Source organism: Lathyrus oleraceus, chromosome 1 (assembly GCF_024323335.1).
Source record: "Lathyrus oleraceus cultivar Zhongwan6 chromosome 1, CAAS_Psat_ZW6_1.0, whole genome shotgun sequence".
Classification (NCBI taxonomy): Eukaryota; Viridiplantae; Streptophyta; class Magnoliopsida; order Fabales; family Fabaceae; genus Lathyrus; species Lathyrus oleraceus.
The window spans coordinates 435,307,186-435,379,274 of record NC_066579.1 but is presented as its reverse complement, the minus strand read 5'-3'; the positions used below and the strand labels follow the sequence as shown (position 1 = coordinate 435,379,274).

At 35.3% G+C, this 72,089-nt stretch overlaps 1 protein-coding gene and 1 pseudogene across 2 annotated transcripts; one reads left to right on the top strand and one right to left on the bottom strand.

The window, feature by feature from the left end:
* Positions 1-21,742: 21,742 nt before the first annotated feature.
* On the top strand, positions 21,743-23,054 carry LOC127080568 (probable WRKY transcription factor 65). Of its 2 annotated transcripts, none has more exons than XM_051020887.1 (3): positions 21,743-22,020; positions 22,121-22,249; positions 22,375-23,054. In XM_051020887.1, exons 1-3 carry the CDS (start codon positions 21,986-21,988, stop codon positions 22,853-22,855), a joined length of 645 nt encoding a protein of 214 aa, XP_050876844.1. In that variant the 5' UTR covers positions 21,743-21,985; the 3' UTR covers positions 22,856-23,054. The 2 variants fall into 2 exon arrangements, with proteins under 2 accessions (XP_050876844.1, XP_050876847.1); XM_051020890.1 differs by having other exon boundaries at positions 21,756-22,020; positions 22,124-22,249.
* Positions 23,055-35,091: 12,037 nt separating this feature from the next.
* LOC127114931 (thioredoxin-like protein CDSP32, chloroplastic) lies at positions 35,092-35,600 on the bottom strand (annotated as a pseudogene).
* Between the last annotated feature and the right edge of the window lie 36,489 nt (positions 35,601-72,089).

The following is a 72,089-nucleotide window of genomic DNA, read 5'->3' as shown; positions in this document are numbered from 1 at the left end:
CGACGAGTTTTCGTCACGACGATAGTATTCTCAAGTTGGATCAATGACTCTAGGGACCTTTTAACCCATTATATCAGGTGGTTATGTAGTATTTACCTGAAAAGTCTCAGACTTATTAGGTTAATACGAAAGCCCCAATCAGATGAGATCCCTTGGGCGTATTACTACCTTACAGTGGTATTCCCAACCTCGATCTATGACTCTGAGAACCTTATTAGAACCTTGGACGCGAGAGTTGTGTAGTATGGGCCCGCTAGGAGTTTTCCTCTTTAGGACCATACGAAGGCCTCACCCAGATGAAACTTTGTTTGCGGATGTTATTTGCAAATGAGTTTTCATCATGACAATAACTTTCCTAGATATTGATTGATGATTTTGGGAACTTGTTACCTTTAGCATTCTACCAAAAGGGTTTTGTTTAGTAACCAAGAGTACCCACTCGCATGACCTATATATCAACCTACATGTGACACGCATAATATCATTCATAGCATAACATTCATATTATTTTATTTCCAAGGAATCTGAGTATCATGAGTTGCAAGAATTCAAGAAACATGGAATCAAGCAAAAGAAACATTTACTCCTTCAAGTTCAAGGATCCCGATCTGAAGAATTTACGTAACTTGGTCTCTCAGATGCACCCTCTATACAGAATCAAATTTGGAAAGAATTATGGCAATTTACTCAGCATCCTCAATCAACAAGTGGACCATACAGCCTTGATCACTTTAGCCCAATTTTATGACTTACCTTTAAGATGCTTCACATTCCAAGACTTCCAGCTAGCACCAACGTTGGAAGAATTTGAGCATCTTGTTAGGATTCCTATGAAGGACAAGTCACTATTTGAAGGGATAGATGAATCTTTGCCCCTCGAGGTCATTGCCAGTGCGCTTCACATGGATGAAAAGGAAGCAAAAGACAATTTAGAAACCAAAGGAAATACCAAAGGGTTTTCACTAAGTTTTCTTTTGGAAAGAGCTCATACCCTGTTGAAGGCAGAAAGTTGGGATGCTTGTTACTCTGCTATTGCATTGGCTATCTATGGCATCGTCCTGTTCCCTAATATGGATGGTTTCGTAGACATGACTGCCATTTGTGTTTTCCTTACTAGGAACCCAGTACCCACTTTGTTAGCCGATGTCTATTATCAAATAAGTCATAGGTATACTAAGAAGAAGGGATTGATTGCTTGTTGTGCTCCTTTATTGTATCAGTGGTTTCTAGAACATCTTCCGAAGATAGGTGCTTGGGTTGAACAGACAGATATTAGTTGGCCTCAGAGATTGGGATCACTCCGATCTGAAGATCTCTCTTGGTACTCCAAAGAATATATCAACGCAGACATCATATTCAGTTGTGGAGATTTACCAAATCTACCGCTCATTGGAACTCAAGGATGTGTGAATGCTAATCCAGTTCTATCACTCAGACAACTCGGTTACCCAATGGAAGTCCCTCCAGAGGCAAATTCTTTGGAAGCTTTCTTGTTACTTGACTTTGGGGCTGAGAATCCTAGCTTATTCCAGCAAATCAAAGAAGCTTGGAAAAATGTCAATCGAAAAGGAAAAGCTGAGTTAGGGAGAGCAAATGGGATTACAAAAGAACCATATTTTCAGTGGGTAAAGGAAAGGGTGCAGATAATTAAAATGCCATTCGTCATTCGGACACCTATACCTCTTCCTGAACCTAAGCTCACCCATGTCCCTATTGAAGAAATGGAGGAACTCAAGACCACCATGGCAAAGCTAGAAAAAGAGAATGAAGAGCTGCAGACAAAACTCCAACAAACCATCAATGAGAAAAATAATATGAAGTGGGAGCTTAAGAGAAAAGAAGCGCAACTTCAAGCCCACGTGGAAAAGTTCAACAAGGAGGAGCATAAGAGAAAGAAGAACAAAGTGGGATTAGAACCGGCTGATCATTGTTTGGATACTCTTAAGGGTCAACTACGACAAGCTCAAAAAGAATGTCAAGACAATGAGCGTTGGTGGCATCTAGCCACAAAGGAGAACAAGACAATAAGGGATACACTTGGGGCTCAGATAAAGGAACTCACCAATTTTGTTCGTCATGCAAAAGCTGAAGTAGATCAGGAGCGCCGACTCAAGAAAATAGCCACTGAAGCTTCTAGGGTGTCACCCATGGTATGGGAGGAGAAGTGTCGAGAAGTAAGAGATGCCAGGGAGTCTGTAAGCTATTGGAAGAACCAGCTAGAGTCATTACGCCAGGACAACTCCATATGGTTGAAAGAACGAGACTATGTGATTGAAGATTATGAATCCTTTAAGAAAACCATAAGCTTCTTACAAGGAGATAGGGATAAGTTTCGTGCAAAACTCGATGGGCTAGTAGGATTCTGTAATTGGGAAACTAAAGAGTTGCCATGGAGGTTGAGAGACGCAGTCGAAGAGTTGAAAGAAGATAGCACTCCACCAGCCATAATCAATTTCGTTCTGCTCTGCAAAGGGTTGTTGAAGAGATTCAATGAGGAACTAGAAGAGCTTCAGGCCAGAAAGTCAGCTGTTTAATTTGCTCATGTCTTATATTTTTGTTCCTTTAAACAAATGTACTTTTGAACTATGACTTTTTGGACCTCTATGTTATGTATGGGAATGAATGATGTTTAAAAATTACTCCGTTATTGATATTATAAGTTTTTTTTTTGTTTCTTCGAATTACTAACAACTAATGAAACTAGAATGATTCCCTGGAAGTAAAATATGCATAACATTTGCATCTTCATTATGCATCACACTTCATGAAAATCAAAAAAACTTACCCAACCTTTTTACCCTTTATCCAGCCACACTGACTAATCGACACCGGTACGAGACGCGAAGCAAATACAAGATGACATTAGAACAAGTTGAGGCCAACCAGGTTACCATGAGGACAAACATCAATACGATCCAGGAGAAGGTGGATCAGCTGTTGGAGACAATGCTTGCAATCGCTCAGAGAGAGAGGAGCGAGGAGGAAGAAGCTAGGGCAAAAAGGAATGATGGCACGCCAGGTCCGAATCCCCAAGACGAAAGTTACGTCCCCACCAAGAAGAGATTGGTTCAGATACCAGTAGGAGGCAAAGGAGATTGTTTCTAAGACAGTTTAAGTGGGGCATCTCTGAGATGGTATATGAGTTTAGAACAGGGCCGAATTCAAAGTTGGGAGGATTTGGCTGACGCATTTCTCCGTCAGTACAAATACAACTTAGATATGGCACCCGACCGAATGCAGTTGCAAGGGATGGCTATGAAGGAGAGTTGGCTGCTCAATTAGAGCCACCATTGTCTGAGGAGGAAATGACCGGTATATTTGTAGACACCTTGAAGGACCCATTCTTTGATCGATTAGTGAGAAGTGCCGCATCTGACTTTGCACATCTCGTCACGATTGGAGACCGCATAGAGAAGGGGTTAAAGGATGGAAAAATTCCTGGAGCAGTGACAACATCTAGCGCACCAAAGACATATTCTGGAGGCTTCCCAAAGAAAAGAGAAGGTGAAACAAACGCCATATCCAAGAACTATAAAGGGAAGCAACAAGCTTCATATGGTCAAGTCGTCGCCGTGGTACCTATACCTTATCAACAGCCAATGCAACAACAACAAATGTATCAACCACAACATCAACAACATCATCATCAGCAAAACACCGCACCACCAAGACAGTTTAAGCCAAGACCTCCAAGAAGACAACTTGACCCTCTACCAGTACCTTATAGTCAGATATTCCCATATTTGCAGAAGGAGGGCCTTCTAACATTGAGGGAATTAAAACCAGCTGTTTTTCCGTATCCACCTGGATACGACGCTAATGCCCATTGTAAATTTCACATGGGAGCACCTGGTCATACTTTGGAAAACTATTTCGCATTTTAGAATCGAGTACAAGACTTGATTGAAGCCAAGGCCGTTTCTTTCACTCCAAGACGCCCAAACGTGAATACCAACCCTATGCCGACGCATAAGGATGCTTCCGTCAGTGCCATTGAGGAGAGTGATGAGGGCAGACTGATCCGTAAGGTTGAAGAGATTCAAACCCCTATCACCATGATAGGAGCACAATTGCTGAAGAGTGGTCTGATCCTGGAAAAGCTGGTTAAGGAAGAGAATAATGAAGAGTTGAGGAGTTTTATACAACAAATGCTGGATCGAGGGTAGCTACAGATAACTTACCGTGTCAAGAGCAAGCGTCGGGAAGAGATAGCCGTGGTAGATATCCCCTATGATGAGGTCAAAGTAGAAATACCTATAAGCCCGTTGGTGATAGAGTTCCCAGCACCATTCGAATATAAAGATGAGAAGGCAGCCCCATGGATATACCACCCCAGAGCTTTTAAGCAGGGGCAGGAAGATAAACCTTTAATGATTAACAAACCAAATGTCACTTCAATTGTGGGGCCAACAGGAATGACGTGCAGCGGCCGAGTGTTCGCACCAAGAACTGTTGATACGTCTGAGAGAGCTAAAGGGAAGGAGGTTGTTGTCCAGACCCCCATTCCTAATCAGGGGATGCAAGACATGCACCTGTCTCCTAAAGCTGGTGTCACTCGTGAGGAGGCTGAGAAGTTTTTGAAAATAATCAAGAAAAGCGATTACAAGGTGGTGGACCAGCTAAACCAAACACCTTCCAAAATTTACATGTTATCTCTCCTACTTAACTCCGAAGCACACAGGAATTCGCTGTTGAAGGTATTGAGCGCCGCTCATATCACCAAGGACATAACAATAGAACAGTTTGACGACGTGATAGCTTGTGTGACTACTGGAAATTTCTTGGGTTTTAATGATGATGAACTACCGATTGAAGGAAAGAACCATAACAAGCCTCTCCACATCTCCTTGAAGTGCATGGATACTATACTGTCAAGGGTGTTGGTAGACACAGGTTCCTCTTTGAACGTCATGCCAAAGACGACCTTGATAAATCTGCCAGTGGAAGGGATAAGCATGAAGCCCAACACCCTAATCGTAAAAGCATTTGATGGCTCAAGGCGAGCAGTGATAGGAGAGGTTGACTTACCAACCAAGATAGGTCCAACAATTTTTAATATTACATTCCAGGTCATGGATATACATCCTGGTTACAGTTGCTTACTCGGGAGACCCTGGATTCACTCCGCAGGTGCTGTCACCTCCACTCTGCATCATAAACTAAAATTCATCACAAATGATAAGATGATTGTGGTTGGAGGAGAAGAAGATATCTTGGTCAGTCACTTAACATCTTTTTGGTATATCGAGGTGGATGGCGAAATCACTGAGACACCATTCCAATCCCTGGAAGTGGTAAACATGATGGCCACTCAACAGACCTTGGAAGTCCCTAAATTCGGACCATCCATGGCCTCATGGCAAGGAGCTAAAGCCGTTATGGAACGTGAAGATGCACAAGACTGGGGCAAAGTGGTGGAATTGAAAGAGAAACGAGACAAGTTTGGCTTTGGGTATGACCCATCATCACATAAAGTTGGTAACCAATCTGACAAAGAGAAGATTCCTTCTGTGGAGAAAACATTCACCAGCGCTGGCCACATCTTTGGCAAGCCGGTGGCAATGATCAGTGAAGAAAACCGCAAGGAGGGGGAGTCCAGCTGGATGCGTCAAATCGCACCTAATGAAGAACTAACAAACTGGAAGGTTGTGGAAGTACCCCAAATATTTCAAAAGTAATTTTATCATTTTTAGACAAAACCATGTGCTCTGCCCAAGGCACAATGGCATGTTGTAGGGCCTCCTTTATCTTTTTCAAGAGTTTTTATCATTAATGAAATGACGTTTTGCATTCAAATTTTTGTTCCTTTTCTTTCGTTTTGATCTATTTACGAAAATGGCAATTAATTTTTTATGCACGCACTTTCTAAATAAACTGCATAAATCATAACATGCAGAAACACCACCGAGACTATTGATAACGACACTGCTATGGTCCAATATAACTTTGATTGTCCAATCTACCAAGCTGAAGACGAAGTGGGGGAAGATTGCGAACTCCCTGAAGAGTTGGCCAGATTACTCAGACAAGAAGAAAAGGTCATTCAACCACACCAGGAAGACGTTGAAGTTATTAATCTGGGAACAGAAGAAGATAAGAGAGAAGTAAAGGTAGGCGCAGCACTTCAAGATACAGTGAAGACAAGACTGATAGAGCTCCTCCACGAATATGACGACGTGTTTGCTTGGTCATACCAAGACATGCCCGGATTAGACACTGACATCATGACCCACAAGCTTCCCCTTAAAGAAGAATGCCCTGCTATCAAACAAAAGCTAAGAAGAACTCGACCAGATATGGCTCTCAAGATCAGAGAAGAGGTGAGAAAGCAGTTTGACGCTGGTTTCCTGGAAGTCGCTAAATACCCACAATGGGTTGCCAACATTGTACCAGTGCCGAAGAAAGATGGAAAAGTTCGCATGTGCGTGGACTACCGAGACTTAAACAGAGCCAGTCCCAAAGACGATTTCCCATTACCTCACATCGATGTACTGGTGGATAACACAACTCAATTCTCCGTCTTTTCCTTCATGGATGGTTTCTCAGGATACAATCAAATTAAAATGGATCCCGAAGACATGGAGAAGACCACGTTCATCACTCCTCGGGGCACCTTTTGTTACAAAGTAATGTCGTTTGGTTTAAAAAACGTTTTGTGCGAATTGGGTTTTCTGTTTTAGGGTTTCCGATTTGGGTTTGTGGTTGGGATTTTGTTGTTTTTGTGGCCGGATCCGCAACCGCGAGCGTGAATAAAGGGGAGTTGGTATTTGAGATTTAGGTTTTGAGTGGTGGTTCGCCGGAGAAGAAGGTGGCGCCGCCGCCGTTGGCCGGCAACCGCCATCTTCTCCGGTAGGTTGAAGTCAGAGGTGTTTAGAAGTTTGCAAAGCTTGTGTTTGCTCTGAGAGGAAGAGAGAGAGAGAGAGAGAGAGAGAGAGAGAGAGAGAGAGAGAGAGAGAGAGAGAGAGAGAGTTGTTTTTTGACAAATGAAGCGCTAAAGTGCTTTTCTGCTGGCTTTAGGCGAAAAGGGCTCCCTCATTGGGAGAAACTTGTTTTTCAGCGGTGGGCCTCCAATCCAGGCCCAATTGAGCTTTTATTTATTTTAGCACCCCATTTTCGGATGGGTGACCCCTGTTCATTTTATTTTATTTTTATTTTATTTTATTATCATTTTTTGTATATTTCGATTGGTTGGTTCTTTTTAGGCCCATACTGATTTTTTTTAGAATGTTAATTAGAAAATATTTTAGAATTTAATTTGATTTCTTTTTTTAGGAATAATTGTAGATTAATTATAATTCTAAGGTGATTTGGAATTATTTTAGATTTTTTTAATTTAATTTAGAATAATTTTAGATTTTAATCTTTGAAAATATTTTATAATTTAATTAGATCTTTTTTTAGAAATAATTGTAGATTAATTAGAATTATAAGTTGATTTAGAATTATTTTAGAATCTTTAATTTAATTTAGAATGATTTTAGATTTTAATCTTTGAAAATATTTTAGAATTTAATTAGATCTTTTTTAAAAATAATTGTAGATTAATTAGAACTATAAGTTGATTTAGAATTATTTTAGAATTTTTAATTTGATTTAGAATGATTTTAGATTTTAATCTTTGAAAATATTTTAGAATTTAATTAGATCTTTTTTAGAAATAATTGTAGATTAATTAGAATTATAAGTTGATTTAGAATTATTTTAGAATTTTTAATTTAATTTAGAATGATTTTAAAATTTAATCTTTGTTAATATTTTAGAATTTAATTATTTTTCCTTTTTTAGAAATTATTGTAGATTAATTAGAATTATAAGTCGATTTAGAATTACTTTAGAATATTTAATTTAATTTAGAATTATTTTAGATTTTAATCTTTGAAAATATTTTAGAATTTAATTAGATCTTTTTTTTTAAAATAATTGTAGATTAATTAGAATTATAAGTTGATTTAGAATTATTTTAGAATTTTAATTTAGAATGATTTTAGAATTTAATCTTTATTAATATTTTTAAATTAATATTTTGGATAATAGTTTAGAATTGAGATTTTTGATGGTTTAATATTGTTTTGAGTTTTAATTTAATGATACTTTTATAAATTCTTTAAACTTTAGTTATTTGTTTTAGATTTAATATTTTATTGCAATTCTCTTGATTATTCCATGTTGATTTCAATTAACACCTAACATTTAACGATTAACTCTAATTTTTAATTACCGCAATTAACATCTAACTCTTTTAAATCCCGCTTCTAACATTTATTTTTTATATTTACTTTATATCATTGTACATCCTTCATCTCATCTTAAAATGAACCTAAAAATGATAAAGACTTAAAAAATACAAAAAAGATTATAATTCTCATGCCATCAATTCAAACCAATTTAAAAAAAAAAAAACCTCTCGATTCAAAGTCGAGCCCATTTTTCAAAACACCTATGTAAGTCGATCGCTTGTAAAAGCATCGCCATCAACCTCACATGGCTTACTCTTGGGCTTTCTTACAATGAGACCTACTCGGTTTTAATTAATCGATTAAAGGGACCATTCACTAAATAAATTCAATTCATTCACAAGAATGCAATTTTTAAAACCTCGATCCGACATCGAAAGTTAAATTAAAATACTTAATCACATCTAAACGACACTCCATTTGAAAATGAAAAGGGGGATGGTTTTGAGTTTTCAGCTCCTCTCCTCGATTATTTGAATACGAGTTTTCTTACTCGGTTAGTCAAATGGTCGTCATTTCTAATCCATTTAAGCAAAAACAAATCAAATCCTTTTATAACAAGAAACTAAAAGGGAGATAACTTTGAGTCTTCAATTTTTCTCCACGACTATTTGAATACAAGTTCTCTTACTTGGTTATTCAAATAATTGTCGTTCCTCTACAAACTTCTAAACCCGATTAAATCAAATTATTTTCATAATAAGCTAAATGAAAAAGGAGATGACTTTGAGTCTTCAACTTCTCTCCTCAATTGTTTGAATACGAGTTCTCTTACTCGGTCAGTCAAACAATTGTCATTTTTTACAAACATACAACTTAATCAAATCATTTTAATAACAAACTGTACGAAAAGGGAGATGGTCTTGAGTTTTCAATTCCTCTTCTCAAATGCTTGGATATGAGTTGTTTTACTCAGTCATTCAAGCACTTGTCGTTCATTCTAAAAATACATCGACTATACATAAACTTATTTTTATAATCACTTAGATGAAAGAGAAAGTGGTCTAGAGTTTTCTATTCCTTTTCCCGATTATTAGGATACGAGTTGTCTTACTAGATTATCCGAGTATTCGTCATCCATTTAAAACACCTTAATTATTATCAAATCCTTTCTATAATTGAAGATGAAAAAGAAAGTGGTCTAGAGTCTTCTATTCCCTTTCCCGACTGTTAGGATACGAGTTGTCTTACTCGACTATCCGAGTAATCGTCATCCGACCAAAAACATCTCGACCAAAAACATCTCGACCAATCAAAACATCCGACATATTAATCAAATTTGTCACCCCCGTGTGACTGAAACTCTTTTTTAAGAAAGAACACTGTTAATCCTTTCTAATGCGCACAACAAACTAAATGCTTAAGCCTCCGCCGAGAGTAGACAAGCCAACGTTTAGCCTATAGGAAGCAATCTAAACAGTCGTTCATTAAAAGACACCAACCAACCGTAGTTCCCCGAACTACGAATGCTCTGATTTCCTTATTATACCATAAGGATACGTAGGCAGGAGATTGCTGTATCTTCGTGAGCACACTAATAAAAAACCTCCCCTTTTCCTTTCTGAGGTTCTCGTCCATTTCTATTTTAAATATTTATAACCCAAAGATAACAAACAAACATAAATTAACACACGAAACGCACATTAGAACTAAAAGGTTCCCGTTGAGTACAACAGACGTAAGGGGTGCTAATACCTTCCCCTTACATAATCCACTCCCGAACCCGAATATGGCTGCGACGACCATTATTATGTTTCCTAAAGGTTTTATCGATATTTTCCTATCCCTTCATTGGGATGAATAAAGTTCGGTGGCGACTCTGTTCGAACATAAATATTTTCTGCGACCATCGCGAGGAATCATATTTTTCGAGATGCGACACATACTACAGGGGTCAACTAAATCAAATGATGGATGATTAAGGGCGCATGATGGTATAATGGAGACTCTTGTACCGGAGTTCCTGAGTCAACCAAAAGTCCATTAAATCGATGGCCAAGGAAGATGCCATGTGGCCATCAATGATGGGAATAAAATAGAGAGAGAGGTGTGAGATCTTTCTCATTTTCCAGAATTTATCTCTCTCTCCCTCTCTCTGTGTGTGTGTGTGTGTGTGTGTGCAAACACACACATACCTCACTTTTCTGTTTTTTTCTAGATCAAATAAACCAAAAACAAAAAAACATGATGAAAAACATCATGAATACCATGAATGTTCTTCATCCAAAAATACAGAAATCACCTTGATGAACCCACATCCAACAGAAACCAAAACCAACCCTACCTAAACATGATTATAAACTCAAAAACAATAAAACAATTAACGAAACATGCTAGATTAAAACCTAACCAAAGGAACCCTAAAACCCCAAATTTAACAGTTCGTCCTAATTAAGCACGATTTAAAAAAATTAACATAGGGTGCACCAACATAGCCATTGTATAAGCACAAATTAAGTAAGAAAATGTACTAAATCAACTTAAAAATAACAAATCAGAGCAAAGGTGCTCCGGTGTCAAAAGGGAAAACTCAAGGTAATACTCTGCTCTTTCTTTTCTACTTCTTTTCCTTCTCATCCACTCTTGATTCTCTTTCTGACTCCTTCTCATTCTCTACTTCTACTCCTTCCTATGTTTCTTTTAAGGTAATGATAATTTACCGATTAAAGGCTAAGCTCAAACCTTATTAGAGGTTCAAGGTGAATCTCTAATGGCTTATGGAAGAGATTTTGTGAACGTTTAGGTTAGGGATGTTACGGACTTGAAGTTCAGTGGTGGAATGTTTTCTTTGAATTTCTAAATGTTCTTGTGTTTTTCATTGTGCATATGTAGTTGATCATTCCAGTGATTGTTGTTAGCTTAAATAGGCTAGATTTAGGGTAAATAGTTGAGTGTGTGATCTTAGTAATTAAGCATGTGAGGTTTGAAGATATTTTGAAAGGAATTGGTTGTAAAATCGTGTGGGATATGAGTGAGGTTGTGTGAGTCTGTTGCAAGTTGTAATTTGAGAGGGAAATTAAGAGATTTTTCACTGATTTTATAGGGAGTGGAAGAAGTGTAAACTGTATGGTAATTTGTTGTATAATTAATGTGATGTATGACATGATCATGGTTGTAAAATTCATGTGATGAAGTGAATGGGAATTTGAATTTATTCCTTACAAACTATCTTTTAGTCATTTGTAATGATATGATATTTATGTATGGTATGGTTGAATGAATGAGATGGTGATACTTGTGAAATCTTGCTATTTTTGTTCATTTTGTGTTAATTTGAATGGTATGCTTTATAACACGGTGAGGATGGAATGATGATTCAAATTTTGTCTCTTGTGCATTTCTATTTTTGCTCTTTTTGACTCATTTTTTTTTACTTTTGGATAATGATTTTCAAATGGTGGAAAACATGCACATGGTGAATGCAATGAAATGGATTTTTAATGATGCAAAAATGTGATTATTTTATTTTAGATTTTAAATTAAACAAAAGGTCGACTTTAACTAACCTCTTATTAATGAGAAACATGATGAATGAGATGATAATGGATGAAATGAAGTAAAATTGGAAAGAAAAGTCTTAAAAACCAAGTGAATGAAATGAATGAACCATAACCAAATTAAACAATTAGACCAATGGTTGACTTTTTACTGACTTTGGTCACTAAGTTATGAAGTTGTGATTAAAATACCATGAAATGATGTACGATTATGAAGAATGAATTAGTTAATGAAGTCATGATATAGGAACCTTTCATCTTAGTATTAGATGAAACTTAAGTTCCTATAGTCTGATGATATGAGAAAGGGGGGGACAAAATTGGGGTATGAAACTAGCAAGATCATAACTCATGTGATCACATCCCTCACAAGCTTATACCTAAGCACATCGTCCATCTATAAAGCCTTTCTCCTCACATGAACTGGACTCCTAAAACTACCGTAAAACACCACCATACAAGACTTCTTGTTGTCGTGGGTAATCTCTAACCACCATATAGTGTAATATACATACTAAGGCCTCTGAGTCCCCATGCCCTTGTAGGAGGAACACACACACATATAATTTTAAACTAGTACAAGTTTCAATGGTTGAATTCCATATATGAGGATGTCATTCACATTCATTTGGTGTCCCAACTTCCTGAATTTGTGCATTCATTCTTTCTTGTTCGATCTTAGGAGAAACTCATAAAATTTCAGATAACTTATGGGGTATGAAACTAGCAAGATCATAACTCATGTGACCACATCCCTCACAAGCTTATACGTAAGCACATCGTCCATCTATAAAGCCTCTCTCCCCACGTGAACTGGACTCCTAAAACCACCGTAAAACACCACCATACAAGACTTCTCGCTATCGTGAGCAATCCTTAACCACCATATAGTGTAATATACATACTAAGGCCTCTGAGTTCCCATGCCCTTGTATGAGGAACACACACATATAATTTTAAACTAGTACAAGTTTCGATGGTTGAATGTCATATATGAGGATGTCATTCACATTCATTTGGTGTCCCAACTTCCTGAATTTGTGCATTCATTCTTTCTTGTTCGATCTTAGGAGAAACTCATAAAAGTTCAGATAACCTATGGGGATGTAGCACATATGTCTCTAAATGCGGTAAAATCACAATTCATTTATCAATATAATGGGAAATATGATAAAATCACAATTCATTTATTAATATAATGGGAAATGCAGTAAAAATGTAATATCCCATATTCCCTTAAGTGCTCAATTAGTTGTCAATTGAGAATTGAGTTCCTATGTACTCTATCTATTATCAGTTGTAACAATTTGAGCTCATATGTGCTCTAAGTGTTATTAGTTGGGACCAATAGAGTAACCAGTGAACTCTGAAGAGATTAATTATTAATAAAAGAGACAAACCAATATTAATAAGTACAAGAGAGGATATTTTTGATAACATTAATAATTGGTCAATTGGTACTGGAAGATAAAATATCAATTGGGATATTTTTATTACTACTTGATATTATATATATTATATATGTATTTTATGTGGTGGGGATTGAAAAGAAGACGAAGAGGATAAGAAGAAGTAGAAAGAGAAGGTAGGAGAGATAGCGATATCAGAAAGAAAAGAAAGAAAAGGGAAGACTAGAGAAGAGGCGAAAGGGAGAAAGGAAGAAGAAAAAAGAATTAGGAGGAAGCCACCACCACCATCATCATCATGTCAGCTTCATCATCATCATCACCAACTTCATCTCTATTTCATCATTTTCACTATCTCCATGTGTCCAAGGTGAGTTCTTAGATAGATCTAGCCTTGGGGAAGGGAAGATTTTCATGAAGGGAATTAGGTTTCTATGATATTGTGGTTGTTGATAATAATAAGTTAATGTTGCTTCATGTTGTCCTTGATGTTATGTTATGTTGTATGATTATTGTCTTGATTGCATGATTGTATATGTTTTATCATGGATTCATGATGGTGTATGATGTCAGTGAGGTCCTAGTACCATTTTGGGTGGTGGGCACTCTGGAGGATAGACGTGATCTTCTTTGTAGACTGTTAGCTAACCAGTGGTGCTTAGGAATCCCAGGTGTTCCACTGTTGGAATCAGAGTATCACAATGGAAGGTGATGGAGGAAATGGCTCAATCAAGATTATGGGAATCGGAGAGATAGTTACTCATAAGAATGGGAGTAAGACAATCTTGTGCTAATGGTGTTATCTTATTGGAGTAGTACGAGAGAAGTGAAACAGTGGGAGTAGAGGCTTGTAGCATACAGTATCAGATCAAGTGAATTTGATGAGATTATCGATAGATGGATTACAAGTTTGTCCCATTTGTTGAGGAATAATAAGAGAAAGGTGGTCAATATTGTGCGCGATCAAGGAATCAATAAGTTTTCTTATGAAGAATTAATGAGTATTAATTAACCAAGTCAAGATAAGATGTCGTAATTATGTTTTGTGTAACTTAGTGCGAGGAAAGGAAGTCGTGATTTCCGGGAGGAAAGTGACCAACTGATGTAGAGCGATATATCAGATGAATTAAGTAGGGGCAAGTTTAAATGTTAATCCAGCATTGGAAGGAGGATATGGTTAAGACCATGAAGTATTGGGGGTTCACACAAGAAGTAAGTTTGCCAAGGAGGATAAGTTGGAAGAATGAATATGTCGAGGATTTGAAATCGAAGAAAAGTCAGGTGTTGGTCTAAGACGTTGATGCAAGAAGTGTTTATTTGTTGAGTAGAGGAAATTCGAGGACGAATTTCAATTTAAGGGGGGGAGAATGTAATATCCCATATTCCCTTAAGTGCTCAATTAGTTGTCAGTTGAGATTAATTGAGTTCCTATGTCCTCTATCTATTATCAGTTGTAACAATTTGAGCTCATATGTGCTCTAAGTGTTATTAGTTGGGACCAATGGAGTAACTAGTGAACTCTGAAGAGATTAATTATTAATAAAAGAGACAGACCAATATTAATAAGTACAAGAGATAACATTTTTTATAACATTAATAATTGGTCAACTGGTACTGGAAGATAAAATATCAATTGGGATATTTTTATTACTACTTGATATTATATATATATATATATATATATATATATATATATATATATATATATATATATATATATATATATATATGTGTGTGTGTGTTTTGTGTGGTGGGGATTGAAAAGAAAAAGAATAGGATAAGAAGAAGTAGAAGGAGTAGGTAGGAGAGATAGAGATATCAAAAAGAAGAGAAAGAAAGGGGAAGAGTAGAGAAAAGGAGAAGGGAGAAAGGAAGAAGAAAAGAGAAAGAGGAGGAAGCCACCATCACCACCATCATCATGTCATCATCATCATCATCACCAACTTCATCATTTTCACTATCTCCATGTGTCCAAGGTGAGTTCTTAGATAGATTTAGCCTTGCGGAAGGGAAGAATTTCATGAAGGGAATTAGGTTTCTATGATATTGTGGTTGTTGATAATAATAAGTTAATGTTGCTTCATGTTGTCCTTGATGTTATGTTATATGATTATTGTCTTGATTGCATGATTGTATGTGTTTTATCATGGATTCATGATGGTGTATGTTTTGGTATGGATTAGGGTGGTTGAAATTGGAAAAGGGGGTGTTTAGAAGATGAATTTATGAAGAAAATTAAAGAACCAATCGATTGGTTCTTGGGTACAATCAATTGATTCATTTGAAAATTGAAGATTAATTTAGTGAATTTTTTTGAGAAATCTCCCAATCAATCGATTCATTTGATCAATCAATTGACATGAATTAATTCTTTGATAAATTATAATATGCTACCAATTAGGGTTGAACCAGGGACCTCCTTGGTATGAAACAAGCCTTACCAGTAAGCTAAGCTCTTGTTGTTAAATATTTGTGCAAGGAACAAATGTTAACCTATATTCTTGATTAAGTTAGATTGTTAAATTATTGAGAATTGTAACTCCGTTTTGGACGCGGACGATTGCGTTAGAAAGATAACATAAAGGACTATTATTATTATTCCATGTTATAGTATATTATGTGATTTATAAATTCTATGAATTATATTATGATGAATGTTAAACATTGTTGTTATGTTGAATGTGAAATAACATGATTAAAAACCTTACAAAGATGAGTGAGGAAACCTAGGATAATGACTTGATTAATAACTTAGAAATATAATCTAGGTTATGGAAATGAGTATACGGTGATGCTTGGAAGCAACAATACTTAGGTGTGTATCGTGGACAAGTATTCACTTGGTAAGCGAATCAATATGCTTTGTATGGAATATGTGTGATTTATGTATGAGAATGAATCATGTTATGATGCCATGAGAATTGATATGATATCATGAAATTTGTTTGATATTTTAGTGAGGAACTTTTGTTCCAAAAGTCCTATTTTGGTGAGGAGCGTTGCTCCAAAAGTCCTATTTGTTGTTGTGGATTAATCACGTATTCAGAATAGTTTTGGTGGTGCACATACCACTTCAAAGGCTTAGGTAAAGCGGTAAGTGGGGATGTGGCACCAATGATTCGTGCCTTAATCGGGTTTGAGCCCCAACCACGGCGGATGTGGGGGAAATGGGGACATCTAAGTGGGTTAGAGTCCCATACGGTGAAAGATACCCTAAGTGGGTTAGAGTCCCATACGGGTGACGGTCGCTTGAAATGAGTTTGGAACTCATAGAGAACCCGATATCCACCGCGAAAGTTGAATCATACAAGCATGCATGAACCAGACCTGGCTTAGACGTAAGTCCGCTTGGGGATTGATGTTTCGTGCATCCGAATAGTGATTCGTTGAGTGGATGCACTCAATGACATGTTTCCATACATTGCGAATATCCCTTAGATACTTGAGTCTTAACTATCTTATGTGCATGATCCATAAGAACGAGAAATGAAGACTTGAGTTAGGGTTTGATTAGAAAACCCTGTAGAGCCGAGTGGATCCATAGGATAGGAGAACTCGCTGAGATTATTATCTCATCCCATTATTGTTGTTATTTTTCAGGTATTCCTTGCAGGTTGAATTCAAGAGAAGCTATTTACTGATGTTTCAAGGGACGATGATTATCGTGATCTTCCTCTATGGAGTTGCGTACAATAAAGATATTGTACATAGTCCTTAGATTTTTGTTATTTAGGCACTATTGTATACCATATGTCATTGATGTTTTAGTTCGGACATGTGTATATAATGATGTCATTAGACACTTATGTTGTGACAATAGCAAAATTTAACACTTGTATGATATTATTCTAGATATATATTATACGGGTTGTTAAAAAAAAGATAAGGAGATGAATGCGAAAAATTCCAAAATTTATGCAAACATGCAAATGCGGTAAAAGAAACTGAGATTTCTTTACTCAATTTACTTTAAGAATAAAATAGAATGAGAGATGCAGTTGTAGGAGTGTCTCCTAAAATCTCATTCTTGTAGAGTTGGGCTTTTGGAAATAAACAAAAGAACGTATGTTGAAAAAAGAGCAACCTCCATTCATCATATACTTTTCAAGAATTTTACCTAGCACCCTTGTTCTTATATCTGACATAATTTTACCAAACTATCCCTTAGAACAATCTGGCATACTTTTACCAAATTATCCCTAAAGCAATAAAAAAAAAGGTATTTTTTAATTATTTTTTTTGATATTTGGATCAGTATACCAGATTTTTACAAAATCCTTGTTTCTTGAATTTTTGTTTGAGTTTTACCGGATTTATGTGTAATACATTGGATTCTTTTGGGAAATTCGTGAATATTTATAGGACTTACTAAAATTCTAGTACCAAAGTTATGTATTTTTATCGGAGCTTTAGAAAAAATTAGTTTTAAACGAATTGTTTTGAATAATTTTTGGCGAAATTTTAAGTTCGTTAAAGAGATGTAACATATATTCAAGAAATCTGATAACACGCATTGGATACCAGATGTATTAAAATTTTGATATGCACAATTTTTTTTTCTGATTTTTAAAAATTCAATAGACATTAAGGTTTTAAACTTTTTTTTACCTTTTTTTAACTAAGTCTTTGACATTATTAACATAACAATAATATAATATAAACATAAATTAGCATATCTAAAAATAAGTTATCATGAACCTAAGTTTTATAACAAGACTTAGCATTCAAAATATTGGTACATTATATATATATATATATATATATATATATATATATATATATATATATATATATATATATATATATATATATATATATATATATATATATATATATATATATATATATATATATATATATATATATATATATATATATATATATATATATATATATATAATCGCAAGCATACAACAATATCAATATAAAATAAATTATGTTGATTTCCTAAGTTCTTCTTCCCACTGCCTTATATGTCCTGCAATTGTTGTTTTCCATGCTTTTGCACCTACATTATAGTTTTGTCTCTGGTGGTCAGTGATATGAGACAATTGATAATAGGTTTCAACTTCACTTGAACCCAACGATTGTTGTTAACAAAACAAACTACGATAAGCTTATGTCTACTTGCAGGCATAGATGGAGATACCACAAGTGGGAAGAAAATGATGTTAAGGTTACTGGACAACAAGACCAATATCACATTGTATGTATAAGTAATATGGTAACCCATATCAGGAATCAACATCCATTTCTCATGATCTTGAACACCTAAGCTAGATATTCACAATGAACTCCTAACATTAAATATTGTGTCATATAACACCTTAGAATACAACTAACTATTTAGATAAATTCACCTTCTAACTACATTTGAACCAATGACCATGACTATTCACTCTATCCAAGTAAAATTGCAATAGCATATAAATCACAATTTCCATAAAGCTCCACATATATAATATCTTCAATCTAATCATGTAAGGAAATAGGAAATTGAGATAGGTAAAGATGTCTACAATACTTGCTAGACACTTTACTTGATGGAGTTTTACTAGACAATCTTTTGTCGTTTGACTTCCCTGCAAATCCTCTTCATACTCCAAATGTGAAGGATCACGTCGCACATCACTCTCTTGCCCCTTTTTACTCTTCTTAACTCCCCTTTTCTCTTGCACTTCACTGGGGATGGACACGTGGAAGTTGTGAATGGATATGTTAGTTCCCAAATTTTTTTCTCCATTTCTCTTAGACCAACAATATCTAAGGTACTGAAATACCTCTTCAACTCTTCACATTCTTCTTCTAAATCCAATTGTTCCCCGTTATCTTCTTCGATGACCTCATGCTTTTTAATGTATAATTTCTTCCAAAACACATGAATGGATTCTAATGGAACATTGTAACCTTGTATTTGAAGACCTGCAAGTTCACACGCACAAGGTAACCCGTGTTTTCCTAATGAAGCAACCACATTCAACTTTCTCATAACCAACTATTTTTACCATTTCCAACTCCTTTACAATATATGTTATATACACTTTTTGAATACGAAGTTGTGCATTCTCGAGTAAAATGGCGATGTTATAAGGATTCTAAATGTTGGCAAAAAAAAAAAATTGAAACAGTTTTCTGATTGCACCTACTTACAGGTTCAGTATGGTGTTTACAACATTCCAACATTTGCACAAATATCCTTGACTAGTAGTAAATACATTTTTTAGTCTCCAATGAGTAGACTCAACCCTGTAAATATATAACAAAGAAATTTGAAATAAATAAATTGATAACTAATTGCATAATAAATTTAAACTCAGAATGACATACATGTTTCTTGTCGTGTTCCCTAAATGAGTTACTTGATTAGTCCATGCAGCAAAAAACTTTTCTTTATAAGGTGTCAACCATGTTTGGTGCACATACTCAACAAATGAAAGGATATGAATACATACTACATCAAAATGATGTAACGGTTGCTCAAACTTAGACTTACTATTTGAATATATGACTTTCTTCCATATATCCATAACATGCTCTTGCCCATTAGACTCAACATATTTTTTTGCACTTCATACTAACATTTTTTAGATATGAAACACATACAACAGATGAAATGAGGATGGGAACACAACTTTCAGGGTATTCAGCAGGGCACGTTCCCGATCTATCACCATGACCTTGGGAAGCAACTTCTTGGATGTGAACAACTCCTCCATCTTTTCCAATGCTCGTGCGGAGTTCTCTTCTCTTTCATGTTCCAAATAGGCTAACTCATTTGAAAATGTAAACTTCTTTGATGTAACACCAACTGTCTAAAGTAGTGGGAGTCAGTACCTGTTTGTTTTGTATGTATAGTCAAAAATCAACATCAAATGAAACAATGTTCAACAAGTTCAAAAAATCAAGATGTGTCCAGAATATATCAGCAATAACGTCTGATTTCTCCTTGTTTTTGGTCCAACGCATGTATTTTTCATCATGAATTAGTTTCAATAGAAGTTGCATTTTTCGTGAATGGACCTCTGATGGTAGACTGATATGTAGATCTTGCCTTATAAACTTGTGTTGTACTCGTCGTGTTATTATGATTTCTATCTTTCCAAGTGACAACTATGAACCTCGGCGCCATGTTGTATTTTTTCATTTCATTCATAAAATGTATTTTATGAGATTTTAAACGACCTAATATGTTATGACCCACTAAATCATTAGTTAGTTCATGATTATGAATACCACATCTAATTGTTACCTTCCAACTAATACCGTTTGACACAATTCTCAACATAAATGGACATTTAACTTTTCTACTAAAAGTGCCTTGAGAGGAATTCTGGTTCTTGTAGTTTTCTCCTCTCTCATAACCCATACTCAATTTATATTTCCTTCCTTTAAGCTAATTTGTTGTATCAGAACAAACAGTAACAACAATAATATCATGTTATCTTCCAATAGACTGTGTCCATGATGACACTTCAGTCCGAGAGGAAAATATATGTCAATTAAAACATATAACTAATGATTTATGTCAGAGATACCATAAGTCGATTAAAAATTTCACAATATAAAAAAAACATGCAAATAAAATATACAACGTCAGTGGTAAAAACTGGATAAAATTTATAGAAGAATCGTCTATTCATGCGCGAATAAGGAAAACACGGTGAATTGAACTATCCGAATTTTCGGGGGGGTAAAAAATCGCTATACTGGATTTTTAAAAATATTCAAGAAAACACTGAAAGTGTACAAATATCTGAGTTATTTGCATTGTATCGAATGTTTTAAAAAGAGTTGGTAAAAAATCATATTAGAATTTTAAAAATCCAATAAAAACTTATATCCATTTTTCAAAAATCGGAAGAAAAAAAAATTAAATTTTTCATTTCTATCTATAAAAATTATATCGGATTTTTTTAATATACTATTGAATTTTTTATTATTTACGATTTTTTTAGAGATATTTTTTTTCAATTAACTAATAATTTGAGATTGAGTAAATAATAAAAAGAATATTTTTATCAATATGAAAAACTGAGGGTACCAGATATATCAAGATATATCAGAAGGTGTCATGTTAAATTCTCTTAGTCTATCCTTTTGTTTTAAGTAAATCCTCATTTGCTTTGTATAATTTTTTGGTTCTCTCTTTTTTGGGCTAATCACGAGAAAACATGTCTTCTCTTTTTTTACAAATGTTAACAATTACAACTAGTATCTCAAGTAAATTCATTTACTTATAAAATGATCAAATTGTAAAGGTAGGGCACGTGTGTAAGAAAGGCAAGATTTATACTCTAACCCAAAAGAATCTCTTCATGATGATGCACGATATCTTATTTTATATACTTTGCACCACTCTTCTAGATGTGCCGTTTCATTATTATAAAGTACCCAAGAAAAATCAAACACAAGTAACATTAAACAAAGAGACAATCAAACAAAGGCAAAACTAAAATAATCTTTGATTGGAAAAATACTCAAGAAATGACAAAAAGAGAGTAGACTTTAATAAGTGCCCTTATCCTTACAGATATTTTCACATTAAATATTCACATATTAAACCTTAACGTTGCTTTCAAATGACATAAACTTTAAACTAAATTAATTGTCATAAGTTCCCCTAATAAACAAAGTCTGAAATCATAATTGATCCATTCTCTCCAATCTATAATTTCTTCATTTCAAATCCTTTTGAGCCAACATTATCAATATATACATCACTTTGTGGTTGTGCTCTCATGGCACCGACACCTTTTAGTGTGATCAAGTTGTCAAAATATTAACTACTAATTCAAAATTGATAGTGAGTTTTTTTCAAGGTTATGTGAGTGTGAGAGTCTCTTTTAACATGGAAAGATCATCACTCTCTTCTTCTACTAAAAGGTAAATCTCATTTCCATTATGCTAATTAATTTTTTGTGACATGATGCAAAATCATAGTACTAACTTTTGAAGTATTGAAAATAATTTTGCATGTTACTAGAAGAGGTATAAAGAAAAGAGTAGTAGAAATTCCAATGAAGGATGTGGAAGGGACTAATACTCCACCGTCCGATTCATGGGCTTGGAGAAAGTATGGTCAGAAACCCATCAAAGGCTCACCTTATCCAAGGTATTCTATCCTAACTAGTTAAATATTAGTGAGTTTGAGAGTATATATATATATATATATATATATATATATATAAATATATATGTATAGTAAAAAGATTGTACTAATGGTGAAATTTGTAACAGAGGATACTATAGGTGTAGCAGTTCAAAGAATTGTCCGGCAAGAAAACAAGTGGAAAGGAACCATGTGGACCCCACGGTGCTTCTTGTAACATACACTTCCGATCACAACCACGCCGTGCCTCCACCTAGAAGCTACCGTAATACAAGTAACGCCGCTGCATCGAACAAAGACTCTGAATCAGAGCAGGAGGCTGAACCTGAAACCGAGGGGAGATTTGTGGATCTTGGAGAGGTGTCGTTGATTGCTACCGCGGATGAGTTAGGAGGATGGTTGGGAGAAGTGGAGGCTATCGCGTCGCCGGGGATTTTGGAGTGTCCGGTTTTCTCGGAGCAGGAAGTGTCGATGTTGGGGGAAGAGGAGATGTCGCTGTTTGCGGATCTGGGAGAGTTGCCGGAGTGTTCGGCGGTGTTTTGGAGAGGGAGGAGTAGCGCCGGCAATGTGAGTGTGGGACCACTAGTTGAGGCAAATTGCTCGTTGTGACACGTGTCATAACTGCTACATTTACAGTAATATTAGTGTTTTCATTTTTTTTTTTTTGTTTATTAGTTTTCCGGGTTTGTTGGGTTTAGTTTGGAAGAAACAAAATACAAGTGGATATATGCAGTTGGGAGATTCTGTCTCCACGTGCTTGTAATTATTATCAACCACAATCCAAATAACTTCATAATTTGGCTTTTCATTCAATAATTGGTGGCAACCTGCATTTTTTTTAAACCGGTCCAAAAAGTTTTAAACCTACATTTTATAATAGGGTTATTTTTGAATTACAAGGACACAAACATTTGCAAGGGTTATCACGAGGGAGAATTATAAATATTTGGTCAAATATTTATTTAAAGGTCAAAGACTCACTCAAGCAAGTAAGAGAGATATCACATATTCATCAAAAATATTAAGATGATTGATGTAAGAGTCTTCTTATTTATAAAGTGATCAACCTCCACTTTTTACTTGTTTCTCAACATAACTCACACTTGTTTCCCAACAATCTCCTCATCAATTGTGAGTCAATCCACTATGCTCTCCTTCAAACAAAAGCTCTTTTATGCACATGCTTGTACCGCCGTTGAGAGACATCATTACTCGTCATGGGCACTTCAACGGGACACGCCGCCTGACCACCATGTCAGGAAGACTTTTGACACAAGGAATCGGTCCCTTACTCGAACTGGGCTCGGATACCACTGATGGGTCATCATGAGGGGGGAACATACACATTGAGTCAAACACTCACCTAAAGGTCACAGACTCACCCAAATAAGTGAGAGAGACACCGCATATTCACCATAAATCTTAAGGTGATAGGTGTATTGGTCATCTTACTTATAAAGTGTTTAACCTCCACTTTTCTAAGCAATGTGAGACTTAGAACTCACACTTGTTTCTCAACACAACTTTCATTTGTTTCCCGACACCATTAACAAGAATTTATACAATATTTTTGTGCATGACCTGCATGCAACTCTCTTTTTTCGATCCTCATTTATGTACAATATTAATGTGAAGACCAAAAATTATTTGTTTCAAACAACATACATGATAATCGTGGAGGCAATTTCGTAGAAGAACACATTAAAGAAAATACAAAAATCCATGACAGGAAATATGAAGAAAATTCAAGGGTGAAGAGGTTAAGTCATTCAACTTTAAGAAATGATTGAGATTGTGGAAATGAAATCACTGATTATTTCTCTACGGCCATGACGTTGGTCATTAAGATGCAAACTCATGAAGAACATATGGATGATGTATTGATTGTGGAAAAGATTCTCAAGTCTTTGGTTAAGAAATTTAACTATATTTTTTGTATTATTGGAGAATCTAAGAACATTGAAAAACTGTTAACTGGTGAGTTATAAAGTTCTTTGGTAGTTCACGAACAAAAACTTCACATAAACCATGGAGAGAAACAAGCATTGAAGGTTTTAGTTAAAGAAAGAAATAGTATATGACACCTTGAAATGTTTCAAATGTGATAAGATTAGGGAATTATATAAATGAATGATTTTAGTAGGAGAAGTAAGTAAAATATATGTAAGTTAATGAAGAAATGTTGATTTTGATGGCACATGAATAGATTCAAAATAACAAAAAAGTAGAATGCATGGTTCTTAAATTCATATGCGGAAGCAAAGTTTGGTTTAGTGCACGGGTTGAAAACGGGCATGTCCTCCCGTTTAGATTTTTCCCGCAAAACCCTACAAAAAAATCAGGTGGGGCGGGAGGCATAGTAGAGAGTGCACACGTAAAATTTTGGTTTGCCTCACAAAAAAATAGGGCGAGGAGGGGTGGGCCTAAGGGGTCTTACATCCTTAAAGCCTAAAAGTCACAAAAATTCATGTATGTCATAAAAATTCCTGTGTCTGGAAAAAAACAGAGCTTAGTATAATGAACATAGTAGAGAGTGAGGAGCTAAAAGTTATGGTTGACATGCATAAAAAAGGGCAAAATGAGCATGTTCGGCGGTACGGACTCATTTTGTCACCCCTGCTATTGTGAACTTGATGAAAAATTCAAACAATGTGTGAAGATAGGAAACTAATTAGGAGTTTGGAAAGGTGCAAAACACCATATCTCCATCCAAAAATTTAAGACATTAGGTATATAACTCAACTCTCTTATAAATCCAACATTCTACCCATTTATAAGCAATATGAGATTTAATCACTCACACTTGAACTCAAAAATCTCCCCCTACAAGTGTGTGTTTACACCTCCTATAACAGGATCCAACATAGGATCTACCTTCTACTCCCCCACCAATCCAAATCATATATGTGATACCACTTGTTGACTAAGTTACTTCAAACATAATAGATTGTGAATTGTGTATATAAAAAGCTTTTCAAAAACGTTTACGAAGTAAAGGTTTTCAAAAGAGTTTTGCGCAAACAAAGTATGAGGAACAAGATTTAAAAGAAAGAACTAGAAAATAATGGAAATAAGAGAGAGAGAGAGAGAGAGAGAGAGAGAGAGAGAGAGAGAGAGAGAGAGAGAGAGAGAGAGAGAGAGAGAGTAGGGATCAACTTACTCCAAGAGTAATTTTTTTTATCATTCCCATTCTTCTTCTTATTCTTCCAACTCACTTTCAAGAGAGAGGGATAGGGGATCAACGTACTCCAAGAGTAAATTTTTTTAGCTTACTCCAAATCATAGCCTTTGAATTGAATCTAATCTAATAGTTAATTAAGTAAAAAGATAATTTAACCATTAGATTAGATTCAATTCCAAGCCTATGATTTGGAGTAAGTTAAAAACACTTACTTTTGGAGTAAGTTGATCTCCACTTATATATATATATATATATATATATATATATATATATATATATATATATAGAGAGAGAGAGAGAGAGAGAGAGAGAGAGAGAGAGAGAGAGAGAGGCAAAATACCCTTTTGGCCTCTTAACTATACCCTTTGGTTCAAATTGGTCCTTAATTTTTTTCATGTCACCTTGGTCCTTTAACTTTTTATTAGATGCATATGAGTTCCTTCCGTCTGATTTCCTCAAATGTCTATTTATTTAAGCTACGTGGCAGTTGAGTTGGCAATGGTACAATTTGAAAAATCAAAACACATGTGTAATCAACATGTCCACACATCTTTTGATGGATATGCTTTTTTATCATTCCCATTATTCTTCTTCTTCTTCCTACTCACTTCTCTCTTTGTTCTTAATACTTACCTCTCTCATTCATGGCTTCAATCACCCACTACACCAATTGTATATGCAAACCCCCAATCCCTCTTTGAATCACAACCCTCCCTAAGTTCCTTCCCATTCATTCTCTTCATTCTTCTCTACCGATTTTTCATCATCCATCGCTAGTCTCTCACATCAAGACTCGTATTGTTATCACAAAAGCCACATCAGCTCTAGATGTAAAGAAAAAAGATGAACGAGTTGAAAAAGTCCATAGCATGGAAGAATTTGACCAAGCACATCAATCAGCAAAAGACAAACCCATAGTTATCGAATATGTAACACCCTTCTAAAATACCCCCAAATATTTAATTAAAATAATAAATATCTCAATCAGAGTAATTATGCCCTGAAGGGTGTCACACAATCACTTCACACCAATCATCAAAATATCCTGTCATGCTCATTTGATTAATTAAAATAAGACACTTTTGCATAATTCACAGCGGATACGAAATAACAACATTCAAATCATGTACTACATTACATGTAAAGTGGTTCAACAACCAAAAGAAAACATAGTAAACATCCCATCCCGATGTTACATCTACCAGAGCATGACCCACTAAGGAGACTACACTAGACTCCAAGCACTAGCTTCTACTCAATCACTGCTCGTTACCTGAAAAATAGTTGTAAGGGTGAGTTTCTCAATCGATATAATAAGCATTATAAATTAACATGTAATGCCAAGTAATTTCACACATTCATCACCCTAATCAGATCATACATTCAGCAGCGGCAACATCAACTAAAATCATACTCAACTCAACCACAAAACACACGTATAATATTGGAATACATCCATTCATATTATACGCCATACAATACAAATGCAATGAGACTCCATGCATGCGGTACCGACTATTCGTGAACATATAGTTTAACTTCACCGACCAAATCCAGGTACGGCTACCAAGCTCACTAGTCCCACTCATTTGAGACCTAGTGACTCACATCACTAATTCCTCACCATGGGAATTAGCTACCACCCCAAGGGCCATGCTATGCACGCTAAATCACCTAGCATGCAAACATCAACAACAATTCACACTAACTCATCACTAATTCCTCACCATGGGAATTAGCTACCACCATAAAGGCCACAACATGCATGCTAATCACCTAGCAATGCTACATCATCAACAACAATTTAAGAATAGATATATGCTCACACTCTAAGCCATAAAACAGTCTATTCACAATGCACACATAACTGATACATTCACAGCATCATGCATATCATCACACATCATCAGTATTTTATCACATAAGCATATCATATCATGCCAAATAACAACCACAGTATTAGCACACTCTACTAATACCTATACTACTCACAACAACGGGGAATGTTCCCTAATATATCATACATCAGCTAAATCACATTACTCGGCTGAACAGCTAAAAACTGCACAACAACAGCTCAGGAAAATCACAAGTCTGCCCATACGCGTATTGCCTAACCCCATACGCGTATGGCCCATCTCCTGACAAAATCCCATACGCGTAACACCATCTCATACGCGTATGCTACGCGTACCACTTCCCCATACGCGTACCAACAGAGACCAAACTACGTTCAAAACATCATCTTCCTCATCCATACGCGTATTGCCTAGTGCCATACGCGTACCATGCCATCTCATACGCGTATTGCCTAGTGCCATACGCGTATGACCAGAAACCAGACTTCCAGATCTGCTATGGCTTTCTCTGCTACGAGATCTATCCAATTCAACCTTCCACAGTCCAATTTTTCACAATAATCGTTCATATCATCTAACACGAATCATAACCTATTCGATCTCACAATTTCTAACACTATTGCATCTAATTCCTACGAATTTCCTTCAATTTTAATCCAGATTCGTTCATCCCAAAAGTTCACAATTTTCAGCACAATTATTCCAATCAGAGGTAAATCAATGGTTTATCACTACCCATTACATATTATCCCATAATACCCATTAAACGATGATAAACCCCCCTTACCTGAGTTAATCCGGCAAATCTCTGAGCTTCAAGCTTTTCCTTCCTTCAACCCTTGTTCTCTGGCTTTCTTTGCCCTTTTCCACTTTTCTGCCTCTTTTCCCTTTTCACGTGAAAATAACTCTTTTTACCAAATGGAGCCTTTTTACTGATTTCTACTTTTATTCCAATAATAACAAAATAATCCAATAATAATAATCCCAATAATATTCCAATAATTATTATTCCAATAATAATAATAATTCCAATTATTTAATTAAATTAATAAATATATTATTAACTCAATTTAAATAATTATCTTATTTTATCGGGGTGTTACAACTCTCCCCCACTAAAAGAGTTTTCGTCCTCGAAAACATACCTCAAGTGAATAACTCAGGATAAGACTCCTTCATCTGACTCTCAAGTTCCCAAGTCACATTGCCACCTGCTGGTCCGCCCCAAGCTACCTTTACCAAAGCAATCTCTTTACCCCGCAACTGCTTCAACTCTCGATCCTCGATCCTCATAGGTGATGTTTCAACAGTCAGGTTATCTCTCACCTGTACATCATCTACTTGGACCACATGCGACGGATCAGGAATGTACCTCCTCAACTGAGACACATGAAAAACCTCATGTAAATTTGCAAGTGACGGCGGTAAAGCGATACGATAGGCCACCTCTCCTATCCTCTCCAAAATCTGATAAGGACCAATAAATCGAAGTGTCAACTTCCTCGACTTCAAAGCTCGACCAACCCCAGTTATCGGAGTAACACGAAGAAACACATGATCTCCCTCTTGGAACTCAAGTGACTTCCTCCTCTTGTCGTGATAACTCTTCTGACGACTCTGAGCAATTCTCATCTTCTCCTGAATCATCTTAATCTTTTCCGTAGTTTGTTGAACAATCTTCGGTCCAATCACAGCACTCTCACCGGACTCATACCAACATAAAGGCGTCTGACATCTCCTACCATACAAAGCTTCAAATGGTGCCATACCAATGCTCGAATGAAAACTATTGTTGTAGGTAAACTCAATCAAAGGTAAATAACAATCCCAAGCACCTCCCTTTTCCAAAACACAAGCCCTCAAAAGATCCTCCAGTGACTGAATCGTCCTCTCAGTCTGACCATCAGTCTGCGGATGATATGCAGAACTCAATCTCAACTTAGTTCCCAAAGCCCTCTGCAAACCTTCCCAGAACTTCGATGTAAATCTAGGATCTCTGTCCGAAACAATACTCGACGGAATACCATGCAAACTTACAATCTTCCCAATATACAACTCAGCTAATCTCTCTAACGGATAATCCATTCTGATCGGAATGAAATGAGCCGATTTCGTCAATCTATCAACAATCACCCAAATGGCTTCAAAATTCTTATTTGTCCTTGGTAACCCAGAAACAAAATCCATACTGATACTATCCCACTTCCACTCTGGAATAACCAACGGTTGCATTAGCCCAGACGGCTTCTGATGCTCAATCTTCGACTTCTGACAAGTCAAACAAGAATAAACAAAACTCGCAATTTCTCTTTTCATTCCCGGCCACCAAAATAACTTTTTCAAATCATGATACATCTTCGTAGCTCCAGGATGAATACTTAAGCCACTACGATGTCCTTCCTCCAGGATACTCTTCTTCAGTTCGGTAACCTCCGGAATACATACCCGATTAGCAAATTTCAAAACACCATTCTCATCCACTCTGAATTCACCACCTTGACCTTGATTCACTAGAGTCAACTTATCAACCAAAAACACATCGGATTTCTGACCTTCTCTAATCTCATCCAGAATACCACTCGTTAACTTCAACATTCCCAATTTAACACTATTGTGAGTACTCTCACACACCAAACTCAAGTCTCTAAACTGCTCAATTAAATCCAATTCCTTAACCATTAACATAGACATATGCAATGATTTCCGACTCAATGCATCAGCCACTACGTTTGCTTTACCCGGATGGTAATTCAAACCAAAGTCATAATCCTTCAGAAACTCTAACCATCTCCTCTGTCTCATATTCAGCTCTTTCTGATCAAACAAATACTTTAAACTTTTATGGTCACTGAAAACCTCAAATCTTGACCCGTACAAGTAATGTCTCCATAACTTCAGAACAAATACCACGGCTGCCAACTCTAAATCGTGCGTCGGATAGTTCCTCTCATGAACCCTCAGTTGTCTCGAAGCATAAGCTATAACCTGCTTGTTCTGCATCAACACACCACCTAAACCCAACAATGACGCATCACAGAAAACCTCAAATAGTTCTGACGGACTCGGTAATATCAGAATAGGAGCAGTAGTTAACCTTCTCTTTAACTCTTGGAAACCTTCTTCACATTTTGAGTCCCAAACAAACGCTTGCCCCTTTCTGGTCAACATCGTCAACGGTAACGCCAACTTAGAAAATCCCTCAATGAACTTCCTATAATAACCAGCCAATCCAAGGAAACTTCGAATCTCAGCAACAGACTTCGGAGCTTCCCACTTAGACACCGCTTCTATCTTAGAAGGATCAACAGCAACACCACCTCTTGAAATCACATGACCAAGAAAACTAACCTCTTCTAACCAAAATTCACACTTAGACAGTTTAGCAAATAACTTCTTTTCTCGTAGAACTCTTAAAACCATTCTCAAATGCTCAGCATGCTCTTCTTCAGATTTCGAATACACCAAAATATCGTCAATAAACACCACAACAAACTGATCTAGATACGGATGGAAAATCCTATTCATATACTCCATAAACACTCCAGGCGCATTAGTCACACCAAAAGGCATTACAGAATACTCATAATGTCCATACCTTGTTCTGAAAGCAGTCTTCTGAATATCCTCAGTTTTCACACGTATCTGATGATACCCAGATCTCAAATCTATTTTGCTGAACACACTCGCACCAACCAACTGATCCATCAGATCATCAATTCTCGGCAAAGGATACCGATTCTTGATCGTCACTTTATTCAGTTGCCTGTAGTCCACACACAACCTCATAGTACCTTCTTTCTTCTTAACCAATAACACTGGTGCACCCCACGGTGACACACTCGGACGAATAAATTTCTTATCCAACAGATCTTCCAACTGACTCTTCAATTCAGTTAACTCAACAGCAGACATACGGTACAGAGCCATCGATATCGGCCTAGTACCAGGTACCAAATCAATCGAGAACTCAACTTCACGCTCTGGTGGTAATTCAGTCACTTCTTCAGGAAACACATCAGGAAAATCACACACCACAGCTAGATCGCAAATCGCCAGTTTATCTTTAGCCTCCAAAGTCGCTAACAGCATAAACAACTCTGCCCCATCTGTTACTGCCTCATTCACCTGCCTTGCTGATAGAAACAAATCCTTTCCTTCCTCAATCTCAGGAAATATCACAGTCTTATCAAAATAGTTGATAGAAACTCGGTTAAACACCAACCAGTTCATACCCAAGATAACATCGATTTGCACTAGTGGAAGACACACTAGGTCCATCCCAAAGTCTCTACCAAAAATACTCAAAGGGTAATTTAAACGAACTGAAGTAGTAGTCACTGAACCCTTCGCAGGAGTATCAATCACCATACTTCCAAGCATCTCAGATATTTCTAACTTAAGTTTCACAGCACAATCCAAAGATATAAAGCAATGAGTCGCACCTGTGTCAATAATAGCTACAAGAGGAAAGCCATTAATATAACACGTACCTCGGATCAAACGATCATCTGCAGCAGTCTCAGAACCCGATAAAGCAAAGACCTTGCCTCCCGACTGATTCTCTTTCTTCGGCTTAGGACACTGTGGGCTAATATGACCCACCTCTCCACAGTTGAAACAAGTCATAGTCTTCAACCGGCACTCTGCAGCCAAGTGACCACCTTTGCCACACTTAAAACACTTCTTCTCATTACTGGTACACTCATGGAAACGATGTCCAGCCTGACCACATCTGTAACACTTAGCAGGGGCACTGGAGTCTCCCCCACTAGGCCTCTTCATCCCATTTTGTCTCTGGAAACCTTTTCCAGCTGCATACGGTTTCCCACGATCATTCTGATTCTTGCCTTTCCTATCAACCCTTTGCTGATAGCTCTCTGCTCTAGCCTTGGAATCCTGTTCAAAAATCCTGCAACAGTCAACCAAATCAGAAAACACTCTAATCCGCTGATACCCAATAGCCTGCTTAATCTCGGGACGTAACCCATTCTCAAACTTCACACACTTTGAAAATTCCCCAGTAGCCTCGTTATAGGGAGTGTAATACTTCGACAGCTCTGTGAACTTAGCAGCATACTCAGTAACAGACCGATTGCCCTGCTTCAATTCCAAGAACTCTATCTCTTTCTTTCCTCTGACATCCTCTGGAAAGTACTTCCTCAGGAATCTCTCTCTGAACACAGCCCAAGTGATCTCAGCATTCCCAGCAGATTCCAACTCAGTACGGGTAGCAACCCACCAGTCATCTGCTTCTTCTGACAGCATATGCGTACCGAACCTGACCTTCTGGTTATCGGCACACTCAGTCACTCGGAAGATCCGCTCGATCTCCTTCAACCACTTCTGAGCGCCATCTGGATCGTATGCTCCCTTGAACATTGGAGGATTGTTCTTCTGGAACTCACTCAGTTGACGAGCAGCTCCCATTCCCACAACATTCGGATTTCCTCCAAGTACTCCAGCTAGCATACCCAGAGCCTCAGCAATCGCAGCATCATCTCTACCTCTTCCAGCCATCTCTATTCTGAAAACCCAACAAGCTAAAACAATAAGTACTGATAGGGTTACACAACACCTATCCCGTACAGGGGAAACAGAATAATTACGACTCGACTCGACCGACTATGCTCTGATACCACTAATGTAACACCCTTCTAAAATACCCCCAAATATTTAATTAAAATAATAAATATCTCAATCAGAGTAATTATGCCCTGAAGGGTGTCACACAATCACTTCACACCAATCATCAAAATATCCTGTCATGCTCATTTGATTAATTAAAATAAGACACTTTTGCATAATTCACAGCGGATACGAAATAACAACATTCAAATCATGTACTACATTACATGTAAAGTGGTTCAACAACCAAAAGAAAACATAGTAAACATCCCATCCCGATGTTACATCTACCAGAGCATGACCCACTAAGGAGACTACACTAGACTCCAAGCACTAGCTTCTACTCAATCACTGCTCGTTACCTGAAAAATAGTTGTAAGGGTGAGTTTCTCAATCGATATAATAAGCATTATAAATTAACATGTAATGCCAAGTAATTTCACACATTTATCACCCTAATCAGATCATACATTCAGCAGCGGCAACATCAACTAAAATCATACTCAACTCAACCACAAAACACACGTATAATATTGGAATACATCCATTCATATTATACGCCATACAATACAAATGCAATGAGACTCCATGCATGCGGTACCGACTATTCGTGAACATATAGTTTAACTTCACCGACCAAATCCAGGTACGGCTACCAAGCTCACTAGTCCCACTCATTTGAGACCTAGTGACTCACATCACTAATTCCTCACCATGGGAATTAGCTACCACCCCAAGGGCCATGCTATGCACGCTAAATCACCTAGCATGCAAACATCAACAACAATTCACACTAACTCATCACTAATTCCTCACCATGGGAATTAGCTACCACCATAAAGGCCACAACATGCATGCTAATCACCTAGCAATGCTACATCATCAACAACAATTTAAGAATAGATATATGCTCACACTCTAAGCCATAAAACAGTCTATTCACAATGCACACATAACTGATACATTCACAGCATCATGCATATCATCACACATCATCAGTATTTTATCACATAAGCATATCATATCATGCCAAATAACAACCACAGTATTAGCACACTCTACTAATACCTATACTACTCACAACAACGGGGAATGTTCCCTAATATATCATACATCAGCTAAATCACATTACTCGGCTGAACAGCTAAAAACTGCACAACAACAGCTCAGGAAAATCACAAGTCTGCCCATACGCGTATTGCCTAACCCCATACGCGTATGGCCCATCTCCTGACAAAATCCCATACGCGTAACACCATCTCATACGCGTATGCTACGCGTACCACTTCCCCATACGCGTACCAACAGAGACCAAACTACGTTCAAAACATCATCTTCCTCATCCATACGCGTATTGCATAGTGCCATACGCGTACCATGCCATCTCATACGCGTATTGCCTAGTGCCATACGCGTATGACCAGAAACCAGACTTCCAGATCTGCTATGGCTTTCTCTGCTACGAGATCTATCCAATTCAACCTTCCACAGTCCAATTTTTCACAATAATCGTTCATATCATCTAACACGAATCATAACCTATTCGATCTCACAATTTCTAACACTATTGCATCTAATTCCTACGAATTTCCTTCAATTTTAATCCAGATTCGTTCATCCCAAAAGTTCACAATTTTCAGCACAATTATTCCAATCAGAGGTAAATCAATGGTTTATCACTACCCATTACATATTATCCCATAATACCCATTAAACGATGATAAACCCCCCTTACCTGAGTTAATCCGGCAAATCTCTGAGCTTCAAGCTTTTCCTTCCTTCAACCCTTGTTCTCTGGCTTTCTTTGCCCTTTTCCACTTTTCTGCCTCTTTTCCCTTTTCACGTGAAAATAACTCTTTTTACCAAATGAAGCCTTTTTACTGATTTCTACTTTTATTCCAATAATAACAAAATAATCCAATAATAATAATCCCAATAATATTCCAATAATTATTATTCCAATAATAATAATAATTCCAATTATTTAATTAAATTAATAAATATATTATTAACTCAATTTAAATAATTATCTTATTTTATCGGGGTGTTACAGAATACGCTACCAAAGAAAATCCATAAAGCACCGAGATGTACCCTTTCTTAGTCGACCTCAGTCGAACCTGCAACAACATTGAGTTCATCCTCGTCATAGGAGACGAATTAGAGAAAACAAAAGAACTCTACAAAAGAGAAAAGGTAGACAAAGTACCACATTCGTGGATTTTTACTTTGCTTTTGTAGAAAGTGAAGTGTGGTACTTTGTCTAATTTTTCTCTTTTGAAGAGTTCTTTGGTTTTCTATGATTCGTCTCTCATGACGAGGATGAACTCAACGCCATTGCAAGTTCGACTGAGGTTAACTAAGAAATGGTATATCTCGTTGCTTTCTGGATTTTCTTTGGTGGTGTATTCGACAACTACGACTTTGTCTTTTGCTTATAGAAATGCTTGGTCGAATTCTTCTATGTTCTGGACTTTTTCAACTCGTTCATATTTTTTTTTTGCCCCTGGAGCTGCTAAGGATTTTATGATAACAACACGAGTCTTGATGTGAGAGAATAGCGATGGACGATGAAAAATAGTATAGAATAACAAAGAGAATGAGTGGGAAGGAACTTAGGAAGGGTTGTGATTGAGGAAAGGATTGAGGGATTGCATATAAATTTGGTGCAGTGGGTGATTGAAGCCATGGATGAGAGAGGTATGAATTGAGAATAGAGAAAGAAGTAAGTAGGAAGAAGAATAAGAAGAATGGGAATGTTAAAAAAGAATATTCATCAAAAGACATGTGGACATGTTGATTACACATGTGTTTTGATTTTTCAGATTGTACCATTGCCAACTCAGTTGCCATGTAGCTTAAATAAACGGACGTTTGAGGAAAATAGACAAAAGGGACTCATATGCATCTATTATAAAGTTAAAGAACCAATGTGACACGAAAAATAAAAATAAAGGACCAATCAAAACTCCAGTGTATAGTTAAGGGACTAAAAAGAGTATTTTATATATATATATATATATATATATATATATATATATATATATATATATATATATATATATATATATATATATATATATATATATATATATATATATATATATATATATATATATATCAAATGTATGAAACGGGTAAAAAATATAAGAAGGAGAGAAGACTTTTGTATGGTTTTTAGCTAGCTGGTATATTATATAAATGATCACATAGTCCTTTATATAGCTGAGTTGTCATAAATTTCCGTAAAAAAGGAAATAATGAAAAAGGTATAAAATCGATTGATAATCAATTATGGTATGCTTATAAACGTTTATTTAAAATAATTTTAGGAAATCTTTGCTCAGATATGCACCATAATTGATTATGTATTAACCATAATCAATTATTCAGCAAGATACGCCTCATAATTGATTATACCACATCTATAATCAATTATAAGGAGAGATACTTTTCATAATTGATTGTCTACATAACTATAATCAATTATGTACGTTAAAAATCATCTTTGCCTTTTTCAAATAAGCTTTCTCAAGAGGTTTTTGAAAGAGTGGTGTTTTTAGAAAGAAAAAAACTATTTATGTGAGTCTATGTATATATTTTAATAATACAAGAGATAAATTATTGTTTACAACATGATCCTAATAAAATAAAAGTATTTGAACTTCATATCAAAACACACTTTTGATTTAGATTCATTCCTTGATATCATTTAGAATAGCTGATATTATTGAGTTAATAATCAAAACATGTTTAAACATACCCCTCCCCCCTAATAGTAGCTCATTTTAAAGATTAATCAAATTTTGAAAAAAGATTATTCAAAGGAAGTCTTTGTTGGCCTCTATAATTGGATTAACGTTAGGCTTATGTAATCATTTAGATGATTTTTCATGTTTACTTAGATTTTTATAAAAATGGAATTTGCATTAGCTTGTTATCTCACTCGAACTTTTTCTTGTGAATCTATGTACTTGCAGGTATTGTCAAGGTGATGCAAAGTGGTGAAGTTTGTTGATAGCGAAGCTGCAATCAACTGTTTGGTTTTGATGATGATAACACTTGATATCAACCGATATCTAGTGAAGTATTTATCTCTTGAAGATAACTCAAGCGGTCTAAGATGCTCTTAAGATATTTTATCAAGCTATCCTTTTGGAGTTCCTCTTAAAGATCAAGTCGTATCTTTGAAGTTAACATTGTGGTTGAACGACATTCAAGTGAAGACTTCTGTTTCAAGCTTCTCTGGTGGTTTGTGCTTCTAACTCTCTGGTGATGGTAATCAACTTGAAGATATCTCAAACCTCCTCAAGCTAGAAGATTCAAAGTTTTTGTGTGATGCTAAAGTCAAAGATAACAATTTCAATACTTGAAACTTCATAGTTGCGAAAGAGAGGAAGTGTGGAAACTTGTTTGGTCGTGTCCATCTGAGTGAGTGTCTTATAAAGGCACAAGGGAATTTTCTGAATTACTAATTCCAAATCACACACACGCACACTAAAAACATTTGAGAATCCTATGTTATTTTGTTAAAACCACCTAATTTTTTTAAAGCCTAGATAATTGATTAGGGAATTAAATGATCAGATTGAAGCAACTTTACAACTTAATAATCAATTATTTTTAGCTTATAACATCTAGAAACAATTGGAAAAGTTTCTTAATGATTGGTAATGTCTAAATATTAAAACCTCCCATTATGGCTTGAACAATCAATTATTCATGTGCAATAATCGATTAGCCTAATTGATTATGGTAGTTGTTCTGTTGCAGAACTAGAAATGGGAGAGATCACGGAAGATACGACATAGCAAAGCTTCACGAGTGATTCCTTGATGTGATAATATGGATGAAAGGTTGCGATCATAGTGTTTATTGAACCAAAAGTGTTGATCTTAAATTGACTCTTATTGATCGGCTCGATCTTAAATTTGCATTGCTAATCTCTGATATAGTGCTTCAGAGAGGTGGTACTTGCATGGTTAGCACTCGAATGCCCAAGTCAGTTTAGGGTTTAAGATAATTGTAATGGGAGTGGATATTAGATATTGTGTACCTAAAAACTCTTTGTGAAGGTATTTATACCTTGGGCTTGTTGGAACAGGTTGAATAAGTGGGCCTCGCATTATTGGGATTTTGGATGGCATGGAGCAGTGGGTCCTTAGGCCTTTAGCTGACACATAACAGTTTCTCTCAAGACTCGTCAAGCATTCTGGATGTTGGGGGAGTCTTTTAATAATCTTGGTATTCCCATGAGAATGGCTTTCTAGGCGTTAGCTGGCATGCGCTACATTGGTTTTGCCAAAATATAATGGGGAACAGATGCATTTAATGTAGTTCTATCATTAAAATATTTTACCATTTCTCTTTGACGTGTGACCTAAAAAGGTCCAGAATAGTGTGACGTAGCTTACTATACACTTGAGTTGGATTGTGTTCCCAAGGCAAAATATAACCTTAATCCTTGCTTGTTTCTTACATTTTTAATATGATTCACTCAACTTTCTTTGCCTATATAAGGATAGAGGGAATATGGATAAATTTTTTTGCAATCTTGTAGACTGAGTTTCACTTGTTTGCTTTGAGCCTCTTTCTCTTCTCTAAGAGCGTTTTAACGAAGTAAGTGTTAACGTCCATTCAAAGCTTCAAAGCTTTATCTTTCGTCCTTCTCTCTGCTTCATCGCCTTTTACCTTACATTTTGAGTTACCTTTCTTCCCTTCAGCTTTTCATTCTAATATTTTACTTCATTTTTATGATGATGAATAATAGCCATGTCGTCATCGAGAGTGATTCAGATGGTAGTGTTTCTTCTTCTTCAAGAATGGGAATGGCGTCTGAATCGCATTCCTTTTCCTCTGTCAACATGGATTTTAAACCAAAAATTACCCATTTGATTGATGATTTGGAAATGGAAGGGACGTCTTGAGAATCTATTTCAAACATGGATCCTTCTAGGGATTCTTCGGAGAGTCTATTTCCATAGAAACTTGATAGTGGTGAAAACCATGTCGAGAAGTCGATGTCTCCCCCTGTATTGGTTGAGACGGAAATAAAAGTTGTTTGTCATGGGAGGGAACGTGACAGTAACTTCGTTAAGACATATCGATGGGTGAATGTTGGTGGTGTGATTTGTGTGAATCGCAAGTGCACGGTTGTGTCAAGTAGTAAAAATATAGATCCCAAAGAAAGGTGTATGAGTACCAAATTTCGCTCTAATTATGTTTAGATAAAACTATCACAAAAGAGTGTTTGATTCAGTTTGGAAAACATATTTTAACAAATAATAAAAAGTAGAACTAGGAGATATGATCATCCTGAAGGTGTGAAAAACACAAGAAATGGAGGTTTGAATTGGGTTTTACAAGCAAAAGCTTTTTCCAAAACAAGAACACCACTAACAAGTTAATAATAAAGAGATAAAAACACAAGTATTTTTATCTTGGTTTGCTTGAAACTCAAAGCTACTCCAATCCACCCGCCAAGGTGATTTTGCCTTATATACAAGGACTTAATCCACTATAATCAACAGATTACAATAATCACAAAGAATATCTTTCTTTGTCTTCTCAAAGGTCCAACTATACCCTAGTCTCCTTAAGGACTCACAAAGAATAACCTTTTTTGTCTTCTCAAGGATAACCTCCTTAAGGAATCAAACAAACAGTTTGAATAATATTTTGTGTTACAAGTTGCTTCTATACAAGCATATTTTATACAAATGATAAACAAACACTTAAAGAAAAAGTGTGTACAAAAGAATGATAACTTTTCACAAAGAAACAAACTTGTTAAAATATTGTATAACCAATGGATTTTCCTCAAGTCTCCAAGTCTCACTTATATAGCATAAGAAGAAGACCGTTGAAGGGGGAAATTGGGAAAGCTCATAGGGTGGTTGTTCACTGTTAGATGATAAAAGGAGTGATACCGCATACTGCCATTCGCCCACAAAATCAATGACATGTATGATGTATAGTATTGTCCTTTGCCCATGCAATCAGGTAGTGGAAAGGATATTTGACTTATATTATGTACTATTTTATCATGTTCCCATTTGATCTTATCTTCAAGTTCATTGGCTTTTGATGAAACTTGATGAAGCCTGAAATGAAGAAACATAGAGTTGGATTCAGAAACTTCAGAATCTTTGGTCAGAACCTTGATAGCGTCTAGCTTGAGATCTTCAGAATCTTCAGAGTCTTCAGAATCTACAGTCAAAACCTTGATAACCTCAATCGTCTGGCTTGAGATCTTCAGAATCTTTAGATATGCAAAACAACTTTAGAAGCTTGCCATTCTTTAGAAGCTTTAGTGTTCAAAGTCACGTCTAGAAGGACGATCTAAGAGAACATTCCAGCAACAACATAGCGTTTTCTCATAAGCTTCTTGGGAGTGAATTCGCACAGAAGTAGAAAGATCATTGCAGTAGCAACATTGAATATCTTCCAGAACTTCTAATAACTGGCGCAGAAGGGGATTTGGAACTCATTGTTCAGAAACTGATGACGTTGCACGTCATATACTCAGAATCAGGATTGGTTGTTAAAGCTACACAATAATAAACCATTAGGGTACCAAAAATTTTCTCACAAAAATACAACATTGTTATCATAAAAACTCAAGGTATAGATGCAAAAATAAATCTTGTTCTAACAATCTCCCCCTTTTTTATGATGACAAAACATGTATTTTGATGAACAGTTTTGTATAGGGAAATCCCAGAAGAATACATCTTACAGAAGCACAAAGCTCTCCCTGAGATGTATAATCCTTAAAAAGATAAAATCAGAATGAAAGAACACTTTCCGGATTAACCTTTTGAAGTACCAGAGTGATTTTCAATTAGAATCTGGTTTGTCTTCAGAAGTTGCTTGATGTTGTCTAGAGCACTGGTTTGTTAACATCAACATTCTCATGAGTTTCACTTCAAAAGCTTTCTTGAGTTCTTTTAAAGACGCTTTAAAGTTGGTTGTCTTCAGTCGGAACTTGAATTTTGGTTCTCTTTGAAATTCTCTTTCAGAGTTGGATTACCTTTGAAGAGCTCTTTGAAAAGAACTTTCAGAACCTGGATGAGAATTCTTCTTAAAAGAAACTTGATTTCTATGTCGGATTACTATGGAGGAAACTCTTCCTCATAGTTGTATGCTAATGCCAAAGTTTTCTAAATTCTTCAGAACTTGATGCCAAGTCCCTAATGTTCTAAGTTCGGAACATGGTTATTACTGACCATCAACATGAAGGTTTTAACGGACTCAGATAGAAGACCATTTCAACAGAAATTGGAAACTTGTATTCTGATCTTTGAAACTTCATGAAAGCTTTTGATACTTAACCATTCTGGCTTAAGAACTCAACCTTGTAAAACAGTTAACATTATTCTTCAAAGTAGTTATTAGTAGAAAGCATTAAACAATGTTTGGGTCTTTAGTTAGGGATTTAGGTACATCAAAAATAATTATGCATCTTCCCCTTAGATATGTTTCTTCCCCTTTGTCATCAATCAAAAAGACGTAGACAAAATAATAAAAGAATTAAAGAGAAACAAACACACTTTTCATTGAATAATGCCAAAAGTCAGAAAAGATACAAACAGAAGCATTAAAAACAAAACATTTTTTTTAAAGAAAATAAGGTGTTAAGGGTTCTGAGGAGGAGGCGGAGGAAGTCTAGATAGTATCAACTGAAACAGCATATCCTGTTTGTCCAAACACTCTTTGACCAATGCATTATTAGCTTTGATTTCCTCAATAATCTTCCGAAGCACATCAAGAACATCTCTGTCACACCCTGATTTTGACCCTAAATCACCAATTTAACAGATTTATCATAGTCATTGCATATTTGCGTATCATAACATCCATTCCATACCGCATAGTGCCTAAAATATTAGTCAAAATAAATTTTTAGATCTACAGGCAAACCAGTTGAATCAATTGTCAAATGTGTGCCAAAACAGTGGGCGAAAAATTTCAAAATCAAGCTTGCAAACATCGGTTTTATTAATCTATGTTTCACGTAATTTAACCTGGTGTGCTCGATTTATTTTTTCGGTCACATTTTGATCCGTCTGAGTGTTTTAACCTGGCGTTTTCCATTTCAAAATTTGACAAAAAGTTGTGTGTTTTCGAGAAGTTTATTTTACACTGATCATTTTGATGCATTCAATTTAATTTTTCTAGCACTTTTGCATCTGATTTTTATTCATTTTGAGTCATTTTAATTTTATTTTATTTGTCAAAATGTTCGAAATAAATAAATAAAATTTTCTATGTTTTTATTTCGAATGAATTTTAATTATTTAAACTAATGTAATTTTATTTGATTCAATTTATTTTTAACTAGTTTTAACACTATTAACACTCATTAAGGGTATTGTGGACATTTGATTTTAAAAGAAAACCCTACTAGATTGGTATAAGTACCAACTTGTTTGCAATGAGGGAGCAGACCACCAACGGTAAGACACATGGCGGCGCATCTCTTAACTCATCCTTGACTACATTCATCCATAAAACTCTTTCTCCACACACACACATACTTCCCCTCTTTCTCAGTAAAAAATGCAAAAGGAAAAAAGTGGGAAAACTCACTTTATGAGAGCGAGAGAACACGCAGGGGAGGGAGTTTTTCTTCTTCACTTTTCATCACCACATACTCCTTTCAACTACACCACAAAACAACCACAACATATCCTTCATACAATCTCCTCCATAACTTTCTTTAATCACTTTCACTCTTCCAAAAAACCATCCACACCATTGAAACCATGCATAAACTACACGACAACTCCGACATCACACCTTCAACAACTTGTTTCTGTTTCCGGCCGTCGTTCGCCGTATAAATGTTTGTTACGTTTTTCTTCTTGACTTATCTCGCGTTACTGTTTTTGCATTTTTTACTACTTATTTTTATTTTCAGTTTGTTGTATTTGACAATGAGAGTATGTAGATGTCTTGATCATTATTTGTTTTGATATATAGTTTTTTTATCATGCACATATATGTTTTATGGATATAAACATATATGTTTTGATTATATATATATATATATATATATATATATATATATATATATATATATATATATATATATATATATATATATATATATATATATATATATATATATATATATATATATATATATATATATATATTTGGGTCTTTTGAGTTTTTTTGGCATTATAAGTATGTATATATATTTCTCCTTTTGGTATCAATTTCCCATATATATTATACTTTCAGATTTCAAGTTTGTATATACATATACATTGTGGTTTAAAAATTTATTTCAATTTTTACTTGATGGTTTTTAGTTTTATATATATATATATATATATATATATATATATATATATATATATATATATATATATATATATATATATATATATATATATATATATATATATATATATATATATATATATATATATATATATATATATATATATATATATATATATATATATATATATATATATATATATATATATATATATATATATACTGCATTTTCTTTTTCTAGTTATATATTATACTTTTGTTTTAATTTTACCGTTGTTTCAAATTTTATATATATATATATACATATATATATATATATGTATGTTGATTTTGTTTTATATATATTTATAAATTTTTAATACTTTATATTTTATTTATAATTTATAATTTTATTTTTATATACAGTTTTTTTTAGAAAAAATATATATACCGGTTAGTTATTTTTAGTTAGTTTTATAATATGTATATATTTTCAGATTTTTAAGTTTATATATATTTTGTCGATTTGAATTTATTTACATATACTTTCTGTTTTTTTTTTCTTTTTGTTTTATATATATATATATATATATATATATATATATATATATATATATATATATATATATATATATATATATATATATATATATATATATACATTTTTGGTTCTTTGGTTATATATATAGTATGATATTATTGTAACGCTTCTTTAATAATATTTGGTAGTTGCATTGACTTTATTGTGTTGCGATCTCGAAGTTAAAATTCAATTTAACCTTTGAAAATCGTTAGGATACATATATTTGGTTGCTCGGCTTCTTATAAAGTGATTCCTACATAAATCCATTTTAGGTTAGCTTAGAGCTAAATTCAGTTGCTTTCAAATTCGGTTGGTTTCCGGTCCCGTGGCTTACTCTTGGGCCTTCTTACAATGAGTTCTTGATAAATATCAAGTTATTTTTCAAAATCTCACAAACTCAAATTATTTTCAAAAACCATTCTCTTAAATAAAATATGAAGAAAAAGATCACCCTGGATGGAATATCCAGTCGTAATCTCGAATATTAGGCTCAAGTTGTAAGAGCTTGTAAGCCCTATGTATTCGTCTTCTCTTCAAAACACTTGTAATTATTCAAGACATTTCCCTAAGTGAATCCGAAGAAAAAGATTACCTGGATGAAATATTCAGTCGTAATCCCGACTATTAGGCACAAGTTGTAAGAGCTTGCAAGCCATAAGTATTCGTCTTCTCTTCAAAATTCTTGTAAATATTCAAATTTCTTTTCTCAATAAAATCGGAAGAAAAAGATTACCTGGATGAAATATCCAGTCGTAATCCCGAATATTAGGCCCAAGTTGTAAGAGCTTGTAAGTCTTAAGTTTGTCTTCTCTTCTAAAACACTTGTAAATATTCAAATCATTTTCATAATTAAAATTGGAAGAAAAAGATTGCCTGGGTGAAAGGTCAAAATGTAGTCCCGAGTATTAGACCCAAGTTGTAAGAGCTTGCAAGTCATAAATACTCGTTATTCAAACCCAAAAATACTTTCAACCAATCAAACTTTTTTTCGCCGTCGTGCGATCCATCAGGAAAACCTTTTCATAAACGAAAGAAATCTTGTCTTAAGGTGATGTAAAGCAATGCTTCGTCCATAATTGTTGAGTTGAGATAAGTGACGTCTTTCCGAATGTTGATTTCTAAATCCATTCGATGTGTGGTTTACATCCGCTCCTCATCTGTTTTGGGTAAAACAATGTTTTTCATCGATTAATACAATATAGCTTTCGCTAAATTCGACCAACACATAAACATTTTCTATCTAGAACTACGTAAGCCTTGAGTTCTCTATTGAGGTACGTAGGAGCAGGATTGCAAAATCTTGTCAGGCCCATTAATAAAAAACTTAGGTTTAGTCCCCTTTGTTGCAAAAATCCAAAAACATCTTTTCTTTTCTTTTGATCCTATTATTCTTTCCCTCATAATAACTTGAGAATCCTAACACTTCAAGCTAACACTAACGCGCACAATTAACCTAATGGTTCCCGTTGAGTACAACGGACGTGAGTGGTGCTAATACCTTCCACTTGCGTAATCGACTCCCGAACCCTGATATTGGTTGCGACGACCATAATCATTGTCGTTCTTTCTTGGGTTTTATCGATATTTCCTATTTCCTTTTTAGGAATAAATAAAGTTCGGTGGCGACTCTGTTCAGTCCATCATGCGAGTGTGCGATTGCGCTTCGCTAAGTCGTGCTCTCATTTTTCGAGGTGCGACAGATGGCGACTCTGCTGGGGACAATGTTGTTTCCCTAAGTGAGTCAAGCCTAGTTAGGTCGTTTGTGTGACTTTGTTTGTTTACTTGTGTGGCTTTTCTTTATTGTTTTTGCTATCTTTGTTGTCATATTGATAAAATCTATTGTATTGGTTCCACTATGCTTTGGTACTTGGATACTCTGATTGCAAACCTTGTGGGAAAAACTTTTTACCCGAGCCTCGAGTAAAAACATAAGATAGGACGAGGTTGAGTAGTGCGGGTCTGCGAGATGAATTTCTCGTTGGGTCAGTACGAGAACCTCACTTAGAGTAGATCCTTTGGAGGATGTTGTTGCTCGGCAAGTAAGTTGCCATAAGCTTCGATATTTTCATAAGGATCCATGACTCTAAGGACCATTTGTAGAACCTTAATCATGTGTCCAACTAGGAAAGATGGTTGCGTAGTATGGGTCTACGAGATGAATTTCTCGTTGGATCGATGCGAGAACCTCACTTAGAGTAGATTCTTTGGATGGAGTTGATGCCCGACAAGTAAGTTGCCATAGGCAGCAAACAGTCTAATGGATCCATGACTCTAGGAACTTTTTTGAAACCCTAGATTACCCGGTGAGAACCTATTCTTGGAAAACAATCAGATTCATCAGTACCTCAAACTTTTGAACCCGTGTATTGAAAAAAAAAACAAATATGCATGGCTTACATTGCATTCATTTACATTCCATTGCATCTGCATCTCATCATAATGCATGTCATTTTCCAGACAAATTACAAAAAAAACTCATCCATCCTTTGTCCATAATCTGCAAAGTGATTCCTGACACGCGTCTAGAACAAAGAACCATGTCTCAAGAGATGATGGACGAGCTAAGGAAAAGTCAAGAAGCATTGAAGGAGGAACTCAATATTTTGAAGAGCCAAATGGGATGGGTCGTGGAAACCCTGTAAGCCTTATTGAGAAAAGAGGATCATCACATACTTATTGTTGCAACAGAGGGAGCTACGACTCCACATCCATCAGGTGTTACCCTGAGTCAAAGGCAAATCTATATGGCAACTCCTCATCTACCGGCATATGGCCCTCCTTCAGGATGTCATCATCAACATCCTCTGGATATTCCTCCTCAAAATCACTAAAGTCAGGTTCGGAACAAAAATCAGAATTAGAACAAGGGGAACAAAAATCACAACGACCCGATTTCGGTGCCATATAGCAAGCTCTATCCACAGGTGATCCAGAATACTTTGGTGACCCCTCGAGTTCTCACACCTACGTCACCATACCTACCATGGTACAACCCAAATGTAACATGTGAATTCCATAAAGGGGCAGCGGGACATGACCTAGATTCTTGCTTAACGCTGAAAGCCTTTGTACGAGAGCTGATTAACAAAAAGAGCTTAGTCTTTGAAGAAGATCACCCTAAGGTCAAGTGCAGATACCATACTGGAACAATGGGGCACTCCATCGAGGAATGCAAGAGTTTTAAGTTCAATCTGCAAAGATTGATTGACATTAGGTCACCAACACTCAAGGAGGAAAGCTCAGGTACATACATCTTGATTTCTGGGCCAAGTAGCGAGAAAGGCAAAGGACCTCAGAAACCCCTCAAGGTTTTGTACCACAAGGAAGAAGGCAGGGAGGTGGCTAACGAGATATCATCATTTCCTGATAAGAGAATTGAGATATCACCTTGGATTTATAATGTCACGACCCATGCCAACAGAAGCAAAGGAGAAATGAGTAGTGGATCTAAGAGGGTTGCGTCCAACGATGAGATTAAATGAAAAGAATTTGAAGATCTTCGTGCCAATGTCAAAAAGCTTCTTGATCCCAACCTTCACGTGGATGAAAATGAGCAGTTAACAATGCCCAAAGTGCCATACCAGTAACCACTACCTTTTGGTCTTCATTACCAACAATCCTGGTTTGCTTCTCATCCAAATTAAAAAGCCCAAGACCCGAGATATCAAAATCAGCATAGGCCTCAAAATAACTTGGAAAGAAACAATGATCCTCGTCATCCAATCCTCATGACATATAACCAACTTCTACAACCTCTGATTTAAAACTCTTTGGTGGTTCCCAAGTCTCTTAAGCCGGTTCCACAACCTTACCCACCCGGGTATGACCCAAATGTGAAATGTGGATATCATGCCGGATCAGAAGGGCACTCAACTGAAGACTGTGACGCTTTCAAAGCCAAAGTACAACAGCTGATTGATAACAAGTACATAGCCTTTCAAGAAGGAAGCTTGGTAGTGAACGTTAACCCATCACCCAGATAAGTGGGAAGACCTCAAGGGGTGTCCCCCGAAGTTAATGGATCAAGTTTGAAGAAGTCATTTCCCTAAAGCTGACAATCATTTGGTTGTTTCAGCATTTCTTTTGTAATTTCCTTGCATGTTGATTGCTAGTTGCTTTTAAGCATTGTTGTTTTCTTTTAATTGTAAGATTAATGAAATGTTTATGCATCTTTTGAATTAATCCATTCATATTCACTCATTTTTCATTTATGTTAAAAACAAAAAATATTTCTCTCATTCACTTCAGTTTATCAAACCACCGTGTTAACAAAGATTGGGAGGAGGAGGATGAAAACGAAACACCTAAAATTATTGTGGTATGCTTTTGAAGAAAACCTTGTCGATGATGTAAGGCATTGTTTCAAATCTCCAAAAACTGAAGACATAAGGAGTTAATCCATAGTCAACCACTTTGAGCCTAGAAGTTGGTGTTTCTTTCGGATCTAAAAACCCTTAATCTTAACCTGGGGCAGGGTAGTTGTGTTCAAATAGTTTGACCATGCATTCGATCTTTCAAAAGAATCCGTCCATCTGTACACCCTCCAAATAGGTTCAACCACATGTTATCCTTCGCACACATGTTAAAGTGTAGAAGAAGCTAAGAAAAGATAAAATTAGTGTTGGTTGATTCTCATCCACCAATAATGTGGCAGTCAACACCTTTCTAAAAAAGAGAAAAAAGCCCGCTAAGTCAAATACCACAAAATGACTTAGGCAAAAGTTAGGGCATCCCAATGGACCGAAAGCTTCAAAGAAGCAGTCGAGGAAAAATTAAGGATAAAGAAAAACAAAAAAAGAGGTCCTCAAATCCTCAACAAAACCAAGCAAAATAAGGTGACTGCCATTTTAAGAAAATTCATCTTGAATCCTCATCACACCTTTGAACCCTCTTGGAAGTCGAATGCGTGTATCGAATTAACTGAATATAGGAATTGGAGATCATCAAGAAGAAGGGGTGGGTTAAAATTAAATTTGAGCCTTATATCCTTTTGTTTAAAAAAAACGTGAACCATGCCAAATTACAACCCTTAAAAGACCTAATTGAGGCATGGTTTATTCTGAAAGCATACTACAACAAGGTTGTGTTAACATGACTCCAAACGATTTTTGTTAATAATTTGATCACACCAATATGTGTACTGTGAATGACTAGATCATCATTATGTTCTTATCAGTAATTTGTTCACTGTATTTCACCCGTTCATATCAATAAATTTTGATTTCAAACTTTTGCATAAGCACCACATGAAAATTACCATTTTCGAATGAACGGTCTTATTTGCGAGTCAACACTTAGCATTAAAGAAATTCCAACAATATACAATTGAGGAACTTGATAAAGTGAAAGAAGTCCAATCAGGGGCAAATCACTTTGAGAGTCAGTTGATCCGAGCCAATCACCCCAAGGTTCAGTTAGCCAAGAGTAATTTGCTTTAAGACTCAGACTAGGGCAAGCCACCTCAAAAGCTCATTGAGTCCAACTAGACAAGGATAGTCAATCAGAAGTCTACCATTCCAGGTTTTGGTTAATCAGGGTGAGATCATTGCGGTATTCAAACATTGGGGCAATCCATCTCGAGATCGTCTCATGTCAAGCTGTTTCAAACTCACTTTCATGGTGAACATTTTCAAAGATCCAGCAGACTGGGGCAAGATGAGCCACAGAGGGGCACATCCCCTTCATGCTTTCAAACTACTCAAACAAATTCTTCCATGTGTCAACAACTATTGAGTTCGAGACGAGTGTCCGAAAATCATGCTAGTATAGTTCATTAGTCCTTATAAAGGATCCCATTGGCAAAGTTTGTGGCTGTCAAGATTGATAGAATTCTCCTTTGACAATATCTATCACATATATTTGGTTGAGTTCTTGGTGTTGAGGAATCATGGTATCCATAAAAATCCTCTACAACTCCCAGTCCACTCAAGTGTCAGCATTCTCATAATCATGATCATTCATATATCATGCAAATTCAAATCATGCATAGCCGAAATGTACTTCGTGTTCATTTTGCATTGACCCATGTCTTGTTGTTGATCCTATATCCTCTGACCTCTAATTCCAGCTTGTCTTTGGTGCCCTTAATCCATCATCCAGTTTTCGCAGTCATCTTCCAGTCCAACTCAGTTGGAAATTTTGTCCATGAGGTTTAATTCCTTTTGGGATTATCCGATGAATTTCTGGATTACTCCTTTGTTTATTGATGTATTTCTATAACTTGTCTAATGTATTTCTAGATGTTCCCTACCTATCTGATGTATTCTCGGATGTGTCTGTATTCTGATGTATTTCCAGAATTTCCTCAATGTATTACCGAATGTGTCTGTATTCTGATGCATTTCCAGAATTTGTTTCTTTTACTCTCCTATGAATTCTCGGACATGTCATTTTTGTTCTGACGCACTTCTAGAACCCCTATGACATTCCCTAGAATTACTTTTAGACGCATTGGTGTCTCCAAAAATTTAGTTGTCACTAGGCATTATTCCAAGTTTAGTTGTTACTAGAACTCGTTTTAAACCCAATTGTCATTGGCATCACCGTCACTCCGTTTGTAAATATAATCGTAATTGGTATCTGAAGTTTGGTTGTCACCAACATCATTTCAAGTCCAGTTGTTGCTGGCAAACTCCATTGTAGTCAGTAATTGCTTTACTATTGCCTTCGGCAAAGTCCAATTGTTGTTGGCAAAATCCGTTAAAAGTTGGTTGTAATCCATTGCTTACAGTCAAAGTCTGATTGTTGTTGGCAAAATCCATTAAAAGTTGGTTGTAATCCATTGCTTACGGTCAAAGTCCAATTGTTGTTGGCAAAATCTGTTAAAAGCTGGTTGTAATCCATTTCTTACGGTCAAAGTCCAATTTTTGTTGGCAAAATCCGTTAAAAGCTGGTTGTAATCCATTGCTTACGGTCAAAGTCCAATTGTTGTTGGCATCAATCCGTTAAAAGCTGGTTATAATCCTTTTGCTTACGGTCAAAGTCCAATTGTTGTTGGCACCTATCCGTTAAAAGTTGGTTGTAATCCATTGCTTACGGTGAAAGTCTAATTGTTATTGGCGCCTATCCGTTAAAAGCTGGTTGTAATTTGTTGCTTATGGTCAAAGTCCAATTGTTGTTGGCACCTATTCGTTAAAAGCTGGTTGTAATCCATTCTTTACGGTCAAAGTCCAATTGTTGTTGGCACGTACAGAGAGTTTGATTACCCTGTATTTCCTGATGGTTCCGTGAAAGTCATGTATGACTCATCATCTTGAGGAATTCCCAGAAGCTTGGAGATTTTTCGTGTTAGAAAACTCCAATGATGTTGGTTTTGTTTGATTTCTTTGTAAAGAATCATTGTAGCCTTTTGTGTGGATGATCTACTTTTAAGAAGACTCCCGCTTATCTTTGTTTTGCATAAGTTCCCTGTTAGAAATCTCCAGAACTTTCAGATGTATTCTAAAGTGTCAGGTCATGTATGAACTTGTTGATGAAACTTGATTTGTTTGTTTTCCAATAGTGTCAGGTCATGTATGAACCTGTTGTTGAAGTTTTCTTTGGGTTTTCTAGTGTTGTCAGGTCATGTATGAATTTGTTGTTAAAATCTCTGTGAAACCTCCATAATTGTCAAGTCATGCATGAACCTATGGATATACTTTCTTTGAATTTTCCAGTGTCGTCGGGTCATGTATGAACATGTTGATAAAACTCCCTTTGATTTTTCCAAGTATTGTTAGGTCATGTATGAACCTATGGATGAAACTTACCTTGATTATCCTAATGTTGAGGTCATGTATGAACCTATTGATTTAACTTTCCTTGATTTTCTAGCATTATTAGGTCATGTATGAACCTATTGTTGAAACACTTTGAATTTTCCAATGTTGTCAGGTCATGTATTAGCCTGTTGATAAAGCTTTCTTTGTATTTTTTCGGTATTGTCAGGTCATGTTTGAACCTGTTGATGGATATTTTTAATATACCCCAGCATTGTCAGGTCATGTTTGAACCTGTTGATGGATATTTTTAATATACCCCAGCATTGTCAAGTCATGTTTGAACCTATTATTGAAACTCTTTTAATGTTCCAATGGTCAGGACGTGTATGAACTTATTGATGGAATTATTTGATTTTTCATGTGTTATCAGGTCATGTATGAATCTATTGACTAAACTTTCCTTGATATTCAAGCTATAATCAGGTCATGTATGAATCTATTGACTAAACTTTCCTTGATATTCAAGCTATAATCAGGTCATGTTTGAACCTGTTATTCAAACCTTCTTTGTATGTTCCCTAATACTGTCAGGTCATGTTTGAACTTGTTAATTGAGCGTTCTTTCAATATTCAAGTGTTGTCAAGTCATGTTTGAACATGTTGTTGACATTTTTTTAATATTCTAGTGTTGTAGGTCATGTATTAACATGTTATTAAAATCTTTTTGCATATTCCCCAGTTGTCTTTCCTCTAGTAGGATTGTTATCCCCTGTGAATTTCTACCCTTATTTTTTATTTTTTGTGGGCCACCTTTATCATATGTCTACATCATTCTCCACAGATCTTTGTTTCATTTTACATCCATCATAAAGCATCTTGCTAGGGTTTATCTTATGTCTCAACATATCCCTAGCAGATCGAAAAAAAGAGTCATTCATACATTCATAACATGTCATATCATATCATTTGCATTTCAGGATCAAAATTCGGGTCTTCTTAGTATTTAACTATCTCCCACTATGATCATATGAAGAGTGTCCTGCTTCATATTCTCTAGTTGAAGATACTTAAATAGGGGCAACTGTCACACCCAAATTTTGACTTTGAATCACCAATTTAACAGATTTATCATAGTCATTGCATCTTTGCGTATCATAACATCCATTCAATATCGCATAGTGCCTAAAATATTAGTCAAAATAAATTTTTAGATCTACAGGCAAACCGGTTGAATCAATTGTCAAATGTGTGCCAAAACATTGGGCGAAAAATTTCAAAATCAAGCTTGCAAACATCAGTTTTATTAATCTATGTTTCACGTAGTTCAACCTGGTGTGCTCGATTTATTTTTCTGACACATTTTGATCCGTCTGAGTGTTTTAACCTGGCGTTTTCCATTTCAAAACTTGACAAAAAGTTGTGTGTTTTCGAGAAGTTTACTTTACACTGATCATTTTGATGCATTCAATTTAATTTTTCTAGCACTTTTGTGCCCGATTTTTATTCATTTTGAGTCATTTTAATTTTATTTTATTTGTCAAAATGTTCGAAATAAATAAATAGAATTTTCTACGTTTTTATTTCGAATGAATTTTAATTATTTAAACTAATGTAATTTTATTTGATTCAATTTATTTTTAACTAGTTTTAACACTATTAACACTCATTAAGGGTATTGTGGATATTTGATTTTAAAAGAAAACCCTACTAGATTGGTATAAGTACCAACTTGTTTACAATGAGGGAGGAGACCACCAACGGTAAGACACATGGCGGCGCATCTCTTAACTCATCCTTGACTACATTCATCCATAAAACTCTTTCTCCACACACACACATACTTCCCCTCTTTCTCAGTAAAAAATGCAAAAGGAAAAAAGTGGGAAAACTCACTTTATGAGAGCGACAGAACACGCAGGGGAGGGAGTTTTTCTTCTTCACTTTTCATCACCACATACTCCTTTCAACTACACCACAAAACAACCACAACATATCCTTCATACAATCTCCTCCATAACTTTCTTTAATCACTTTCACTCTTCCAAAAAACCATCCACACCATTGAAACCATGCATAAACTACACGACAACTCCGACACCACACCTTCAACAACTTGTTTCTGTTTCCGATCGTCGTTTGCTGTATAAATGTTTGTTACGTTTTTCTTCTTGACTTATCCCGCGTTATTGTTTTTACATTTTTTACTACTTATTTTTATTTTCAGTTTGTTGTATTTGACAATAAGAGTATGTAGATGTCTTGATCATTATTTATTTTGATATATAGTTTTTTTATCATGCACATATATGTTTTATGGATATAAGTATATATGTTTTGATTATATATATATATATATATATATATATATATATATATATATATATATATATATATATATATATATATATATATATATATATATATATATATATATATATATATATAGTTGGGTCTTTTGAGTTTTTTTGGCATTATAAGTATGTATATCTATTTGTTCTTTTGGTGTCAGTTTCCCATACATATTATACTTTCGGATTTCAAGTTTGTATATACATATATATTGCGGTTTAAAAATTTATTTTAATTTTTACTTGTTGGTTTTTAGTTATATATATATATACTGCATTTTCTTTTTCTAGTTATATATTATACTTTTGTTTTAATTTTACCATTGTTTCAAGTCATATATATATATATATATATATATATATATATATATATATATATATATATATATATATATATATATATATATATATATATATATATATATATATATATATATATATATATATATATATATATATATATATATATATATATATATATATTATAATTTTTTATAATACTTTATATTTTATTTATAATTTATAATTTTATTTTTATATACAGTTTTTTTTAGAAAAAATACATATACCGGTTAGTTATTTTTAGTTAGTATTATAATATGTATATATTTTCAGATTTTTAAGTTTATATATATTCTGTCGATTTGAATTTATTTACATATACTTTCTGTTTTTCTTTTTCTTTTTGTTTTATATACATATATACATATTTGGTTCTTTGGTTATATATATAGTGTGTTATTATTGTAACACTTCTTTAATAATATTTGGTAGTTACATTGACTTTATTGTGTTGCGATCTCGAAGTTAAAATTCAATTTAACCTTCGAAAATCGTTAGGATACATATATTTGGTTGCTCGGCTTCTTATAGAGTGATTCCTATATAAATCCACTTTAAGTTAGCTTAGAGCTAAATTCAGTTGCTTTCAAATTCGGTTGGTTTCCGATCCCGTGGCTTACTCTTGGGTCTTCTTACAATGAGTTCTTGATAAATATCAAGTTATTTTTCAAAATCTCACCAACTCAAATTATTTTCAAAAACCATTCTCTTAAATAAAATATGAAGAAAAAGATCACCCTGGATGGAATATCCAGTCGTAATCTCGAATATTAGGACCAAGTTTTAAGAGCTTGTAAGCCCTATGTATTCGTCTTCTCTTCAAAACACTTGTAATTATTCAAGACATTTCCATAAGTGAATCCGAAGAAAAAGATTACCTGGATGAAATATTCAGTCGTAATCCCGACTATTAGGCACAAGTTATAAGAGCTTGCAAGTCATAAGTATTCGTCTTCTCTTCAAAATTCTTGTAAATATTCAAATTTCTTTTCTCAATAAAATCGAAAGAAAAAGATTACCTGGATGAAATATTCAGTCGTAATCCCGAATATTATGCCCAAGTTGTAAGAGCTTGTAAGTCTTAAGTTTGTCTTCTCCTCTAAAACACTTGTAAATATTCAAATAATTTTCATAATTAAAATTGGAAGAAAAAGATTGTCTGGGTGAAAGGTCAAAATGTAGTCCCGAATATTAGACCCAAGTTGTAAGAGCTTGCAAGTCATAAATACTCGTCTTTCAAACCCAAAAATACTTTCAACCAATCAAACTTTTTTTCGCTGTCGTGCGATCCATCAGGAAAACCTTTTCATAAACGAAAGAAATCTTGTCTTAAGGTGATTTAAAGCAATGCTTCGTCCATAATTGTTGAGTTGAGATAAGTGACGTCTTTCTGAATGTTGATTTGTAAATCCATTCGATGTGTGGTTTACGTCAGTTCCTCATCTGTTTTGGGTAAAACAATGTTTTTCATCGATTAATACAATATAGCTTTCGCTAAAATCGACCAACACACAAACATTTTCTATCTAGAACTACTTAAGCCTTGAGTTCTCTATTGAGATACGTAGGAGCAGGATTGCAAAATCTTGTCAGGCCCATTAATAAAAAACTTAGGTTTGGTCCCCTTTGTTGCAAAAATCCAAAAACATATTCTCTTTTCTTTTGATCCTATTATTCTTTCCCACATAATAACTTGAGAATCCTAACATTTCAAGTTAACACTAATGCGCACAATTAACCTAATGGTTCCCGTTGAGTACAACGGACGTGAGGGGTGCTAATACCTTCCCCTTGCGTAATCGACTCCCGAACCCTGATATTGGTTGCGACGACCATAATCATTGTCGTTTTTTCTTGTGTTTTACCGATATTTCCCCTTTCCTTTTTAGGAATAAATAAAGTTCCGTGGCGACTATGTTCAGTCCATCATGCGAGCGTGCGATTGCGCTTCGCTAAGTCGTGTTCTCATTTTTCGAGGTGCGACAATCTCCATACGAAGTTCTAGCAGATTGTTAAGAAACAGAAGCTTCAACTTATTGAGTCTAAAAAAACAACTATCTGTGCAACAACTTTTTCCATGACGTTGTCCTGATGTCCAGAATCAACTTCAACATCCTGAACAACTTCCTCATTCACTTCTGGAATTACTTCCTTAACCTCTAGAGCAGGAAGACACAACTGGGAATTTCGTAGCTTCCAGATTTCCATTAGGGGAACAAACCCAGAACAAAAGTTTCTTTCAAATACTTTATACCCGAAGTTCTTCATCTTTGAGATATTGGAATTTATCCATCTTTTGTAGGCTTCCCAAGCAGAATCACTCTCATTCGGATTTGCTGAAGAACGACTGATTGTCGTTGCTTCATGCAGACAACTCCTTTATTTTGATTTAAACTTCCTCAGAATCTTACCAATGTTGGGAAAAGGTTTGGGTGGTTTAGGGTAACTAACAATGAGTTCTATTTTGGTTTCATCAAGATCAGGACCAAAAAGTGTTGGAAGTGAGGGTAAAATTATTGGAGGTGTTTTTGGATCAGATATTACTGGTCCAGGTTCAAAGTTAAACATGCCCTCAAGAGTACCTTCAGACATATGGTCTCTATAATCTCTTGAAGGAGATGTTCTGGGGGTTGTTCTATTTGGATTTTTTGTGTGGGGAGCAGAAACAGATGGTGGTGGAGTGGATAAAGTTTGTAATTGTGAAGGAAATAGTGTTAGTGGTATTTGTTGATGTAATTGTTGTGACATTGTTTCAAAAACTGGAGGAGTTTCTATAACAGGTTCTTTAGTGGGTGTTTTTAGAGGAGGTGAAAGTAAATTTGGTTTAGATATTTGTTGGGAAAATATAGAGATGGGTTGAGAAGTGGGAAGAGGCTGGATTCGTAAGATCCTTTCGGAAACTATAGAATCAGAAACAAAAGGAGTGTTAGCTTAGGGAAGCTTACCAGAAGTAGTGTCAGAAGCTCTTGAAGATTGTTGGAAAACTCCAGAAGTATCCTTCAGAAGTATAGCTTTTTGGTGCTCAATGAGAGTCACCTCATCTTCATCCAAAAAGACACCAGATTTCTTCTTTTTCTAAGGCCTTAAAGATCTTTCTCATCTAGATTGCTTCTTCTTCTTCCCATGAACATCTGGATATGTTTCAGGTAGATTTAAAGTATCCACCAATGGATCAATTCCATCCTTCTGACAGCTTTCCAGATAGGCCATAAGAATTTTTGGAGGATCAATCTTAGTGAAGATTGGGAAGTTGTCTACTGGAGTCCTTGTTCCACAGATGTCATCCTTGGAAGGAATGAACTTTGGCCTTACAACCTTAGAAATGATACCTATGCTTTTAATATTCTTCCCCTAGAATATCTCTTCAGCTTCCTTCACAAGTTCATCAATTAAGCCACTGACCAGAAGGTCATCCACAAGACCATTCTCAAAAGGAATGTTAGAAATGAGCCTTCCATTTGGAATTAACTTGCTTTTGTTCTTCCTCAAAGATCCACCATTTCTGGATTCTTTGATAGAATCCCTCATGAACTTGAATTAGATATAAGGGAGTCATAGCTTGAGACCCTTATCCATAAAGAACAACATGAACTTATGACATGTGTTGACATAGTCAGAACTATTGGTGTTGGGGGCCTATGGTGAATGCAACCCAGAATGATCTTAAACCATACTCTTAGGTTGTTTGTCAAATCCTTAGCACTTGGACCTTTATCATCCTCAAGGTTTGTTTCAACTTTGAAGATGACATGAGTGATAGCTTCTTCTCTCTTAGCATTGATCTTGGCAATGTGAATCCTTTTACCTTTTCCATTTTGAGAGATTAAGTCAACAATGGATTTCTCAGTAATGACAATATTCTTGTTCATGACATAAGAAGTTATTGTTTTCTTTTCAACGGTGGCTTCACCCAAAACTGTTTCACCAAAACTGGGTACGCCGGACCAGTGAGTCTTACAAAGAAAGTTTTCCATCCTTAAAGTTCCAAAGTTTCAGAGAATTCGAACCCATTGTCCTTTAGATTCTAAAAGTCCATAATTGTTTCACATAGTACCATTAACTCACTAACTGGAGCGTTAATAGTAAACTCAGGGATCCCTTCCATGACGGGATGGTTTTCATCAGCCATGGAACGACTGGAGAGAGTAGTTGTTGAATCGGTTGTTGTTGAGCACCCATTGATGAAGATGAAGGAGAGGATGAACAGTTGTAGAAAGGTGTTTTAGGTTTGAAAGAAGAAAGTGTGGGAATATCGTGTGCGTAGTGTGAAAATGTGAGTGAAGTGGGTTTATATAAAAAATTTGCAATAATAACAAGGTAAAAATACGTAGTCATAGGGGGAAGCATAAGAGTTTTTAACCTAATTCCAAGAATTGTGAAACCCAATGTGCCACGCTTTCTCATGCATGCTCAGAAAGTGGGGCATCTGTCACCACTTAGAACCACATGAAATCAAACAATATGACAACCATTTAATGCAACGACTAATCAGAATCAAGAATACAAATTGATAAGACTTCTTCTGATCAGAATCTTTATGATTCATGAAAACTTCCTTACTTCAGAAGGCTCATGTTTTAGAGTCAACAAATAAGATTCTCAGAATCTAATCAAGAATTCTGAAGACTTGGACATTCTGAAATACATCTTTTCATTCTGAACAAAAATCCATAAATAATTTTTTCAGAATGAAACAAATATATCTTCAGCAAAGGGTTTTGTAAAGATAACAGTCCATTGATGGTCTCTATCAACAAATTTTAGATGAAAAATTCCCTTCTGAACATAGTCACGTAAAAAGTGATGTTTAATTTCAATATGCTTAGCCCTAGAATGCAAGATAGGAATCTTAGATAAACAAATAGCAGAAGTATTATCGAAAATAATATGAATGTTACTCTGAGATATCTGATAATCTTCTAGCTGACTCTTTATCCAGAGTATCTGAGTGCTACATCCAGAAGCTGCAATATATTCAGCTTCAGCTCTTGAAAGTGCAATTGTTGATTGTCTCTTGTTGGACCATGAGATCAAGTTATCTCCTAGAAATTGAAAACTTCCATAAGTACTTTTCCTTTATATTCTGTCTCCAGCATAGTCAGCATCACAATAGCCTACTAATTTGTATTCACTTGATTTCCTATAAAACAAACCAAGGTTGGTAGTACCTTTCAGATGTCTAAATATCCTCTTAACAACAGTTAAAGGAGTTTCCCTAGAATTTGATTGGAAGCGAGCACATAAGCAGACATTGAATAAGAAATCGGGTCTAGAAGTGGTTAGATAAAGGAGAGAGCCTATCATACCTCTAAATAGCTTCTGATTTACCTTACTACTTACCTCTTCTTTCTCCAGAATACATATAGGGTGCATTGGAGTCTTTGCTTGCTTAAATTATGATAAGTTAAACTTCTTAATAAGTTCCTTTGTATATTTGCTCTGATGAATGTACGTTCCTTCTGATCGTTGATCAATCTGGACTCCCATAAAGAACTTGAGTTCTCCCATTAGACTCATTTCAAATTCTCCCTACATTGACTTAGCAAAATCCTTGCACAACGAAGCATTAGCAGAACCAAAAATAATATCATCAACATAAATTTACACAACCCGAATATCATTCTTAAAAGTTTTACAAAAGAGAGTTATGTCAATTTTCCCTCTAGTAAAATTAGTTTCCAAACTTATCTCTGAAGTTTTATAAATATCTTTATCTAAGTAAAAATTGTTCATCAAAACACATGGATTTGTCATCATCAAAAAGGGGGGGGGGGGATTGTTGGAACAAGTTTGGTTATACAACTATCCTTAAGTTTTGATGATAACAAAGTGTAGAGAATAATTTTGTACTCTGACTATTTTTGTTAAGTGTTCAGATAAAAGAAAACAAATTTAGAGTTTAAAGAAGTCAAATCGGAATGCAGACGAAGTTTGAAGAAAATTGATAGCAAATTCTAAAAGTGAAGACACACTCTGAACAAAAGGAAGAATACAAAAGTGTGTTTAAAGTAAATTCAAGGTTCATCAAAGTCAACACTACTGCAAGGAATTATTTAGAACGGTTCTGGCAAAAGAATTAGATAGATCAAGCCTCTAAACTCTACTCAAGCTTCAACAACTCTTATATGAATCTTATTACCGGTAGTTAATAAGCAAAGGAAATGCTTCTATGAATAGTCTAAGCATCTGAACAAACAAGTAAATGCTTCTTCGTTTCTTGTTAAGAATTACTTTGGACTCTGATACTTTTAAGAATCACTTTGAATAGAATTTATAGTATACATCATATAGGCCCTGGACTTTGATCAAGCTTGACTTCATATCTTATATGAAGCCTCTGATTATGAAGAGAAAATATATTCAAGGAAAGTATAATTAAAAAGGCATTTACTTAAAAGGACGAATATGCCATATCTTCAAGGATTGTACTATGTACTAAAGGATCTTATCACGTCCCATCATCACCAACTCTCTGCTACTACCGCCACCCTACTGTTATATATGAAGTGACCTTCATACAACTGACACTTTAAGGGAAATTCCTATTCTATCCTCTAAAGGATCTATTTCACTTCTATATTTAGAGGAAGAAGAATATGGAAAGTGTGTGTGTGTGTGAGAGAGTCTTCGCATACGACGAAGGCACAACACTACAACACAAAGAGAGAAGTAACAAAGCACAAGAACAAAGAAAAATCATATGTGTAAAAAAGAAAAGAAAAGAGAGAAACACTTAGAGCTTTCATTATATATCATTTTAAGTGTATTCATTTGAACTTCATTGTGTGTTATCTGCTTCTTTGATAAGCAACCTTTGTAAACACAAAACAATTCTTCATCTTGGGTTAAGTCCTTGAGTGACTAGTGTTAGTCTAAATTCTCAAGAAGTCTTTAGAAATTTGTCTTTGAGTTGATTTCCTTGAGAGACCAGGTTGGTCAGGCTCTCAAGAATACATTGACTGTTAGTCTTTGTGTTTGTAATCATGTGGATTACTGGGTTAAGTCCTTTTCTAAGGAAAAACCACTCAGGGGGGTGGACTGGAGGTAAGCTAGTTAACGGTGAACCAGGATAAAAAATATGTGTTTTTATTTCATTATCTTTATCGTTGATGTTTGATACACTGGGTGACAAAAAGTTTTAAATCCAGAAACCCAATTCAAACCCCCATTTCTTGTGTTTCTTGCAGCTTCATGTTCCAATTACTAATGGAGACAAATTCAATAAAGATCAATGTCTTGAAAATGAGATTGAGCGAGCAGAGATGAAGGAAAAGCCCTTTGATAGTGCATTTGGCAGCTTGATGTATGCTAAAGTATGCATTAGGCCTGTCATTGCTTTCATATTTGGCGTCTTGAGACGATATCGGTCTAATCCTGGGAATGATCATTGGATTTCTGCTAAAAAAGTAATGAGATATTTGCAATTATGTTTTACTCTAAAAATAATAAAACTTCTAGTGGTTCTAAGCATTTGGAATTGAAGTATTTGACAGTTAGAGATCTTGTGAAGAAAAATGACATTGTTGTTGAGTACATTGGTATTTATTTCATGCTTGTTGATCCCCTAACCAATGGACTTAGGCCATTGTGTTCAAAAACCATGTTGAAAACATGGGCATTGTGAGTTCTTTTGATGTAATTAGTTTGTGGGAGTTTATTCTTTATGCCATTTTCTTATCATGTTGTATTTTATTTTAAACATTTAAGTATTCGATTGTTAAGTACTTTCTATTTTGAGCAATTGATATTGCAATGAATATTGTTATTATTATTTGTCATTATTTATTTATATGCCAATTGTTAGAATTAGGACTCAGTGTCATTGGGACCATGTGTCAATGGTTAACACAAGTTTGGAGTTTGAGCCATGATTATAATTTTGAGCTCAGCATCTTCGGGACCATTATATCGGTGGTTGATGCCATATTGGAGCTGAGGTATGATTTTAAGCTCGGCATTGTCAGGACCACTGTACCGGTGGTCAGCGCCATATTGGAGTTGACGCGTTATGGTTTGTAAACCCAAGCAATTTATTTGGCTTTACAGCATTTGAGAGAAATTATTAAAGACCGACAAAGAAAATAACAGTTTGGCTGTTGAATCACATAAGCATGTTATTTTCTTGCCACACTCCACACTATTGACTAGTTGAGGAGTCATTAGTATTTGTAACCATGGAAGATTTTATGTCAATGAAAGATATAATAATCGCCATGATTCGACACTGGTTGACTTTTGTTGGATGGAGTCATATTTAGATACTGCACTTGGAATCATTCATTTTCTAAAAATACGGTCACATTTTAAGAAATTAGTCATTAACCCGAGAGTCATTTTAAAATTTGTTTTAAAAAAATTAAAATCACACAATTGTTTTTGCCCAAGTGGGAGAATATTAGTTTTATCTGGCATTTTGCAGGCTACAATCAATTTTAGTTTGTGAAAAAGAGGTTAATCATGATTCTGATAGGGGTGCATAAATAAGCCCATTTATTGGTTAAGTAATCTTTTTAATTAAAGGCAGAGTATCTGAAACCTGATTGGCATGGGCAAAAGTGTGGACTTTAACCCTTGACCCATAATGGGTAGGTACTAGGGTTATATATATAATATAGTTAGGTCCACTTTGTAATCATGAATTCAGAAACATAATTGATGACTCTACAACTTTCTCCATTGATAGTTATGAACGGGAGTGTGAGATATAGAGGAATATCCTATCATTCATCTTTTTAGGATTCTGAATCAAGGTGACAAGAACGACAACCATTATTCCCAATAATGTCTATAATATGTAAGTGTTGATGTTATAATTTCATATAATTGATCAGTGAATTTTTCTGATTACAAAGTGCTCTTTTTATGCAATATTCGGTCTTTTTATCCCGATTCGCTCCATTGACCTCTTATAACCTGAAATCAAATAAAGGAGACAAAAACACATAAAAAAGAACTATAATGATGAAAACATAAATGGAATCAAAGGAAAAATAAGCTAAAAATATGATACATTTACCGCCTATCATGGTGTTAATTTTAATGCTTATGATTTGGAGAAATTGGGACATTTTGCTAGGTACAATTTCAATGTTGTGGTGAGATTTTTTTTAATACTTTTTGTTTAAGTCTATGTAGCATCAATGATTTAGATCTGGTTGCATATGTTTTAATCATTATGTATTTTTCGTTTCCAATCAAACCTTCTCTTATTTCCTTATGGGTTTATGCACAAGATTGTGTTAAGTCAGTTTCTTTGTTGAAGTTTAGAATGATCAAGGGGGTCTCTTGAGCTGTTATTGTTTCTCTATAAATTCCCTTGTTTTTTGAATTGGTAGGAGGATTTGTGATCTACATGTTAATTTCATATCATCAATTTCATACAAGAATTTTACCCTGAGTTTCATCGGCATATGCATATCATAACATGTATTTCTTTCATCATATTGCTTAGAAAGTCACTCAAAATAAAGTTTTGATATTATAGATAGACTAGTTGAATCAATTTTCAAATGTGCGTAAACTTAGCGGGCGAAAAATTTCAAGATCGAGCCTGCAATTGTCAATTTTATTGATCTACGGTTTGCATAGTTCAACCTGACGTGCTCATTTTATTTTTTCGATCTCATTTACGTTCGTATTTCAATCAGCCTGAGCCTTTTGAATCGAGCACTTTTTATTACAAAATTTGATCAAAACCTGTTTGTTTTCCAAAATTTTATTTTGCATACATCATTTAGTGCATTCATTTTATTTTTTCGCGCTCGATTTTTATTCATTTTAATCTCTTTTATTTTGTTTCTTATATCAAAATGTTAACAAAAAAGAAATATAATTTAATAATTAGTTAGATTGATTCTATTTTATTTTAATAAAATTGTTTGATTTTGTTCTTATTTTCAATTTAAAACTCTTTTTAATCCATAAGACGTATAGAAGGGGCATTTGTGGGATTTTTTAAAAATTAAAAATCCTAATAGCATTCATATATATTAATTATTGTGAGAAATGAGAGGCACTTACCCATCCAATACACCACGTAGCGCTATTTTCATTGGTCACCATTTGATTTTTGAAAGTCAAAATATTTAAGAGAGAGACATTGAGAGGAAATGGATATTCTCTCTCTCTCTCACATACACACACACACATAATTTTTTTTCTTTCCTCCTCTTCCTCTTTCGATTTCCTCCCCTTTCTTTTTTTTGTTTCCATTTTTCTCTTCTTCTTTCACACATTTGTGACCATCCATTTCCTCTTCTTCTTTCCAACCGCCAACTCACTCACCTTTAGCCGCCACTCCCATCATTCAACTTTTCTCCCTCTGCCTCACACTTTCCTTCTTTCCCTTCCATTCTCCACCCTCGTCGCCTTCATAACCACACCTTCAACCTTTCCAACTCAAACACTTCCCAACTATACCTCATGCCCTCCGTACTCCACCCTCCATTACTGGCTCCACCTTCCACCTCCATTTTCATCACCTTGAAACAACCACAAACCACCATCCGTAATTTTCTAATTTCGATCCAACAACAACTCTGACCACCCTACCACACCACCGGTCAATAAAGTTCACAACACCACCATCAACAACTTCAGTCGTCACTCCTTTTCTTGCAACCACATCCATTTCAAAAACACCATAATTATCCTCATCACCTTGCTCATAAAACTCAACAACATAACTTCACCACCGCACGAGCAACTCAATGCCACCACTGTTGCAAGTGACGAAACCATTTCATTCCAAAAAATCGTACTTGACCCTCATGCACAAGCCAAATACGTTGCTACTCCATCATCACACGTCAAAAACTTCAACATCGTTACAAATTCGCTTTTTTGGTTGGTATTTTGATTTTAATATGTATTGTGCTTTGTGTATTTATGTTACTTTCTGTTTATGTTGCATCGCAGTTTTGTGTACATCATTCTAGCATTAGTTGTTGTTAATTTTTTCATTTTGATTCGAACGTTGATTACGTTAGCATTGTTTCAATGTAAATATGATGTGTTTGTGTTGTTGTTGTTGTGGTTTTATTTTGTTGCTTTTGAAATCGGATAAAACCCATGAATTTGACATAATATATATGCCGTTATTATGTAGAAATTTTGTTTGATATATTGATAACATGTTGATGTGTATTCATATGGTTTTGTTTGTGTTTGGCGTTTCATTCTGCACCGTTAGTTGTGTTATGTTATAATTCACGCGCGTTAGCTTTCAGTTGCGTTACACTATGTCTTTTCGCATTAAGTTTCATTTCTTTATGTTTTCGCTTCTTTGAATTTTGTTTTCGTACGCATTTCGATTCGCTTGCGATGATCATGTTAAGCGTTAGCATTTTGTTTGAATTTTCTTGGTTTGCATACAACATTTTCAATTTGGCTTTCGTTACATTTTAATTCAATTTCATATGCGCTCCCAATGGTTTAACATATCGACAATCCGTATTTTTTCTTTTCGCCACTTCGTGCTTCGACATGTGACCTTTGCTTTCACGATATTATATTTTGTTGTGTTTCGATTTTATTTGCGATTAATGTATTATACGTTAGCAATTTGTAATTTGATTTGTGTTGAGATACAACGATCCAACTTCGTTACATTCACATAGAATTTGAATCCTACTTTTGGTAGCTTTGTATTACACGTTTTCGCATTACACGACATCGACTCACATCCTCGCGTCCTGATTTTGATCCTTACACATTTCACTTCGCTTTACTCTTTCAATTCAATTACAAGGAATGTGTGCTATAAATATTTTGTATGCACTTTCTCTTTTTATTTTATCGCGTGCTTTGTACATATTCGCTTCGATTTACTTTGTGGCGTTAAGTTATGCCTTGGGCTAGGGTTCGCGTCATCACGATTAGAATTGGCGCCTTTCGCAATGCAATTTGCAACCTCGTGTTATGATTCTAACTTTCATTTATTCTTCAATCATCTTTTACCACTGATTCAAAATAACTTTAAACCATTTTTAAAAAAAAACATGTTAAACCATTTTACAAATCATTTTCCACTAACGCGAATAAACCCTCGATCAACATCGGTTTTTCTTTTCCGCTTCTTCTTCGGTTATAAAATATTTTCTTAATAAAAATGAAAAACAAATGACCGAGAGATGCACATCTCTTTAAACCTCTTAATAGTCGAGCGCTCGGAGCACACCTGATTCAAAATGACTATTAGTTTTTCAATCTAAAACACATTAATTAAACTTGGAATCAAGGGACAATTGGAAGCACATCCATGTAAATCCTGAGTAAACGTCAGCGTGGTGCACACCTATGCTCAAATGTCAAAAACTCAATTTCACTTATGAATCAACAAGTTCAGATTCTGAACAAGTCTCGGAGTTTGATATCAGAATCAGATATAGCAGCGAAATAAATATCGATCAAAAGTAAATGCAAGCAACACACACAGATTATCCTGGTCTCTCTCCTCAATTGAGAGTAGTTCAGTCCCCTTGCCTCAACAAGAGATTTTCACTATAATCAAACAAGTTACAAATTGCTCAAGCACACTTGCAAGAGACTTAAATGCTCAATCAACCTAGAAAGAGACTTCTGCTCAAGCAACCTTACAAGAGACTTATGCTCAACTAACCTAGAAAGAGACTTCATTGCTCAAGTACACAGACAATAGACTTCCTTTCTCAAGTACGCAGGCACGAGACTTCATCTTCTTTAAACAAATAATTTAATAGAAAATATAACTACTATACTTTGATACAAAATCAAAAGTATAACAATTGTGCAACAATCACAAATATTTTCAACCTTTCTAAAATTTCTAAGATAAGATAAGATAAGAAATCTTATGATCTTAAGCAATAACAGTTACAGAAATAACAGCTCAGAGTTATGTCAAAGATCTTGTATTGCGTTGTAATGTTGTAACCTTCCTTTGAATCTTTAAATTGCTTTTATAGAGGTAGAGAAAGATTTGTTCGAGGGTTTGAACATAACGAACAAACTCAGTGAAGAAGTATGCCAAGAGAGACGATGGAGACTAACATCTGGTTTGAAGCTTTGTCCACTGAATAATGACATAGTCCATAACACCTTTCAAAGTAATACGTATCTACCAAAAGGTAGAACACACTGAAGAAGTCACATCACCATTCTTTGAGCCTTGCAAAACCAAACCATAGTTGACTCTATTCAGAAATCCGAGGTTGTGACAAGACAGGTCTACTTTAGCACAGTGTACGAATCAAAGGCTCTTCATACAATCAGAGTTTGATCTGTCACCAGAGGCTGAAGCCTGAGACCAGAGTCTGAACCATCAGAGGCTGATGAACTCATTCAGAGTCATCAGATTCTGATCAATCAGAATCAGACTCAATATTACTTCTCCACATGTGTTTGTGATCCTACACACTTGAATATATATTAGTATACTCATTTATTCTTAAGTACTTTGTTATCATCAAAACTAAAGGGATATGAACAATCTTGTTCCAACAATATTCCGCAAAGATCAAATCTTCATAAAAATGGACGAGAAAGGATAAAGAGATGCACAACTCTTTAAAAGCCTTGGGTAAATGAACGTCCGATGCACACCTTGCTCCAACGATTACCCTAGTCCAAATAAAATCTTTCAACCAATCAAACTTGTTTTTTGCCCTTGCGCAACTTCAAATACCTTTTTTTTTAGAAACGAGTGTGCTTTATCCATTTTGATGCGAAACAAACAAATGCTTCAGTATTCAAGAGCGAGCATCAAGATAAGGTTTAACCGCTCAAAATGTCTAAAGCGACACTCTTTAAAATCAATCAACCAACACATAATTTTCTACAAAGAACTACGTAGCTTTGAGTTCTCCATCGCACCTGAAGATACGTAGGAGCATGATTTTGAAATCTTGTCAGACACAATAATGTTAGATAATTAAATGATAATCCTGGATAATCTTCGAAGAATCGTGTTCGTTCACTTTCCGAACAAAGTATTTCGACCCTATTTATGCCTGGGTTCACGAAATCTTTGTGGGGATAATTCTTGAAGAAAGAATGTTTCTGGCAAAAGAAAGATTCTGGAACGTAGAATGGTTTTTGTGTGCAACCCTAAACCGAGGCCAGATTTCCCCCTTTTATAGGAGAACGAAAACTGAAAACGAAAAGTCATACCTTTTCAAGAAAAACGGTAATAACGGTTGGGAAGGTTCAAACGTTCAAAAGTCATACCTTTTCAAGAAAAACGGTAATAACGGTTGGGAAGGTTCAAACGTTCAAAAGTCATACCTTTTCAAGAAAACGGTAATAACGGCTTCGCCCCTTGGAACCCAGTTTTCAATTACTTGCAGTCAATTACACGTTGGCTCTACGAGCGTGCACTCCGCACTACTCCTAACTCGTTTCCAAGCTTTAACGCATAATTGCATTGGCCTAGAGTAAATCTCATTACTACTAAAATCATGGGTGATACTAAAATCACCAACAAATCCCCCCCATTTTAGTGTAATCCTTGATTTACTTAATATATACAATAAAATATATAAGGGTATATTACAATCAAACAGATGCATAAACGAAAATGTCTTGCGATTGAATTTTCATTTTAGTACAAATACACATTTCAAACACTCGAAAATCTGGGTGTCATAGCGATTGAACCCGTCAATCCATTTGAATGTCAGAAGATATAGTACACATATGTTTCTTACAATACTCTACTATTCATACTTGACACTTTACAAGCCATGTGTCCTTATCCATTAATAAGCATATAGGAAGCCAAGTCCAAACTTCTTGAAGCGGCAAAACTTCATGCTTACATAGGTGATTCTTTTAATCTTGTACCTGCATTTACAATTTTTCAAAAGAACCATTAAGAAGATATACTTCAACCTAACCATCACTTGCAGGTCTGAGCACATACCCTGGGAAGATAAATATAATTGCTCCAATCTTTAACTATGATCTTTCCACATTGAATTCTGCTTCTAACGTCATATTAGAAGGGAATTGGGTATATCAAAGCTAATAGATTTAAATGGACTTTAATCCCATCCCAATTACCGACTTCTTTACTAAGTCTCTAGCTAACCCCTTCGTCAAGTGGTCAGCTAAGTTTTGTTGCGACCGAACAAACTCTATAGATATCACCCCATTCATGATTAATTCTCTAATCATACTATGTCTGACACCCAAATGTCTAGACTTTCCATTGTATATTTGACTATAAGCTTTAGCCAATGTGGCAGTACTATCACAACGGATAGAAATTGGTGATATCGGTTTAGGCCATATCGGAATCTCGTATACCAAGTTCCTTAGCCATTCTGCTTCTTTACCAGCAGCAGCTAATGCTACAAACTCAGATTCCATTGTGGAACTAGTTATACATGTTTGCTTCTTGGAAGCCCATGAGATAGCACCTCCCCCAAGCAAGAACACCCATCCACTTGTAGAGGATGAATCTTCAGCATTATTTATCCAACTAGCATCCGAATAACCCTCTAACACCGAAGGAAATCCCATATATGACAATCCATAATTCATTGTACCCTTCAAGTACTTGAATACCCTAGTTATCGCATGCCAATGATGCCGGCTAGGATTACTCGTAAATCTGCTTAACTTTCCAACCGCATAAGCAATATCCGGTCGAGTGCTAATCATAGCATACATCAAAGAGCCTATAGCTCTTGAATATTCGAGTTGATCTACAGGTTTACCTGTATTTGGCATAAGTTTTTCTCCCGGATCCATTGGAGTACTTACTGGAGAACAACTTTCACAATTGAACTTCTTGAGCATTTTCTCAATGTAATGAGATTGCGTAATTACAATCCCTTTATTTTCCCGTTTAATCTTAATTCCTAGAATAACGTCCGCTTCTCCCATATCTTTCATGGAGAACTTTGATGACAAGAAATTCTTTGTTATATCAATTTGATTTTGGTCGGTGCCAAAGATCAACATGTCATCAACATATAAGCAAATGAAAACTCCTTTACCGGATGTATCAAATTTGCTATATACACATTTGTCAGCTTGGTTTAGAATGAAACCATTGGACAAAACAACCTCATCAAACTTTTGATGCCACTGCTTCGGAGCTTGTTTTAGCCCATATAATGACTTAATTAGTTTACACACTTTATGTTCATTACCAGGCATTACAAAACCTTCAGGTTGCTTCATATACACTTCTTCTTCCAAATGACCATTCAGAAATGCTGTTTTGACATCCATTTGGTGAATCACTAGATTATGAATAGCCGCCAAGGCAATCAACAATCTAATAGTAGTGATACGGGCAACAGGAGCATAGGTATCGAAATAATCAATCCCTTCCTTTTGTCTGAAGCCTTGGATAACTAGTCTAGCTTTAAACTTGTCAATTGTACCATCGACTTTCATCTTCTTTTTGAAGATCCATTTGCAACCCAATGGTTTGCAACCTGGTGGTAAATCAGATAGTATCCAAGTATTATTTTCCATGATAGAGCCAATCTCTTCATCAATTGCTTCTTTCCAAAAAGCAGAATCTCGAGACTTGATAGCTTCATCATACGTTCTTGGATCCTCTTCAATACTATAGCAATAATAATATTGAGTGTCAATCTGATCCTTTGATCCCTCAACTAAATATAGTTGGAAATCAGATCCATAAGATTTAGTTTTTCTAGCTCTTTTGCTCCTACGGGGTTCAAGTGCTTGACTTGGCACATCATTTGAATGATCATCTCTTAGAGATTCATCTGAAATAGGTATAGAGTCCTTTGGTCTAGGTACAGAGGAGAAACAGTTCTCATCAAATATGGCATCTCTCGATTCTATAATTGTGTTAATAGAGATCGAGTCATTAGGCTCTATAACATAGAACCTATAGGCCTTGGAGTGCTCAGCATATCCAACAAAGATGCAAGCTACACCCTTTTCACCCAAAGTTTTCCTTTTTGGGTCCGGGAGTCTAACCACGGCCCTACAACCCCAAACACGTAGAAATGTCAGGTTGGGTCGTTTCTTATACCAAAGTTCATATGGGGTAGTTTTGTTCCTTTTATTGGGAACTCTATTTAACAAATAGCATGCCGTTAACATGGCTTCTCCCCAAAATCCTTCACTCAGACCAGAGTAAGATAACATGGCATTCACCATTTCTTTTAGCACTCTATTTTTCCTTTCAGCCACACCATTTTGTTGAGGTGTGTAAGGAGCCGTAGTCTCATGAATGATTCCTACGGATTGGAAAAACACAGGATCATAATATTCACCACCTCTATCTGTGCGTAATGTTTTAATCAACACATTTTGTTGCACTTCAACTTCAGTTTTATAAATTTTAAATTTATCTAAGGCTTCGTCCTTAGCGTGCAACAAATAGACATAGCAGAATCTAGATGTGTCATCTATGAAAGTGACAAAATATTTTTTATGCCCTAATGATGGAGTAGCATGCAAATCACATAAATCACTATGTATCAACTTAAGAATGACAGATTTCCTTGTTATACTTTTAAATGGTTGCCTAGTTATCTTAGTTAACATGCAAGTTTTACACTTTTCTACATTTTTATCAAGATTAGGAATTAATTTATCTTTAGACATTTCATGCATTCTTTTATAATGTACATGTCCTAGGCGAGCATGCCATAACGAAGAATTGATAATATTCGAAGAGGACATAAATACAGAACCAGAATCATTAGGAACTCCATTCAAATTCATCATAAACATACCATTATTATAATATCCAAATCCTACAAACACACCAGACTTTGATAATACATATTTATCTGATTCACACACTTGCTTGTATCCAAGCTTATTTAATACAGGGCCAGAAATTAAATTCTTTCGTAATTTAGGAACATACAAAACATTAAACAAAGTAATAGTTTTTCCGGAACTGAATTCTAACACCACGTTTCCTTTGCCTTCAACGGGAGCGAAGTGATCATCTCCCA

What these genes read in the sequence shown, in the direction of transcription:
- LOC127080568 (XM_051020887.1), top strand. Translation starts at nt 21,986, where the DNA reads ATGGAAAGATCATCACTCTCTTCTTCTACTAAAAG. An exon ending in CTCTCTTCTTCTACTAAAAG is followed by an intron (nt 22,021 to 22,120) that starts GTAAATCTCATT and finishes GCATGTTACTAG; the next exon opens with AAGAGGTATAAAGAAAAGAG. An exon ending in AAAGGCTCACCTTATCCAAG is followed by an intron (nt 22,250 to 22,374) that starts GTATTCTATCCT and finishes AATTTGTAACAG; the next exon opens with AGGATACTATAGGTGTAGCA.